Genomic DNA, 72,089 nt, shown 5'->3' with positions numbered 1-72,089 from the left:
GCAGGTCACGTTTTGAGATAGAGTTGTTTAGGTTGGCGTTCTCGTTGGCATTTTTTGGGGCAATGAGAATAGGGGAATTGGTAGCACCAGGCAGAGCCAAGGTTTTAGCCGGAGACATCATGGCTACTCAGAAGCCATCAGAAAGTCAAAAACAGACCGAGTGGGAAAAAGAAAAGGGTACTATTAGGAAGGGTGAAAGATTCTGTCTTGTGCCCTTTGAGATGTTCTGAGGGATTCATGGCCTCCAGGCCTCGACAGAGTGGACCGTTGTTATGTCATGAGGACGGGTCGTTCTTGTCTAAGTATCAGTTTATTGGAGTGTTTCAGAAGTGCTTGGTGAGGACGGGTGTTGAACCAGGTAATTATGCAGGCCATTCTTTCCGCATCGGAGCTGCGACTGAGGCAGTGGTGGGTGGGCTGAGCTCGGAAACTGTAAGGAGGATAGGCCGGTGGGAGTCGCAATGGTACAGGTCCTACGTATGGCCTCATGGATACGAGGGAGCCAATTCTTCTAGCAAATAGAATGTTTCACTAACTTATGTTTGGTTTTGTTACAGGACGAGTTCCAATCCTGATCTGGATTCTAGGACATTCTTACGCTTACTGGGGAGCATGGCAGGCAGACAGACAGACGGACGGGAGACAGTTGAGTTTCACAAGGGAAGTGGCGTTAATTAGGTGGCTAGGGTATAGGGGTTTGGCATGGGGCTGGGTACTCCACGAGTTTTATTGGGCGGTGTACCTCTATGGAGCCCCAGATATAGTAGTCCTGCATATGGGGGGTAATGATCTGGCATCCAGCTCTGGAAAGTGATTCATTACCAACATCAAAAAGGATCTAAGGCAGCTAGGGGTGACATTCCCAAATATGAAAGTGGTGTGGTCTGACATGGTACCCAGAAAAAACTGGCAGGGGATATGATCAGTTCAAAGGATTAATAAGGCCCGCATTAAGGTCAACAAAGAGGTATCCAAATTTGTTGTGCGGAATGGGGGAGTGGCAGGACACCATGCAGGGCTAGATTTTATGGAGAAAGATTATTGGTTGGCAGATGGGGTACATTTGAACGCAGTGGGAATGGACTTGTGGATCTGGGGGTTGCAGGAGGGGATACAGAGGGCCACAGCATTGCAGGTTGGCGGGGTCTCGAGCACTTGAGGGGGTCAAGGTACTCTAGGCATGGCGTGGGTGGGTCCTCGAAGCTGATAAATAATTTTGGAATTTGGGATTCTTGTATTGCAGGGATCCCCTTCATTGGATGGTTATGTGTTATGTGTTGGTGGTGGTCTGGTGAGACTTGGGTGATACCCGGCGATGGAATGTCGGGATCACATTTGTATGAGATTTGGGGGCGACTGACGATGTAAGTCGGGTGCACGGAAATGTTGTGGAGGCAACCTCTTCCATCAATTCACGATGCTTCCGAGCCTGGAAAACGTGGCTGGAAGTAAGGCTGGGAGGGAAGGGGCAATACCATGGAAAATCACCAGACTGTGGCAACTTCGAGGACCCCATCAAGTGACTTTAACTATTAATAAATTGGCTGCTGTGGCCATTCTTATCCAAAAGCTAATAGTTGTGGCTTGCCATTTATTCTGGAAAAGGGGAGGGCCCCCTGGGAGAAGTGGGAGGTTTGTAGGGTGGGAGTCACAGGAAGTTGACCTTTCCACAGTCATGTCAGTAATGCTCCCAGCACCTTTCATCACTTTCACATTTTTTGTCATCTGGCAGGAAGATTTGTGGTAGTCTATCTGGATTACATTGATTTATTAGCCAGACCTTAAGTCACATCAGGATCATCTCAGGCAGGTAGAAAAAATACTCAGGGACAATAAATTATATGTAGAAATGAGCGAGCACTAAAATGCTTGGATGCTCATTACTCAAGCCAAACAATTTGTAAAGCTCTGGTGCTCCTTTTGAGTAATGAGTATACTGGGAGTTAATGAGAAATCCAAGCAGTTTCCTGGCAGACCCTTCAAAGAGGTCTGGAGGGTAGTGAAACAGATCGCGAAGCTTGGTCACACAAAATCTTGAACTGATTAGGACTGCTTCACTATCCTTTTAAACAGTGCAGGTTTTTTCCTTGCGCTGTCATTGCCAGGGTTAATCAATTCAGTTGATTTCCTGGAGCTCTATATCCTAAATTGCCTCAACTGTTTTGTGTTGACCACTCCCCTCTGGTATATATGCTCGCTACTGGCACTCTGGAGTTGCCAGTGATAGATCTAATTCCTGGTCATGTCTTGGGGATGAAGTTCAGTGTTTGGAGGAGGCGGTTGAAGAGTTGTTCAGGAGATTTCTGTGCGTGCAGTTGGTTTACATGCTTATCCTCATCCTCTCGTATTTGGCTTCCCCTACCTATCCCTCCCCTTGTGTTCCACTCTGTTGTTTTGTGATTATATTTGCATGATTGAGTTTTATTTTCTCATTGTCTGTCTACCCTTGTCTGTTTGGTTAGTGTAATCCTATACACTTCAGCCTCACACATCCTTGGGTGGGGGAAGGAACAGTTAAGGTTTAACATACGATCACAGCAAGGTAAATGACCCCTGTGTCTCCATGGGATAATCCGGGGAACAGGGATAGACTAGGGAGCCCCCTAGTTCAAGAGATCAGGGAGGTGCCCACCGTACCTTGTCACTATCTGGCAATCATTTTGGGTACTCAGTGGCAATAAGCTATAGATCGCATGTAACACTGACATGGCATTTGAACAGCACTTGTGTGCACGAGTGACTTCTGAAAAGGTCTGATGTGTGCACCATAAGGGAAGGGCACAGATGCAGGATGTTAGTGCCATGTAGATAAGGAGCTAGTGAAAATGAAGATGGAGTAGCACTGATGCTAGAGAAGCATTTTTCGTGAAGGCTACCACTTCAAGGAAAAATGAATTTTACTCAAAGAATACCCGATACTGTACAAAGTGTGGGTACCTGGGTGACCTGAGATGACTTCAGACTAATGAGGCTCTATGAATTAATAACATCAGTACTTGAGGGGCAGAAACCAGGATAGGGCCCAGAGTATGACAGGTGAATGGTAGACTTACCAAGACTGTTAGTTAATGCAGGAAAGAAGCGGGCATGTGTTGTAGGTTCTGTCCACCAGGAATCCATGATGTAAGTGAAGGCAGTCTCACTGTAGTACAATGCATGTGGAATTTGTGGCAATGAGAAGTTTAAGCAATGGTTCAACTTGGCACACAGCTGGTGAAAGCTGGATCTAATTCAAGAGAGGTCATGCCCCAAGGTTGTTTGTTCTGTTTCAACATCTTAAGATTTGTAACTCCATATTGGAAGACGTTGTAAATAAAATTCAAATTGGTATTAGAAGTTATATAAAGTGTTTAGAATGGTGGCGCCGTTATTACCGATTCCTGCAGCAATACCAACAAACCTCCACCATAAGTTTGTAAAAATGTATACAAGACAGATATATGTATATATACACAAAGGTGTATATAGGTATGCACTGGAAAAAATAACGGAACAGATGGCAAAAAGTTTGATAATATCTTTTAAAAGCAGAGTAACGCTTTGTGAAATGTCCCAATGTTAAAAGTCTGGTATCCAAAACACCGCTGGTATAATCACGGTGTATTCACTTCAGGGAGCAGAGAAAGTTATAGAAACACTTAGGGGGTTTTTCCTACCTCCGTTGCTGGCTGGAAATCTTAGACGTTAGTCCTGTTCCAGAGGCTTTCCGGTGAATAGGATGTAAGCGGGTGGGTGCCCCGGCCGGCGGCAAGCCACCACCAACTGACCTCCGGGTGGAGACGGGATCCTGCAGAGCCGACGCCGCGTGTGGTAGCGCACAGTTTGTACTCACCGCCGCTACCACACGCTTTTAAATGATATTATCAAACCTTTTGCCATCTGTTCCGTTATTTTTTCCAGCGCATACCTATATATACCTTTGTGTATAAATACATATATCTGTCTGGTATTAGAAATTCCACTGTTAAGTATTGTGCCTTAATAGGGATCCAGTTGTCCTATGGTCCCTTGTGAGTGATAGATCTTTGGCCCCTTTCTTGTACAGTATATTACAAGCTTGTCAATTGAAGTTTTTGAAACTAGCCCAGAATTAATCAGCTGATCAGTGGACTGGCTAAATTTTAAAAAAGGCTGTCTATATGAAACAACTTCCTTAAAGAGGATCTGTCACTTATTCAGAAAACGTTGAACCAAAATACCCTGTAAAAAATTCCCATTTATCCATTTTGCGCTGCGTCGCTCCAATGCAGAACTATCTACCTTTGTTTCTTTTAAAGAAAAGTAGCAGTCCAATTCTTTACTACATACGGTGGAAATACCAAATATAATAAGAATATAAAAATTCTAAAAAAAGAAAAAGAGTGACCGCTACAAATAATGAATGGCAGACCATTCGGAGGACTGAAAAAACAACAAAGAACCCAGCATATAGAGATCAAAAAAACATAAAAAATATATGTGTAAATAAAAATAATAATATTAGGCTCTTGAATGCACTGCTGCGTGCGTTGCTTGCTCTTTCTGCACACATGTATATGCCATTGAATGCATTGTTGTGCGCATCATGGTTCAAGTGAATAATTATTTTTGCTGATGATTTTTTTTTCTATGAATTCCCCTACTTTCCTTTTTTTGTGTCCATCCCACTTGTGCTATTTATATATATATTTCTATATTTTTATACATATATATATATATATATATATATATTTTAAAAACTTTGTATTGATCTCCAAGCACAGGCACACTTCTTTAGTGCCATTTTTTGCCAAATAAAATTCAATAAAGGCATTTTACACTTTATTATACTTCCGTTTTGTTTATTTTAAGTTTATTGATATATACAAATATTTCTCTCTCATTATTATATTTTTACATATTTTTTATGTTTTTTGATCTCTATATGTTGGGTTCTTTGTTATTTGTTTCTTTTAGAGAGCAGTGCCTGAAAGCACTTCTTGCAGACAACTTGGACATTTCATCATATTGTTCTTTGAGTGCATGGATTTCCACCCTTCCCTCCCAGATGCTGCCAATCACAGCTCAGCAGCTGATGTAGTAGTCTATCGGTCTCACACTGCCGAGCTGTGATTGGCAGCTCCTGGGAGGAAGTTGTGGACATTCACGCCCCAAGAGAAGACTGAGAAGAAACACCCAGTGGGACTGCAAGTGGAGATTTCACATACTGTTCTCCAGGAGAAAAATGTGAATATCTCTGCAATGGTGTGACTTAATACAAAGCAAAAAAAGCAGCAGGACAAGGAAAGCTCAGGGATTTTCAAAAAGTATTTACCTCAATTTTTGCTACATTTTTTCTTGCTGTATTTGACACATGTAGAGCTATGTTCTATTTGATAAAGAAAAAACTTCTTCCATCTAACATCTGCTTCCATTATTATGCTGAACTCTTTCATCTAGGGCCTAAAGACAAGATCATTAAATACATTGGTAATTGAGGACTAAGAGCAAATAAATAACCCTGGAGAAAAGAGGAATTCAAATTTATTTACATACAGTCAAGACCCAGTTTTGATTTTTGCCCTTTGAAAGTTATGTTAATAGAAATAACCAAATTTAACATCCCCAAAAGTGTGGTGTGATTAGTTCACGGTTAAAGAAAAATTATATCAACATCGTCTCAATGTTTTTCTCCCCTCGTGTTTCAAGTTCAAGACTGATGTGGCAGGAAAAATAAATATTACATTTGAAAGCATTAAGTCAAAAAGATTATTAAAGTAATATAAATATTCCAAGTTTAAGTTCAGGTCAGCAGTCATTTCAAAGTCCTTGGATATGAAGCCACAATGGAATAGTATCACGGTTGAGTTGAAAAAGCATTGACTGTAAGTGTAGCAATCATTCTTTAAGAGTCCATTATTAAAATCTAATTTGGTTAGACAAAAACATAAATTCCCATGAAAAAAAGGCTCCAGAGCCACAAAGCCTTGAATTTGGTTAACCAGGAATAGGAGGAAACTCTTCCCTGTCACCTCATACATCAATATGTTCCTAACCCACATTTCCCACTAAGGTTTATACTTGAACTCTTTTCAGTGGAGAAGTCTAGCTTCAGATTTGTTGGAAATGGATTTTAGTAAAGCAAATGTCTTATTTTGTTAGAAAGGGGAAAAATGGTTACAGACCTACAGGGGTACAATTATGTTTTAATATGATTTTAGACATTTCTTCTGCATAATACACAACATATATATACTTTACATATCATTTTTTTAAAGAAATTCTATCTTTGTAGTATTTAGTTTTGTGGACTGATGTGTAATTTGGTGAACAAGGCTGAAATTGGCTTGAGAAAACTGATGGAAGGTGAGGATTGTTTAAATAATAGAAGTGTTCATAGTTATCAATAATGTTACTAATTATATCAATGATCAAAATCCAAAGTGAATTAATAAAATGAAAGTCTAAATCAAATCAATATTTGGTGTTTCCACCCCTCTGCCTTCAAAACAGCATCAAAGCATCAATTCTTCTAGGTACAGTTGAGGTTGAAAGCTTGTGAACCTTTCCAATTTTTTCATATTTTTTCATAAATTTGACCTAAAACTATATGAGATTTTTCTACTAGTCCTAAAACTAGATAAAAAGGACTAAATCAAATAAATGAGTCAAAAATGTTGACATTTGTAATTACAAAAATGAAATGAAATTAGAGTCTGGTGTTTTCTATGAGATGTCAGTCAGTTGTGAGTGGGTGACCTGTTTATATTTAGAACAGAGATCTATCAAAGTCTGATCTTCACATCACAATTGTGGAAGTGTAATAAGATTTCTGAGGATCTGAGAAGAAGAATTGTTGATGCTCATGTGGCTGAAAAAAGTTACAAAACCATATTTAAAGAGTTTGGACTCAACAATTCCACAGGCAGACAGATTGTTTATAAATGGAGGCAATTGAAATCCATTATTACCCTCCCCAATAGTGGTCAGCCAACAAACATCACTCCAAAGATGAGGAGTATATTAGTCCATGAGATCTGAAAGATACTCAAGTTAACCTCTAAGCAAGACATTTGGAACACCCTATGTGCCAAGTTCCTCCTGGGTGTGCGTGTATATCAGGAAGAATATAATTGATTTATTTTAGATTTCACTTTTGTCCATTCATTATTGCTTCTGCTAATTTCTAAAAATAAATTATTGCCAAATCTATTCTTGAAAGTATTCAAACTTTTAAGAATTTTTTGCACACCCGCTTAAAGGGAACCTGTCACCCCTCCTGGCGTTTGTAACTAAAAGAGCCACCTTGTGCAGCACTAATGTTGATAAGGTGGTTCTTTTAGTTCGGGTCCCAGGCACTGCTGAGATAATCGCTTTTGAAATTTGTCCCTCATACATGTGAAATCGTCCGGGGGCAGGTCTTTCCCCCTAATCCAGACACCTCACATCAGTCACTCGTGGCCTCTGCGCGCCGGGCGCCGCCCCTTCTTCCTTCAGTAGCGTTCCTGGTGCCTGCACTGTTATTTTTTTTTTTCGGGCAAGCGCAGTTGCGCTGCCCATTGAACTTACAGAGCAGGCGCCGGGGAGGCTACTGAAGGAAGAGGAGGCGGCACCCAGAGACCATGAGTGACGGATGCGAGGCGTCTGGATTAGGGGGAAAGACCTGCCCCCGGACGATTTCACAGGTATGAGGGACAAATTTCAAAAGCGATTATCGCAGCAGTGCCAGGGACCCGAACTAAAAAAGCCACCTTGTCAGAATGCAGCATTAGTGCTGCACAAGGTGGCTCTTTTAGTTACAAACGCCGGGAGGGGGGGATGACAGGTTCCCTTTAAGATTTTTGCAGTTATGTATGTATGTATATATATATATATATATATATATATATATATACACACACATATACATACATACATGCACACACGGCAAAATACTTATTGAACACGTCACCAATTTTCTAAGTAAGTATATTTCTAAAGGTGCTATTGACAAGAAGTTCTCATCAGATATTAGTGATGACACATCCTATCCACATAAGCAAAGAAATCAAACTATAGATGCCCATAAATTAAGTTGTGTGTAATAATGAGAAATTACATAGGGAAAAAGTATTGAACACATGGTCAGGTGCAAAAAGCCATGGAAACTCATGACACCAGATGAAATCTATTAGTAATTAGAAAGCAATCCTGCCACTGAGTGAAAAAATAATATCAACTGATGGCCTGTAATAAGGTATCTCATCACCAAGGTACCACACAAGAAACATCTCATGATGGGTAAACCTGTGAGATTTCTCAAGACCTTTCCAACCTTATTGTTGCACAACATACTGATGGCATTAGTTACAGAAGAATTTCTAAACTTCTGAAGGCTCCTGTAAACACTGTTAGGACCATAATCCAGAAGTGGAAAGAACAACATTTCACCATAAAGAGGTCATGGCTATGTGCTTCCCACAAGATTTCAGAGAAATGAAAAGAATTATCAGAAGAGTTGACCAAGAGCCAAGGACCACCTATGGAGAGCTACAGAAAGAACCCAGAATCAGCAGGCACAATTGTTTAAAACAAAAACAAAAGTAATGCACTCCACCTCCATGGCCTGTATGCACACTCACCACGCAAGACTCCATTGCTGGACAAAAAGCATGTTCAAGTGTGTTTAAAGTTTGTTCAACATTTAGACAAGCCTGTGAAACATAGTCTGGTCAGGTGATGCCAAAATTGAACTCTTTTGATGCCATAATATACACCATGCTTGGAGGCCAAAACAAACTACATATCACCCCAATAACACCATACCAACAGTGAGGTTTGAAGGTGGAAACATCATTGTGTGGGGCTATGTTTCCGCAAAGGGTACTGGCAGACCTCATATGAGTGAAGGAAGGCTGAATGGACAAATATACAGATATATTCTTGATAAAAATCTGCTGGCATCTACTAGGACGATGAAGATAAAAAAAGAAGCTATACTAGAGATCAGTGCACATAGGGTCTTATCTGAGAAATACAGTAAGCTTTACATTCAGATTACACTCACCTGTTCAGTCTGTTAAAATCGCATATCATGTAGAAAATCAGCTGCAGCAGATCTACGGGTCAGCAATGACCCTCGGATATCAGACGGTAAAAGGAGTAAGTGAACAAATTCCGCACTGCTGACAGAATTGAGACATATATTCCAGTGCGGTACAGTAAGGTGGTGCTTTATTTCAACGTGTTTAGAAGTATATGGTTACTTCTTCAGGAAAAGCCACATGTGATATATATATATACATATATTTACATGGGTAGTTGCTAGGTTCCCATTGCGTTAATGGGAACGCGCTAACGGACAGCGTTGCACGGCAAAATTAACATACATGGCAACGCGCCCATACATGGCAATGGGAACGCGCAGCACTAGCGCGTGCCATGTTCGGCACGCGCTAGCGACGCGCCGGTGTTTCCTGGCGCGCCGCGGACGCTGCTCGCAGCGTCCGAGGCGCGCCCGCGGTCCGTTCCCTGCTCTGGCAGATCAGGAATCTGCGCGAGCGGGGACGTTACCGCGACCCCGGGACGCGGCCCTGTTAAAAACATTGCGTTAGCGCAATCCGCTAGCGCTAAACGGATTGCACTAACGCAATGTGACCCTAGCCTCAGTCACCCTCCGGAAACGCTGGTGATTATGGGAGTACGACTACTGTGCCAGTGCGATAAGAGTGTAAATGTACAGTTCTTGGCAGAAAAGGAATGATGTGAATCTTCACCTGTAAGTACAATGTTCTGTGTTGATATCAGAAAGGATCCATCAAATAGTAACTGATCATTGGGGTTCGGAGCAGTGGAAACACTCTGTGTTGAGTTTACAATCAGAGGAAACTTTTAGCATAAATTGATTATTCAAAACAGACAGCAGTGTTAAGAAGGTAGATCCCTAAAACAAGTGTCAGGCTTCAGAGCTTTATTACGAATAGCTTGTTAATCTATGAAAAGCAGAAGCTCAACAGAGAGGAAATGTAAAACACATGCTCTCTATTCATTTCCCTAAAATATTTGACACAACGCCAGTCCTCTCCAGCAATTAAAAGAAACACGTGTACTGTGCAGGAACTGCGTTGATGGATGACCTACAGAAGGTTAAATAAATGAAGCAATTACGCTTGAATAAAATGAACAATCACTGTTCTTCTAGTCGCAGGTCTGTTATAATCAATATCACCTTGTATTGATGTTTCCTGGGAATATGAGATGAGGAGCAATTTCCCACAGTTTTGTCTCTTCCCAGTGAAGAATCACAAAACTATAGTCAAACAGTAAGAGGAAAAAAACAAGATAAACTCGCCGCACGTCGATATTTTGGTTCTTTGAGTTGTAGATATGAAATAATTGCAACTAAAAGGACTTTAGAAAGGTGTCTACATGGTTTGTAAACTTGCATACGAGCATTTAAGGGGAGGAGGGTCAGTACCGCTATGTGCTTTAAAAAGACAGGCACTGACGTGATTGGTTGATAATAGTGATGAGTGAGTATGCTCGTTACTCGGGTTTCTCTGAGCATGGTCGGGTGGTCTCCGAGTATTTTGCCATGCTTGAAAATTTAGTTTATGTTGACGCAGCTGTATGATTTGTGGCTGCTAGACAGCTTGAATACATGTGGGGATTGCCTAAGATTGTTAAGCAACCCCCACATGTATTCAAGCTGCCTAGCAGCTGCAAATCATGCAGCTGCGTCGACAAACTAAATCTCCGAGCACGCTGAAATACTCGGAGACCACTTCAGCATACTCGGAGAAACTTGAGTAACGAGCATACTCGCTCATCACTAGTTGATAATTGCATAAAGGCTTTAAAAATCATGACTAGACATACAATTTACATGATTACAGATCATATAAGACAAAAAAATATTAAAAAATAATACACTAAACATTAATTGTTAGAAAGAGAACAAATAATAAAAAGTAGGTACAATATAAAAAATACTCTTAAGATCCCATAACCCACCACTAGATCTGGATCAAAAATAGTTTGGCAGAACATATTTTTGTTAAAAGACAGAACCCAAAAATGTAATACTATTATTAATTAGAACCTCACCTAGCTAAGCTATGTGATGTTCAATAAATGGGTGTGCTCAGTGCTAATGTTCAAACCCTCTGGATACAAACTAGCCAACTTTTATACCCAGAAGGACTCTCTGTTATTCAGCCATTGTATCTGATCCCGAGAAGTTGCGGGTATATGTTCAAGAATGGTTAAACTTAAATGATCAGGCTTTTTTTTTAGTGATACATTAAAAAAATGCCTAGGCACGCTATGGTTGGTTACTGGTTCTGGTTAATTATAGTATTAAATTTATTGGTTTTGTCTATTAACACAAATAAGTCCTGACAAACTATTTTTGATCCAGATCTCATACAGCCACCGAGGGGGATGGGATCTTAGGAGTAATTGAATAATACCTATCTATTATTTATTATGTTTTCTCCCCATTCTAACAATTAAAGTTTAGTGTATTATTGATTTTTAATATTGTTTTTTATTATATGATTTGTAATTGTGTGTTATGTATATTATTGATTTTTAAACCCTATATACAATTATCAACCAGTCAAGTCAGTGCCTGTCCCTTTAAAGCACTGAGCGTGGTATACATTTTATACACCTGATGAAGGGAACGGATCGTCCCTGAAATGCGTTGTGTGTTGAATAAATCGATTTTTCTTTTCTGACCTGGGTGGTTCCTGACTCAGAGCGTGGTGCCCTGTGGATCTCCACCGCCCACGTTTCATAGTCTTTCACCAATAGATGGTTGGCAATTGTGTTACAATTCTCCAATGATTAGTTTAGGAATAGCAGTTGTATCCGTATCCGTAGAATGAAAAAGTAAATTTGTTGTCAAAATAATAATAACCAAAATGAGAGGGTGCAGCTAGCAAATCTGAGAACTATTCTAAAATACATGGGCGTATTAGTAAATCTAGGCATCTAATAGAAGGAGGAGTTAAATATCTTAATAAGTGTCCCTGATTGTAAGAAAGTTGCCTAAGAACAGAAAAAAGAATAAATAAGAAAAACAACCATTAATTTCCTCCCCTTCAGGAATCATGTTCCCTACATCATCCACGTGAACGCTACAGCCATTCATTGGCCTCAGTTCAGACCTTTTCATGTATAGCACATGGGCGCTGATGCCAGTGAGGGGCTGTGCTCGTGAGCTCGTTGATGCTAGTTAGGTGCTGTGCTCAGTGATACTTGGATATCATTCGAGTATCTGGTTGCTCAGATGTGCTCGACACTCGATGAGCATTGGCTGGTGCTTAGATGTAATGCTTGAATCCCTGCCCTGCATGTTTGGCGCCTTGTACACAGCCAATAAACATGCGGAAATTGCCTGCCAATCACGGTAATGCCATAGCCATCTTGGTAGTGGCATTTATGGTGACTGACTGGCCACATTATCAGAGGTTATAAAAGGAATGGCGCCATTGCACTTGGCACACTGACGCAATTACACAGCTCAGGGACAGTTCGTATTGGAGAGAGTTTTCCATGCCTGTGTATGCACAGTTGAACTTATCAGAGTCTTCTAGTGTAGATACTGATGCTGAACCATCATAATAACGGTCCTTCTAAGGGCTAATCCAGTGCTTTGCTGTTTGTATCAGATATATCATGCATTTAGCCTAGGGACAGTTACAGGGAGAGTTGGTAGAATAAAGGCTATACGCAGGGCTGAGGGCTTCACAGTCCTATGCAAAATATTTAGCAGCTACATGTGACCAGATTTTTTTTTGGTGGGGTGAAAAAGTTTAACGTGATTTATGTTATACAACACTCTAAAAAAGCATTGAAAAATTTGTCTGAATTCAATTAGTCATCCATAAAGCATTACATCCTTTCGATTACATTTCCGTGGTATATAAAACGAAACAAAAACCTTCCAAAATGTTTTGTGGATTCAATGATTCATCCATATAGTAACGTGGTTCGTATTACATTACAATGCTATATAAAACTTGAAAAAACTCTTCCAAAACTTTTTATGAATGCAATGCTTCACCAATACACCAACGCGGTTCTTGTTACATTATGGTGCTATATAACTAGAGATGAGCAATCTTGTTTGGAAAATATTCGCCAATCTCAAATTCGACATGAACATAGCACATTTGGATTTGTGTTCAGTTTCCCAAGCATTTTTCCTTGGGATAAGTCAGCAAAATTCGGTCAAAGTTCAGTAAATAATCGCATTTCCACTAATTCTTTTGTTAGGACTTTGTCTAGGATAGTGGTTCTGTATGGTGACTGGGGGGTACGCACGTGTTTTATGAGGGGAGGTGTTGTGAATTCCGCTCTTGGGCTCCCTCTGGTGGTTGTAAGTAGCATTTTTGTGAGTTCTGCTCTTGGGCTCCCTCCTGTGGTTTTGAGTGGTATGGCTGCTTTTTGGATTTAGCTTCTGCAGCTGTTTTCACTGATCGTCTTCTTGGCTCGGCTATATTAGTCTGGCCTTATCTCTCATTCAATGCCAATTGTCAATTGTTCCTGCCTGGAGTCATTGCTCTGTGGTGGACTTTTTCTAGTTTTTTTCTACTGACCGCACAGTGCTCTGTTCTGTACTTTTTCTATCTAGCTAGAAGTGGCCTCCTGTGCTAAATCTTGTTTCATACTACGTATGTCATTTCCTTCTCCTCTCACAGTCATTACATGTGGGGGGATAATCTATCCTTTGAGGATTTTCTCTGAGGCAAGATAGTTTTCCTGCTTCTGTCTTTAGGGGTAGTTAGCTCTTAGGCTGTGACGAGATGCCTAGGCAGAGTTAGGAGCATTCCATGGCTATTTCTAGTGTTGTGTTGAGCTTAGGGACTGCGGTCAGTATAGCTACCACCTGCTCAGAGCTAGTCACATGTCGCTCCTTAATCACCAGATCATAACAGGGAGGTGGTGTGAGTAGGTCAGAGGAGCAGTGGATTGTAATTTTTTTAATAACTTAATGTGTATACTTTCCGACAGCCAATCAGGGAGCGGAAACCATCCAAAACGTCATAACACAAGGGCTTCTGTCATTGGCTGCTCAAATTAAATGTCACTCTCCATTTAATTAGACATTTTGTTTTGATGGCGCCATTTTGTCAGTGTAACAGCGCAGACAGGTTACTCCTGCAAGTTGTCATATAGTTAGATAGGATCCTGTCCTGTGTGAAATCAACATTCCTGCATCTAACTAGTTTGTGCTAATAGTGTTGTGCAGGCATGTGTCCACATTTCCTGCTCAAAATCGTTTTGGCTAACACTCTGTTGCAGTCAGGACTTAGGAGGCCTCATTTGCTAAACAAAATCGTTAGGGCTAATATTTGGGTGCAGCCAGGAGGTCCCATTTGCTAATCAAAATTGTTAGGGCTAAGGTTGTAGTGCAGCCAGGAGGCCCCACTTGCTAATCAAAATTGTTAGGGCTAATATTGGGGTTCAGCCAGGAGGCACCATTTGTTAATCAAAATCGTTAGGGCTAATAGTATTGTGCAGGCTGGAGTCCACGTTTCCTACTCAAAATCATTTGGGCTAGTACTGTGTTGCTTTCAGGACTCAGTGGAACCCATTTGCTAATCAAAATCATTATTGCTAATATTGGGGTGCAGCCAGGAGGCCCCAAATGATAATCATAATTGTTATGGCTAATATTGGGGTTCAGCCAGGAGGCCCCATTTGCTAATCAAAATCATTAGGGTAATACTGTGCTGCAGTCAGGACTCAGGAGGCCCCATTTGCTAATCAAAATCATTAGGGCTAATATTGGGGTGCAGTCAGGAGGCCCGATTTGCTAATTAAAATTGTTAGGGCTCATAGTGTTGTGCAGCCAGGAGTCCACATTTACTACTCAAAATCGTTTGTGCTAATACTGTGTTGCAATCAAGACTCAGGAGGCCCCATTTGCTAATCAAAATCATTAGGGCTAAAATTGTTTTTCAGGCACACTCAGAAATTAAATACTGAGTGTTCATTTAGTGACAGGTAACTGACAGGTCTGGTCCTAGGGTTGTGAAACAGCTATTTAAAAGAGGGGAATGGTACATCCAACATGAGTGAGAAAAAGTGAGGTTGTGATGGAAGGGTTGAATAGGCTTAGTGTTTGACATGTACGTGGGTTAGGTGGTTATGTTAGTGAAAGCTCTACTGAACAAACACAGTCTCGTCCTATCCAAAGACAACAGACATCTGTTACTGGATGGGCTACTTGACTCCCTTTCTTTGGCAGCTACACAGCAGTAAACCTTGTAGATGAGGGTCAGAAAGAGCATGTGCTCCAGTGGAAGACAAGCACTGCATTAAGTCACCTCTCCTCTTGCTTAACCTTAATATCACACACAATACAATCCTCAGAGGTGGCACCCCAATCAACCTTGTTTCCTCCATTGTCACAACTTACCAACTGCCCAACTGACTGTGGGGAACCACAGATGGTCCAGTATGCTGAGCTGTTCACACATTCCATTCTATGAGTATCAGAGGTTTGCTCCAAAGATTCACAGAATCCAGAGGAAAGCATCTGCACCAATGCCCAAATTTTTTTAGTGTTGAATACAGGGCCGAATGAAGTAGGCTCCGAGCAGAATCCAGAGAGAATGACGATGAGGTTGTAGATCCCACTTGGTGTAAACCCAGAGGCATGCAGCTGAGTAGCTCATCAGAGGAGGTGGAGGAGGAAGACGAGGAGGTTACATTGCGGCTTGCTGCACAAACTTGGAGTGATGCAACCACGACAAGCACTGCATCCTCAACTACAACTCTGGTTGTGGCCAGCAACGGTCGTGAGTCTGCAGTTCTGGATGGCAAGGGCGGCCTAAGCCTTTTTTGAGACCGCAAAGGATGACCTAACTCACGTTATCGGCAAACTTTGTAAAAAAAAATGACTCAGTAGAGGCAAAAATTGCAGTCATTTGACTACAACATGCATGAAACGGCACATGCGCAATCAATATCACTTTGAATAATCTGCGAGAGGAGGTGGTGGTCCCAGAGGAAGAGGTGGAAGCGAAGGAGGATTCAAAAGGAATAACAATACATCTTAGTTCTGGACTGTCATTGCACAGGCAGGTGCCATGGGAGGGTGGATTATGACAATCGAGGGGGCTCATGGTACCATACAATCTGTTACTGAAAAGTGCAGGAGCCGAGGAACAAATGGAGGAGGACAAGTAGAAAGAGGTGATGGGCACATAACAGCCAGGAGATGAATAGGATGATGGTCCCTATGTTGTCCATAGTTGGAGGGGACAGAGGAAGCAAGCTGGAGAATCACCCCACCACCAACACACCATAGAGTTGGACCTCATGGAAGCACCTGACACATGAGCTCCTTCTTGTTGTGCTATCTGCAACTTGATGCTTGTATTGTTAGGATTAGAAATAGTGACAACTACTCGGTTTCCTGTCTGTTAGATCCATGGTACATGAGTAATTTTTTCCAGATGCTCCCTCTTCCCCCCCGGAAAGAGAAGCGCGCATGATGGAGTATCGAAACACATAGGCAATCCTAAGTGTGGTTTATCCCAAGACAGCAGTGAGGCACACAGTGTGCATCGCAGTTATAGACTTCCAACCCCAGGACAGTCAACGCAAAAACATTAGCAGCAGCAGCGTAAGTGGCATAAGCAACTTTTGTGAGTCGTTTCACACATTTTTTAGATCAACCCATGCACCAGCGTAACAGAGTACACATCTGACACATTGTGAACAACTGGACAGGATAGTGTAGGAGTATCTTGAGCTCAATATCGATGCCATCAGGGGAAAATTGGACCCTTTTGCATTTTGGTCTTCAAAATGGAAGACTGGCCTCAGCTCTTCTGTTGGGACTCAAAGCTGGACACATGGCATGATTTATCCCTGTATGCCTTGGAGGTATTCTGCAGCCCTGCAGCGTGTCTTGTCTGAGTTTTTAGTACCCCGTAGGGGTCATAACAGACAGGCATTTTTGCCTGAAAACAGAAATTGCTGACAGACTCACTCTACTAATAATGAGCAAAGCCTGGATTAGACCCGACTTTTCCACACCACCAGATGCCAGAAGCACAATGTGTTTTCAATGTTCAATATTTGAGTGAGGCTCACCAGGCTTTGCCTTCTAGGGTCTACGAGTGACCATACTTATAACTTATTTCCTGGCCTTGCACTTTGTGCAAAGCCTTTATGAGTGTAGAAGTTCCACAAGCAAATTTTCTAATTTTTTTTTATGAGGCACTACAGTTTGTGCATTCATGGGTGTATGGATGACACGGCTTGTAATTTTGGGCAGGATTTGCTTTTAGTGCATAGACTTTATGAACCTAGGAGAACCACTGCATCACAATTTGAACAGAATCTGTATGATGTCCTCCTTTAGCTCTAATATAGGGAGTATCTGAAACCCTAATTTTTGGCACTTCTTGCTTCCTTCATAAATTACATTGAAATTTCCAATGTTTTAATAAAAAAATCAATTTTAGTTTACTTAAACTATATATTTTTAAAAATCCTTTTTAAATTTAGCCTTACATACAAGTCATTATACAGGAAAAAAAACATTGTTTCCTGTAAACTCCAATTTCTTGTTGATTTTGAATGTTTTATTGTCAGTCCTTAACCCCTTCCCGACCTATGACGCATACGCTGCTTCATGAAAGTCGGTGCCAATCCGACCTGTGATGCAGCGTATACGTCATGGAGGGATCGCGTCCCTGCAGATCGGGTGAAAGGGTTAACTCCAATTTCACCCGATCTGCAGGGACGGGGGAGTGGTACTTCAGCACAGGGGGGGTGGCTTCACCCCCCCGTGGCTACGATCGCACTGATTGGTTGTTGAAAGTGAAACAGCCAATCAGAGCGATTTGTAATATTTCACCTATGAAAACTGGTGAAATATTACAATCCAGCCATGGCCGATGCTGCAATATCATCGGCCATGGCTGGAAACCCTGATCTGCCCCCCCCCCACCGCCACCGATCTCCTCCACAGTCCTCCGTTCTGTCCTGTACACTGCTCCGCTCCCCTCCGTCGTCCTGTCTGCTCCCCTGTCCTCCTGTCCGCTCCCCTGTCCTCCTGTCCGCTCCCCTGTGCTCCGATCCCTCCACCCGTGCTCCGATCCCTCCACCCGTGCTCCAATCCCCCCCATGCTCTGATCTCCCCCCTCATACTTACCGAGCCTCCCGGTGTCCATCCGTCTTCTCCATGGGCGCCGCCATCTTCCAAAATGGCGGGCGCATGCACAGTGCACCCGCCGAATCTGCCGGCCGTCAGATTCGTTCTAGGTACATTTTGATCACTGTGATAAAACCTATCACAGTGATCAAAATAAAAAAAAAATTGTAAATTAACCCCCCCATTTATCACCCCCATAGGTGGGGACAATAATAAAATAAAGAAAACATATATTTTTTCCACAAGGGTTAAGGTTAGAACTAGGGTTAGGGCTAGGGTTAGAATTAGGGTTAGAATTAGGCTCTGTGCACACGGTGCGGATTTGGCTGTGGATCCGCAGCGGATTGGCCGCTGCGGATTCGTAGCAGTTTTCCATCAGGTTTACAATTCCATGTAAACCTATGGAAAACCAAATCCGCTGTGCCCATGGTGCGGAAAATACAGCGTGGAAACGCTGCATTGTATTTTCCGCAGCATGTCAATTCTTTGTGCGGATTCCACAGCGTTTCACACCTGTTTCTCAATAGGAATCCGCAGGTGAAATCCGCACAAAAAACACTGGAAAGCCACAGTAAATCTGCAGGTAAAAGGCAGTGCCTTTTACCTGCGGATTATTAAAAAATGGTGCGGAAAAATCTCACACGAATCCGCAACGTGGGCACATAGCCTTAGGGTTAGGGTTGGAATTAGAGTTAGGGTTGGAATTAGGGCTAGAGTTGGAAATAGGGTTAAGATTGGGCTTGTGGTTAGGGTTATGGTTAGGGGTGTGTTGGGGTTAAAGTTGTGGTTAGGGGTGTGTTGGGGTTAGGGTTGTGATTAGGGTTAGGGTTGGGATTAGGGTTAGGGGTGTGTTGGGGTTAGTGTTGGAGTCAGAATTGAGGGGTTTCCACTGTTTAGGCACATCAGGGGTCTCCAAACGCAACATGGCGCCACCATTGATTCCAGCCGATCTTGCGCTCAAAAAGTCAAATTGTGCTCCTTCCCTTCCGAGCCCTGATGTGCGCCCAAACAGTGGTTTACCCCCACATATGGGTTACCAGCATACTCAGGACAAACTGGGCAACAACTATTGGGGTCCAATTTCTCCTGTTACCCTTGTGAAAATAAAAAATTGCTTGCTAAAACATTTTTGAGGAAAGAAAAATATTTTTTTATTTTCACGGCTCTGCATTAACTTCTGTGAAGCACTTGGGGGTTCAAAGTGCTCACCACACATCTAGATAAGTTCCTTGGGGAGTATTGTTTCCAACATTGGGTCACTTGTGGGGGGTTTCTACTGTTTAGGCACATCAGGGGCTCTGCAAATGCAACATGATGCCCGCAGACCATTCCATCAAAGTCTGCATTTCAAAACGTCACTACTTCCCTTCTGAGCCCCGACGTGTGCCTCAACAGTGGTTTACAAACTGGGCAGCAATTATTGGGGTCCAATTTCTCCTGTTACCATTGTGAAAATAAAAAATTGCTTGCTAAGAAAAATGATTTTTTATTTTCACGGCTCTGCGTTATAAACTTCTGTGAAGCACTTGGGGGTTCAAAGTGCTCACCACACATCTAGATTAGTTCCATGGGAGGTCTAGTTTCCAAAATGGGTCACATGTGGGGGAGCTACAATGTTTAGGCCCACAGGGGCTCTCCAACCGCGACATGGTGTCCGCTAAAGATTGGAGCCAATTTTTAATTTAAAAAGTCAAATGGCGCTCCTTCCCTTCCGAGCCCTGTCGTGCGCCCAAACAGTGGTTCCCCCCACATATGGAGTATCGGCGTACTCAGGACAAATTGTACAATAACTTTTGGGGTCCAGTTTCTGTTTTTACCCTTGGGAAAATAAAAAAAATTGTTGCTAAAAGATCATCTTTGTGACTAAAAAGATAAATGTTAATTTTTTCCTTCCATCCTTCCATGTTGCTTCTGCTGCTGTGAAAAACCTGAAGGGTTAATAATCTTTTTGAATGTGGTTTTGAGCACCTTGAGGGGTGCAGTTTTTAGAATGGTGTCACTTTTGGGTATTTTCAGCCATATAGACCCCTCAAACTGACTTCAAATGTGAGGTGGTCCCTAAAAAAATGGTTTTGTAAATTTTGTTGTAAAAAGTGAGAAATCGCTGGTCAAATTTTAACCCTTATAACTTCCTAGCAAAAAAAGTTTTGTTTCCAAAATTGTGCTGATGTAAAGTAGACATGTGGGTAATGTTATGTATTAACTATTTTGTGTCACATAACTCTCTTGTTTAACAGAATAAAAATTCACATTTTGAAAATTGTGAAATTTTCAAAATTTTTGCCAAATTTCAATTTTTTCCCCCAAATAAATGCAAAATATCAACCTAAATTTACCACTAACATGAAGCCCAATATGTCACGAAAAAACAATCTCAGAACCGCTAGGATCCGTTGAAGCGTTCCTGAGTTATTACCTCATAAAGGGACACTGGTCAGAATTGCAAAAAACGGCCAGGTCATTAAGGTCAAAATAGGCTGGGTCATGAAGGGGTAAAAGTGGAGTAAAAGTGTGACACCATTGTTCTCAGCAGCGATCTGGGAGTCTGAGATGCTTCCAAGGGTCTTCCCTATGCTGTTCTCCTTCCATTCAGCACTTTTTTCCATTTCAACATTTTCACTGCCCCATAGACCTCCTTATATGGTCTGCCAGAAAAATGCTCAGATTTCCCATTGACACCCATTATGCTTGTTACTCGAAACAAGCAACAGAGCATTATAAATTACTTGGTTCGAGTAACAAGCATCTGAACATTTTAGTGCTTGCTCTTCTCTAGTGGGGATCACTGGAACAATGAAATGGAGTGTTAGAGGTGTGTAATGACTATTTTTCTTGCACAAAAGGCAAATGTTCTAAAAATCCTTGAAAATACCTTAAATGATAAACCTAAGGGAAAAAAATAAATATAGGTCCACCTGAATTTTATGCTGGTCAATGCTAGGGACACAGTAGGATAGGACCAGCTATGGTATTTGCACCTTCAGACATAACAGTTTTCGTGGTTTATCTTTACCTATTCTTTTCCAGTACTCCATAATTTCTACATTTTCAGACGTACTTTCTGTACTGAACATCAGCAGAAACACTCTAATTCTAAAAACAACTTTCCAAGTCTCTCAGTCCCTATCCTTGACTTTGGCTACATAACCTGTAAAAGAAGTTGAAAGAAATGTGTATGAAGACATTACAGTCTGCTTTGGCTCAAATTGAGAACCAACACTTCTGGACTTTGCAATTGACTAAGTGAATGCATTCCAGAATAAACAGGCAGACACATTATTAACAGAAAAGCAGGATCTCTAAGAACATCATTGTTATCCTGGGATTCAAGTGAATGAGATGATTCCAAATTTATTGTGTTTCATTTCCTACCTGCCACTTATCCAGGAGGAAACAGATTATGCCACCAGTATGAACTCAATTAATTGGTGTGTCTTTTATACACAATTATGATGGAAGAATAGCCATTTGCTGCTTCTATACTAAGAGCATATAGCTCCAAATAACCACATAGCAGAAGAGGAACCATCTGGGGGATTTTAAAAATGTCAAGACGCAATCTTCTGAATGACTTTGCTTTGTAGTAGGTTCTATCAGAGCAGTTGGTTTTTATTCTTTGCCTGGAGCTCATGGTCATACACTACCACCTTCACTTAGATTCATTCTAGCATAAAAATCTGAAGGAACTGTGACCGTGGCATCTAACTATTGAAACCTAAATTTCTAACTACGATCGGAGTCATTTTCAAATTAGTCACAGATATTAAAACGTCAAGAAAATGACGCCAATCAAGTCTTTCTAAAATATATCATGGAAATAATGATATGGTGTCTTTATTATAACACTTGTGTTTTAGATTCTGGGTTACATTGGTTATTGTGCTATAAGTTGAAAAGAAGACAAAGTCCTTAACTGAAAGACAGGGAGTATAGTACATACTATAGTGCAATTGCAATCAAAATGACTCAACTGGCATAAGGAAAGATATATATCTTGGTACCGTCGTATCCCAATCAGAGGACAATAAAACATTCACACTCCTTATCTATGAACTGTTCCAATATTTATGGACATAACTGTTTATCACTCACATAATGGTAATTCTGCTTAATGTCACCTGTCTTACCTAAGGCATTTTTCTGTGCTGTGTTGTGCATAAATATGTGATTCTTCAGAATCTCTATTAGTCTATGCCTGATGAAGAGACCTGTGTAGTCTCAAAAGCTTGCAATTGGTCACCATCTTTTCAGTTAGCCATTAAAAGGTATCAGCCACTGAGGACTCTCAATTCTAAATATTTTTCAACTGGCATAACAAATTTGGTTTAATAGCAAAAATGACTACGGTAACTTTCCGCTGTTTAATAAACCAATGAAACAAGAACAATTCAAATAGCCCAACACGGAGTGGTTTTTCCAAATTAAGCACAAAATGCAGTTTTTACCGATTGCAACACACTCAGAATAATTGAACCCATTTCTGACAAGTGTCTTTATTAATTACCAGTAATCACCATTTGGCTGTTATGTTCTGCAGCAAACATGCATAGCCATGATGTATAGTCAGAAATCACCTTCTGTCAGTGTTCCTGAGGAATCTTAGCCCATTCCTCTTGGGCAATGGCTTCCAGCTAACTAATATTGTTTGATTTGTGTGCAGTAATGGCCTTCAAATACCACCTAGGATTTTTTTGTGGGGTTAAAGTCAGGGAACAGTGATGTTCTCTGCAGAATCTTCCAGGACTTCTGAAACCAAGCCTTGGTGGACTTAGAGCTTTGCTTTGGATAATTTTCCTGCTGGAAAGTTCAATGGTGACCAAGTTTCAGCTTCCTCATAGAAGGTACAACATTTTCTCCTAGGATTTCCTGATACTTGAATTAGATTTATATTGTCCTCCACACCCTGCAGATATCCAGTGCCAGTTGAAGCAAAGCGGCCTGAGAGCATCACAAAACTTCCACCGTGCTTCACTGTAGGCAGAAGGTTCTTTTTGGCATTTGCATTATTTTTCTTCCTACAAACTAAACGCTGATCTAAAGGCTAAGTAACCTCTAGTTTTGTTAATTGCTCCACAAAACAGAATCACAAAACTTCTGTGGCTTATGTATATGGATTTCAGAACCATCTCTTCTGATGCTTTTGGGTAAGTTATATCTTGAAGTTCAAGTATATAGACCTTCAGTGTCTCATTCTGCAAACTGAAAATGAAGTGATTGCTGCCACCAAATCTTGCTGCAGGTCTTTTGCAGGCATTTGATGTTTTTTCACCACCTACCTCATCAGGAGTCTAGTGGGAGTCGATGATGACTTCCTTTAACTTTGAACTTGCAAACTTTGTTCCCACTCGTATCTCTGGGAACTTTCATCTCCTTTACTATTTTTTGCATACCTCTCTGTTTGTGCCATGATCTCTTTTCTTAACTTCTTGGACCACTTTCTTGATTTATTTAGCCATATCTCAAACCTTACAAGAAAGCCATTGGTGTGTTAACAAATGAAGGCCTTGAATAGCTGCTTCAGGTAACATCATATTTACAAATGAGTGTTCTTCTGAAAGATTACATTCAGGGGGTTGAATCATTTTGAGGCTGCAGTATGCATTAAAAGTGACATTTTGTTTTAAATTTGGAGAAACCACTTAGTTGTATTGAGCTATTTAAATTGGTCAATGTTATTGGTTTACTGCAAATATCAGAAAGTTTAAAAATTTTGACAATAAGCGTAATTTGCAATGGGGTTTAATAATAATTATGATTGCAACTATAAATCGTCATAAAACAAATCATCACTTTCAAAAAATTGTATTGGTTGATATCTCAATTTTCTATTAATCAAAAAGTTTGCCACTTTGGGCATTTTTTTCTACAAATCTGCTTACGCTATAAGCTAATTACTTGGGTGGGCCATCACCAGTCAGCTGTTTTTTGGAACCTGCAAAAAGTGTTCAACACCCCTATAGCTTCACCATGGGGGAACCAAGAATTATATGGTACATAGTGAAATCATTGAACTGTATGTAATCTATGGGCTTGCTGGGTCCTCCTAGTTATTCATTACTATTTTCTGCTTTGGCTAATAGAGAGACCTGGAAGAGGATACCCCTCTATTAACATGAGAGCATTTGAAAAGCAGAAAAGACATTATTGAGGTATTCGTGTAAAGTACAGCCTACAATTATATTAATTTCAACTTACACAGCTTTTCAAAATATACCTACTGTATAATTTCTGTGGAGTTTTCAGAATAAGCTGTCATATAGAGACACAGTGTTGGCCCATTACATGACTTGTATCTTGCATTTTTCACAAGTTTTCCCTTTATAGATTCTCTCTAATTTTCATCAGTCTCTGAGCTGGTAGATGAAGACTAGGTGGTAATTTTTTTTTTTTACCATACGTAGTACACACAGAAATAAGGGATTCCTACTCTTTTATTCTATTTAGCACGCCTTCAGTAGCAGCATGGATGACATCATACAGCGGTACAGAGCAGTGTAGCTGTGAATCCAGCTTTATGGTGAGAGATATACATTTACCAGAAAGCAGCAACATGCTCCATGCTCCCATCTACATGGACCTAAAGGGTTTATCTATATGAGAAAATTTTTTTGCCTGGGAATGTATCATGCAGAATCCTAAAAATGCAACAGGTTTTTGATAGTCCGTACAGTTGTCACTTGACCACTGACAAGAGATTTGCATATTTGCTGTAATGTGCTAACTACTTTCTTTTCCAGCTTCTCAAATACTCCATCATTTCACTTAATGCCAGATTCTCCTTCAGGTTAGAGGTGATGACTTTGGATCTCCACAGAGATGCACCCTTTAATTAGTGTATTTTCAGGAGACCTTTCTAACATCTAACAAGAATAGGTTGCGAAAAGCTGACAACCCCATTGCCTGCAGAACGTTAATGCAACAGGACAGGATGCACATATGGTACTTCAGCCTCCAAGCACCAACAAGATCATTTGGGTTTAATAGGAAAAATAACTGCTATGGGACATGTTAACTATTTTACTGTACAGAAATGAACATTTCTCCGCCAAACACATGCCAGGATTATTTAAGTCCATTATTTTCTTACAAGATTCAGGTTTATTTTTAAGAACCTCGCCTATGAATATTATGATACATGTGGGACAATTAAACTTAGACATTTTACACAGCTGTAACATGTCTGAAACAACGACTATATGACAAGTCTTGTGCAGTGTGGTGGCTCAGTGGTGGTTACCACTGTTGATTCAAATCCCACCAAGTGCAACATCTGCCAGGAGTTTGTATGTTCTCCCCGTGTTTGTGTGGGTTTCATCCAGATACTCCGGTTTCCTTCCAAGCTCCAAAGATATACTGATAAGGATTTTATATTGTGAGCCCCAATGGGACCAATGTTAATGTCTGAAAAGTGCTGTGGAAATTATAATGGTGTTATATCAGCAAGTACAATAAATAAATCTAATCGGTGGCTTTGTATATATGTACTAAGATTCACAATTGCAAAAAGTTCAAATTATATACAATGTATCATATATCTACTATATAATTGTCTAAGGGTCACTTCCGTCTTTCTGTCTGTCCTTCTGTCTGTCTGTCTTTCTGTCACAGATATTCATTGGTCGCGGCCTCTGTCTGTCATGCAATCCAAGTCGCTGATTGGTTTCGCCAGCTGCCTGTCATGGCTGCCGCGACCAATCAGTGACGGTCACAGTCCGATTAGTCCCTCCCTACTCCCCTGCAGTCGGCGCCCGCTCCATACTCCCCGCAGTCACCGCTCACACAGGGTTAATGCCAGCGGTAACGGACCGCGTTATGCTGCAGGTAACTCACTCCATTACCGCCGCTATTAACCCTGTGTGACCAAGCTTTTACTATTGATGCTGCCTATGCAGCGTCAATAGTAAAACGATCTAATGTTAAAAATAATAATAAAAAAAAAATCATCATATACTCACCCTCCGGCGCCTTTCCCGCTCTTCGCGACGTTCTGGTGCTAAGGATGGTATGCAACAAGGACCTTCCATGATGTCACGGCCATGTGAACGCGACTTCGTCACAGGTCCTGCGCGCCTGCGCGAGAAGGACCTTCCATAACGTCACGGTCATGTGACCGTGACGTCATCATAGGTCCTGCGTGCCTACGTGAGAAGGACATGCCATGACGTCACGGTCATGTGACCGCGACGTCATCACACCCTGGGACCGGAAGCTGGCGACAGAACTACAAGGGGCCCTCGGATCGGAAGGGGAGTATATGTTTATTTTTTATTTTTTAACCTGTGACATACGTGGCTGCGCAATATACTACGTAGCTGGGCAATATACTATGTGGCTCTGTGCTGTATACTACGTCACTGGGCAATATACTATGTAACTGGGCAATATACTACATGGCTGGGCAATATGCTCTGTGCTGTATACTACGTCGCTGAGCAATATACTACGTGACTGGGCAATATACTACGTGACTGGGCAATATACTATGTGACTGGGCAATATACTACGTGACTGGGCAATATAGTACGTGACTGGGCAATATACTACGTGGCTCTGTGCTGTATACTACGTCGCTGGGCAATATACTACGTAACTGGACAATATACTACGTAACTGGACAATATACTACGTGGCTGGGCAATATGCTCTGTGCTGTATACTACGTCGCTGGGCAATATACTACGTGACTGGGCAATATACTACGTGGCTCTGTGCTGTATACTACGTCGCTGGGCAATATACTACGTAACTGGACAATATACTACGTAACTGGACAATATACTACGTGGCTGGGCAATATGCTCTGTGCTGTATACTACGTCGCTGGGCAATATACTACGTGGCTGGGCAATATACTACATGGCTGGGCAATATACTACGAGGACATGCATATTCTAGAATACCCGATGCATTAGAATCGGGCCACCATCTAGTCTGTACATATCAGTCTATGAAAACTGCACCAAATATCCAAAGTAATGAATTTACGTGTAATGGTGGTGGAAGCTCATGGATTGCTTCCAGACCCCTAAAGGTTAAATGTGTTTTATGTACTTGTATGTGGTACAGGTAGAATACCGCATGAGCCTGCAGTTAGCTGGGACAGGGTTAACTGTAGTGGCCAACACAGATGGGAGGAGGGAACTAAGTGTATGAGAAAGAGGCAGTAAGTGACTGTTCAGTTAATGCGAGGACAGGAGTGCATATGCATCAGGAAGAGTGGGCTGCTAGGGACGATGTGAGCTCAATACTCTGTGAGCTCAATATTTGGGACAGCAGATTGTCGTAAATACCTTCCGTGTGATTCCATCTAATGGCCAAGGTCAACCTCGAGATGAACATCGAGGGCCAAGGGCACACTCAGCTTGCGAAGCTAGATGAAAAGATAAACTCAGACTACATGGGGGCAGAAGGTATCACAATCCAGAAATGCTGCTAGAGGTGAGGAAGATCACAAAAGGCTAGGAAAGCCTGAAAGGGGATATGCCACCTATCCCGAGAACCAGAGCTAAAGTTGTATCTGGTACCTGTGGGAAAGATGACAACCGGCTGGGCCTTATCCTTTAAACCTGCTTGTAAATATTGTACAGACTGCCATTCTCTAAGTAAAAGTTTGTTTTTATTAACCATGTGTCTCCTGGACTCTTTGCTGCCCTGGTTCCAGAAGAGTGTTTCCTGCACTTAGAAAAGGCCTACAGGCCAGAAGTAAGTGTAAAGCACCACATACACAGCAGTACACCAGGACTGAGACATGTCTGTAGTATGCCAGAGCAAGTGGGAACCAAAGATCCCCCACGACTACCCGGCTTGGGCATCTTACATATGTATAATATGCGGGTTTTCTACTTTATTCCACACCAGGTTTTACACATGTCCTCCTAACCCTTCACAATCAGAGGAACAGTTGATCTATAGTTTAGACCCCTGGAAAATCACTCTGGCCACTAAGTATTACAGGAATTGGGGGAGGGTCTTTGCTTTTCTCCTCCTGCTTTCTTGTTAAGCTGCATACAGCCATTTCAGATTAGGGAGAAAATACGTGTAACTGGGTTAACAACTGGCACAGTGATAGCAAATAAAGAGTGGTTATTAATGGAACACGCTCGGATTGGGTCACAGTTAACAGTGGGGTACACAGCAGTCAGTATAGGTCCCTCTTACGTGTAACATATTTATTAATGGCCTTGTAGAATTAGAATATTTGCAGATGATCCTAAACTCTGCTGGGTAATCAACACAGAGGAGGAAAATTTAATATTACAGAAGGATTTATGTAACCTGGAGGCATGGGTTGAGATATGGCAATTGAAGTTAAATGTAAGGACATGTGAGTCGTCCACCAGGGCAATGGGGATACTCGCTACCAGGTCCGGTCGCACTTAAAGGGGATGTCACAGTGGCTGCGACCCGGTCCGTGGCCTTGGGAACTCAATTAAAAGGGAAATAAGTTTTTAAAGTATTACACTGCCATTACACTGGCTACCCATCCACTCCAGAATCCAGTACAAATCTACTACCCTCATCCACAAAGCACTCCATGGCTCAGCACCACCCTACATCTCCTCTCTGGTTTCATTCTACCACCCTACCCGTGCCCTCCGCTCCGCTAATGACCTCAGGTTAGCATCCTCAATAATCAGAACCTCCCACTCCCGTCTCCAAGACTTTATACGTGCTGCTCTGATTCTTTGGAATGCACTACCTAGGTTAATACGATTAATCCCCAATCCCCACAGTTTTAAGCGTACCCTAAAAACTCATTTGTTCAGACTGGCCTACCACCTCAATGCATTAACCTAACGATCCCTGTGTGGCCTATTTAAAAAAAAAAAAAAATCAGGTTCCTCGCATTATGTTCTCATTCACTTTATGCAGTTAATAGCCCTCTGTGTCTGTACTGCTACATACTTAGTTAACTGATTCATGCAGCTTTACATGAACACCCGAGCCTTACACTATGGCTGGTCCGAATAACTATAGCAATTGTTACCATCCACCTCTCGTGTCTCCCCTTTTCCTCATAGTTTGTAAGCTTGCGAGCATGGCCCTCATTCCTCCTGGTATCTGTTTTGAACTGTATTTCTGTTATGCTGTAATGTCTATTGTCTGTACAAGTCCCCTCTATAATTTGTAAAGCGCTGCGGAATATGTTGGCGCTATATAAATAAAAATTATTATTATTATTATATTTAAAGGGATTATTAAAGTTTGTATTCGTGACTCCACCTGTGCTTCTCGGTCAGAGGGGACTGACGCTGCTTAAAGGGGTCCTCTGGGGTGATGTTACTGCAGCATAGATGGTGACACTTCCTACAGGTGAATTGGGGTCCCCAGGGCTCCCAGTGGAGTGGGCAAGGATGGTGGGTTGCCGGTAAATAAACAGAGGACACAGGGTTGCAGATTTTACCTGGTTTACTGATGGTAGCAGGCCACAGTCCAGGATACCGGCAACAGGTGTAGTGGGCGCTACACATTCTCCGGAACTAATCATGTCACACCGTGTTCCGTAGGGAAGGTTCCTGCTTAGGGACCTTTTCCCTCTTTGTTCCCCACGGATCACCTTCCGGCGCTACACTTTCCGTCACCTTGGAGACGCGCTGTATTTCCTTTTACTGCGTCACTTCCGCCTCCATTGAGCGCTCTTCTATTCGTGCGAGCTTACTCTGGGGACACGCCACTCGGCTATTAGTACACGCATTTGCTGGCCATACTGCAGATGAGCGGGGGATACCGCGTCTGACCTGGGTACACGTAGCTTCTATCCTGCAGGTAATACATGTCTCTTTAGACCTTTGGTACTCCTCCGTTGGGGCTTCCTGTATGCTTATACGTACAATTTTTTTCACTTCCCTTAGCCTATTTGGCGCTTCTCTCATGATTACTTCAGGTACGATACGTCTCATTTTTAGCTTGGGCACTTAGTTAGGGCTCCTTTAACGTGACATCCCTCACTTTTTTCCCACATAGGCGCTGCCTGCCTCGTGCCCTGGTACTTGCTTGTCATATTTCTTGTCCCTATACTGTCCCATTAGTACGGTATGTAGCAGTCCTTTCTTCTTTTTTTCATTTCTTTTTTTCATCCCTTTCTAAGCTCACATCGGTGCCAGATGTTATACCTCTCTGCCTGCATGACGTTTTTTCTATGCAAATATTCTCTTTTTGCGATCCATATGTAATTTGGGCTCAGCATTACTATATACTGGCAGATCTTTGTATATACTTTATTTTGTTTCTGTTTTCACTGCACTGTATTTATATGTATATATTTATTTCACCTTTGTAGTAACTGATGAAGGTCCTGTATGTTTTGGACCGAAACGTTTTAGTACTACAATAAACTTCACCTGAGCATTATAAGTTGAGTGCAAAGGTTTTTCATTTGATGTACTATAAGGTGTGGGAACCTACCTTTTGCACCACCACTAATAGTGCACGCGTTGTTATTATTAACCTGTATGGTAGGCAACTTGAGCCTTTCCTCTGGGGTCTCTGTATATGGTGACTCCGGGCTCTGGAATGCTGCTGTACCTTGGGTTTAATGGGGCAGGTTAACTTCAGCTCTCTGCCCTCCGGTTCTGCTGTGGGACTTGCAGTTGCCCACAACCTCGGGTTCCCGATGCCCGGTTTCTGCGCTTCAGCTCTGAGGAGCTCAATCACAGCCCTCCTCAAGATCCTAATCACTCCTCTGTTCCATCCCTGTCTCTTTTCTCTCACAGACTGCTTAACTCCTCCTCCAGACCAGGATGTAAATCAGGGAAGTTCCCCTAAAACTGGGTTTTGAGCTCCTAGCCTGGATTCAGAATGTGTTGTGTGTACAGTTTACCTGCCAACGGGATCCCTCCTGTCTCCAGGCATGGCATTACCCTCCCCGAGAGGAAGGCAGCACCACTGTAGTACCCGAACTCCTGGGGTGCCACACATGCACTTGGGCAGACAAAATAAAATATATAGCTATGTACTAAATTGTAAAACGCTGGGTAAAACTATCACTGAAAAGTCTTGGGTGTATGGGTGGACGGCAAACTCCACTTTAGTGACGAGTGTCAGGCAGCTGCTGCCGAGGCAAACAATATTATGGGATACATTAAAAGTGTCATAGATGCTCGTAACGACAATAATGTTGTGAATCTATATTCAGTCATGGCCGAAAGTGTCGGCACCCTTGAAATTGATCAAGAAAATGAAGTATTTCTCCCTGAAAATTATTGCAATTACACATGATTTGTTATACACATTTTCAAGCCCAAACGAAGGATAAAAAAGTAGCGGAACTCACCAGTTTGCTGAAAATAGTGTATCCTCAGTCCATGCTTACAGGTTGTACAGACACATTGCAGGTGATTACGAGGGTGCGGGGAATGAAGGTGGACGACGGCCGTTTCGTGCAATCAGCACTTCGACGGGTCCATGTGGGAGTAAAATGTTGTCATTTCCTTTTAAAGGCTATATGCACATCAAGGTAAATTACTGACATACATGTTATCTTCTTATATTTTAACAAATACTTTTAACTAAACATTGCCAGTAAAAATACACAAATGCTTGTTGCAACAATAGGCGAAACTTCTAGAAATGCGGCCATATCCAATTTGTCGTTCAGGCCCAGCGGTCCTTGTGCGTTAAGGTACCGTCACACTTAGCGACGCTGCAGCGATACCGACAACGATCCGGATCGCTGCAGCGTCGCTGTTTGGTCGCTGGAGAGCTGTCACACAGACAGCTCTCCAGCGACCAACGATCCCGAGGTCCCCGGTAACCAGGGTAAACATCGGGTAACTAAGCGCAGGGCCGCGCTTAGTAACCCGATGTTTACCCTGGTTACCAGCGTAAAAAAACAAACAGTACATACTTACATTCAGCTGTCTGTCCCTTGCCGTCTGGTTCCTGCACTGACTGCTGGCCGTAAAGTGAAAGCAGAGCACAGCCACAGCGGTGAGTCACCGCTGTGTGACTCACCGCTGTGCTGTGCTTTCACTTTCACTTTACGGCCAGCAGTCAGTGCAGGAACCAGACGGCAAGGGACAGACAGCTGAATGTAAGTATGTACTGTTTGTTTTTTTACGCTGGTAACCAGGGTAAACATCGGGTTACTAAGCGCGGCCCTGCGCTTAGTTACCCGATGTTTACCCTGGTTACCAGTGAAGACATCGCTGAATCGGTGTCACACACGCCGATTCAGCGATGTCTACGGGGAGTCCAGCGACGAAATAAAGTTCTGGACTTTCTTCCCCGACCATCGATCTCCCAGCAGGGGCCTGATCGCTGCTGCCTGTCACACTGGACGATATCGCTAGCGAGGACGCTGCAACGTCACGGATCGCTAGCGATATCGTCTAGTGTGACAGTACCTTTAGTTTTAATGATCCATTTCCCTTCCTCTCTCAGGAGGAGTTTGTTATGATTACCTCCCTGAAGTGGGAATTTGACAATCTTAAGGACAGCAAATTGTAAGAGTTTGGGGTTACTTTTATGTTTCTCTTGCATGTGCGTTATAAATCTCATTCACCCCTTCCCTGACACCACCGAATTGTAGTGTTCTCGGAACCTGACAAACAGGGGCCGTATAGTTTTGCCAATATAATAAAAATTACAAGGACAGAACATTACATACACGACAAACTTGATTTTACATGTTATAAAATCGGTGACTTTTTGTGTCATACCTCCAATTCTTAGAGGGTTATCCAATTTATGTAGATGGCAGAATTTACAGTTTTTACATCTAAAGTTTCCTTTAGGAGAATCTCTTATTAACCAATTATTTTGCGTAGGTAGTAATCTGTTGTACACCAATAAGTCACCCAGATTTTTGGTGCGTTTGTATGCAAATTGTGGGTCTAAGGTTGTTAGTTTCGATAAATCTCTTTCAGTTTGTAGTATATGCCAATTTTTCCTTACCGCAGCATAGAGGGCTTTGTCAATTGGACTATGGGTGAAGGTGAAAGTGAATTTTCGAATGCCCGCCTCTCCATGTGGGGGGAGGGGGGGAGGGGGTTTCTTTTGCATTTTTTCAAAAGCTCTACTTGGGTTAATTTTTCAGCCCGTTTTTTCGCTTGTTCTAAGATTTCCAATGGGTACCCCCTATTTAAAAAACGATTTTTAAGCTCTGCAATCTGTTGTTTGTAAACCATGTCATTATTATTTATTTTTCTCAACCTAACCATCTGGCTATAGGGGATGCCTTTTTTCGTATGGATTGGATGGGCACTATCATAGTGCAAGAGATTATTCGTTGCGGTCGGTTTCCTAAATACCGTGGTATTTATTACCCGCTCTACTATATTAATTTTTACATCTAAAAATTCTAACGAATTTTTACTGAAACATGAGGTAAAACGCATGTTTTCTTCATTATTTGTATTGAGGGCGGATACGAAGTTATTGAAATCCTGTTCTGTACCATCCCATATAATAAAGATGTCATCGGCGAAACATAAATACGTTCGAATAAACTTTAGATAAGGGTTGTCTATACATGTTATATATTTCTCTTCAAAAGCTGCAAGAAAAAGGTTAGCAAAAACACATGCGACGGGCGTCCCCATCGCAGTGCCAGTTTACCATTGCATACCATTTATCTATGAATTTAAATGCATTATGTGATAATACGAAAGATAGACTCTCAATAATGAATGAAATAAAATTTTGATCCTTTCCGGTGTTGCTTAAAATCCTCTCGATTGCGCTAATGCCTCGCTCTTGCGGGATCCTTGTGTAAAGATTTACGACGTCTATAGAGGCAAGAGAAAAGTTCATCTGTCAATCTACTCCTTTCAAAGTGCACAGGAAATCCCCACTGTCTTTAACAAATGAAGGTATTTTCTTCAATAGTGGTTTTAATAACCAGTCGAGAAATTGAGACAGAGGTTCCGTTATAGAGTTTATGCCCGAGATTATTGGGCGGCCGGGGGGTCTCTCTGCGCACTTGTGGATCTTCGGTATACTATACCAGTGGGGTATATTCGGAAATTCTGGTATGAGCTTTTCTGCCCTATTTTTTCTTAAGATACCTTACAATTTGCTGGCCTTAAGATAGTCAAATTCCCACCTCAGGGAGGTAATCATAACAAACTCCTCCTGAGAGAGGAAGGGAAATGGATCATTAAAACTAACGCACAAGGACCGCTGGGCCTGAACGACAAATTGGATATGGCCGCATTTCTAGAAGTTTCGCCTATTGTTGCAACAAGGATTTGTGTATTTTTACTGGCAATGTTTAGTTAAAAGTATTTGTTAAAATATAAGAAGATAACATGTATGTCAGTAATTTACCTTGATGTGCATATAGCCTTTAAAAGGAAATGACATCATTTTACTCCCACATGGACCCGTCGAAGTGCTGATTGCACGAAACGGCCGTCATCTACCTTCACTCCCCGCACCCTCGTAATCACCTGCAATGTGTCTGTACAACCTGTAAGCATGGACTGAGGATACATTAAAGACACTATTTTCAGCAAACTGGTGAGTGCCGCTACTTTTTTATCCTTCGTTTGGGCATGAAGATCGGTTTGACTTATTAAGCAGAGCACCGTAATCCAGTAGCTTTTCTGGGAACCGCAAGTGGTATAAGTCCATGGAATGAGTAAAGGGGCATAAAACCACAACGAGAGTCCTGGTGCCACTCCACTTTCTATGATTGCTACGTTGTTATACACATTTATTTCTTTGTGTGTATTGGAACACCACTAGAAAAAGACATATTGGACATAATTTCAGACAAAATCCCCAAAATGGCCAGGACAAAATTGTTGCCCTCTACTTAATATTTGGTTGCACTCCCTTTGGAATAAATAACTGCAATCAATCTCTTCCGATAACCATCAACAATCTTCTTACGCCTCTCATCTGGAATTATTGACAACTCTTTTGAAAACTGCTCCAGGTCTCGAAGGCGCCTTCTCCCAACAGCAATGTTAAGATCTCTTCACAGGTGTTCAATGGGATTTAGATCTGGACTCATTGCTGGACACTTCAGAACTCTCCAGCTCTTTGTTTCCATCCATTTCTGGGTGCTTCTTGAAGTATGTTTGGTGTTATTGTCCTGCTGGAAGACCCATGGATCTAGAATGCAAACCCAGGTTTCTGAGACTGGGTTTGCAGAATTAGAAATGTAGTATAGTTCTTCTGATTCGCTGTGTCACTTATCCCATGTGCAGGCATTGCATTGGCTTAGGTATTCATGGTTATGTCCACTAGCAAATAGCTGTTATTAAATGAGCGGTTGTAACCATGTATACCTAAGCTACTACAATGCCTGCACATGGGGTAAGTGACATATATTATCAGGAGAACCAGAATATATTTCAAATTGGAGGTAATTGCTATTATTATTACACCTAATAGATATTGGGATAGGATCTTGTAGCTGGGAATACCATTGAGTTCAAGCCATAGTATAACATGTTGATCTAGAGGAAGGAAAAAACCCTATAAGGCAGATGCTAATCGCTCCAATTTAGGGGGAAAATTCCTTCCTGACTCCATATATGGCAACCAGGCTACTTCTGTGGATCAATGCCACAAAATCTAATGACCATAACCTGTATTTTAGTTTTCAAGAAAAGCACCCAGACCCTTCTTGCATTTCAGTAGTGAATCAACCATTACAGCATCATGTGTCAGAGAGTTCCATAATCTCACTGCTCTTACGGTAAAGAATCCGCGTCTGTGATTATAATGAAACCTTCTTTCCTCCAGACGTAGAGGATGCCCCCTTGTCCTTGTCACAGGCCTAAGAGTAAAAAGGTCATTAGCAAGATCTCTGTACTGTCCCTTCATATAAATGTACATTGTAATAACGCAGCCCCTAAGCCTTCACTTTCCCAAGCTGAAAAATGCCAAGTTTAATAACCTATTTTGGTATTGTAGTCCACCCATTCCCTTAATAACCTTGGTTGCTCTTCTCTGCATCCTCTAGTTCAGCTATGGATTTTAGACTCTGGAATTAAATCCCATTGAATACCCCCCGTATAGAAATCTTATTATTGCTGTTGGGAGAAGGCACCTTCAAGAATGAGAGACCTGGAGTAGTTCGTAAAAGAAGAGAGGTCAAAAATTCCAGATGAGAGGTGTAAGAAGCTTATTGATGGTTATCGGAAGCGATTGATTGCAGTTATTTATTCCACAGGGTGCGCAACCAAATATTAAGCTAAGGGTGCCAACAATTTTGTCCATCCAATTTTGGGGGGTTTGTGTGAAATTATGTCCAATTTGCCTTTATTTTTCTTTGATTTTTTTCTGTTGTACCAATACACAGAAAGGAAATAAATGTGTGTAACACTATGTCTAATGGCAATAATTTTCTGGGAGAAATACTTCATTTTCTGAAACCATTTCACGAGTGCCAACACTTTTGGCTATGACTGTATGCACAAGTGCGTCTACTAGCTGCACAAAGATGGGGACAGATGATTTATATGATCGCCCATACTTTACATGGTGCATACGTCCAAGTGGATTGTTCTTTTTTATTTTTGTCTTTTATGCGACCGACCTTTTTTAAGTCTTCCTGTAAGATGATCGGGTATTTCATTTTCCATTCCTATCTTACAGGAAATATTATAGAATGAACCAAGAGCACTGGCTTTATGTCCGCTGCTGTGCTTTTCCATATTGCTCTCGATATTATGGACATTCCAGGGAGTATTGTACATTGCATAGAGTAACAGGCTCGGTTTCCTGCCAGCGTTGCATTGTTTTTCCATTCTTCCAAGGGCTAATCTCCAATTTTTGATTGAATACATCTGGTTGGTGGTTTGCTTAGCTTGCACATGAAGGGCTACAAGCAATTCAGGACTTGATGAGAGAATTTCTCAGCGGTACTCACAGTTCATCATAATCAGCCATAACTTATGAAGTGAATACAAAAATAATGTTACTGATGTGCGAAAATGCCAAGCGCTTTCTCGCCACATGCCGGAGAGGCTCTATCTGAATCCCGGTGACCTGACATGTTAAACCACATAATTATCTGTGTTGTTTTCATCAGTAATGTTCACTTCACTTTGTATTAACGCGCCATGTACAGCATACGCAGATGTCCTGCGCACAATTACATGCATAATGTAGAGAATTATGTGCACCTCTCTTATGCCGCTATAGCCAAGCCTTCATAAATTCTATTAAACCTCATGTGAACAGCACTACTACTATTGGGGAGCATAACTCGTTTTGCATAAAAAAATAATACCAAAAAGCAAATTAGTAATCATATAAATTTACTTGCCCTGTTCTTTTTTTTAGATCTGTAGAGATAGCAAGATATTGCAAATAATAAAATAATGTGTGCTTACCTGCGGTAATCCTTCTATTACATAAAAATGTCTTCATAGTGGGGCAGCATGGTGGCTCGGTGGTTAGAACTGCTGCCTTGCAGCGCTGGGGTCCTGAGCTCAAATCCCACCAAGGGCAACATTTGCAAGGAGTTTGTATGTTCTCTCCGTGTTTGCGTGGGTTTCTTCTGGGTTCTCCGGTTTCCTACCACACTCCAAAGACATATTGATAATGTCTCGCTATATAGGCAAAGCATAAAAAATAATGATATGAAATTTAGTTGCAAATTTTAGGTGTCAGACCTTTGAATGATTTCGCCTTATTCACATCTAAACCATCTAAACCACTCAGGTGTTTGAGGTTTGAGTATTTGTCACAATGTCTCAAAGTGTAATCTAAATTAGCCAAATTGTATGCCTTAGGCCGGGATCACACATGCGAGAAACACGTCCGTGTCTCACATGTGAAATCCAAGCTCTGGCTCCGGCACTCCAGAGCGGAGCGTGCGGCTCCATATGTTGCTATACGGCCACACGCTCCGCTCCACAGTGACGGCGCCAGAGCTTGGATTTCACATGCGAGACACGGACGTGTTTCTCGCATGTGTGATCCCGGCCTTATATAAAGACTCATGGGCATCAGAAGTAGACTAGAAAATCTTACATCTTTTGGCTATGTGCACGTCAGGATTTCTTGCAGAAATTTCCTGAACAAAACCGGAAATTTTCTGCAAGAAATCCGCATGCGTTTTTTTCACATATTTCTCGCGTTTTTTGTGCTTTTTTTTGCAGATTTGCAGCCTCCATGTAGTATAATGCACCAGATTGTCCTAAATATAGTATAATGCACCCCCATAGGCCTACTTTATATTGTATAATGCACCCCCATAGGCAGAGTCTGTAGTATAAGGCAGCACCCCACAGGCAGACCCTGTAGTATAAGACAACACCCCATAGGCAGACTGTAGTATAAGGCACCTCCCATAGGCAGACCCTGTAGTATAAGGCAGCACCCCATAGGCAGACCCTGTAGTATAAGGCAGCACCCCCATAGGCAGACCCTGTAGTATAAGGCAGTCACCATAAAAAACAAATACTCACATCTTTTCCTCCTTGTTCCAGCGGTGCTCTGAGCTCCTGCTCATCTCCTGACAGCGGGCGCCGGGTGGTGACGTCATCGCACCCACTGTCAGTGTCAGACGCCAACAGGGGGATGATGAGAAAGGAGCATAGTGCAGCGCTCCTTCCCTCATCAATTCGGTCAGCTGTATCGGCTAAATGCCAATATAGCTGACCTTGCAGTGTCGGGCGGGGGCCCTCTGCTGGCACCGACCCCCCTGCATACTCAGGGACCCCATAGCAGGCGGGCGGCAGAGAAGGGAAATAGATTCTCCATGCTCTGCCACAGAACATAACTGTATCAGCGCCGATACAGTTACAGTAGCGTAAGTGTGGGTGGGCCCCCTCTGAGGTCCGGGCCCGGGGTGATGGCTCCCTCTGCCCCCCTGGTAGCTATGCTACTGCAATGGAGGGGGGATTAGTGATGCACTTCTGCCATGATCCTGTTAAATGCTGCTGTCAGAGATTGACAGAGGCATTTAACAGCCACGGGTGGATCACGATTTCACACACGGCTGTTAGGGACACATGTCATCTGATTAAGACCGCTGACGTGCCAGAAAAGTTGCAGGCTCGTTGTAGGAGCCCGCAGCAAACAGGGGGAGGCCACCTTAGCTGTAACTATACGTCTAAGGTGGTAAAGGCATTTCACAATACCAGCAAAGTCTATGAGATTTCAGAAAACTCATACACACACTTTTTTGTCCTGACTGATTTGGAAAACTAAAATGAAAAAGTATAGATATAAATTTTCACTGGCGCTCAGCAAATGAATGACCCAAGGGTAAGATTTGTATAAAGAGCTGCTGGTGATTGAAGCAGGTTCTGTGTATACCTGCTAGAAAGCAAAGCCTAAAAAAACAAGAATATATCACCGCGCTACTCCATACATGTGTAAAGCCAAATTGTGAAGATGTTAAATATGCAAATGAAGAGAAACTTACTGCGGTTATGCCAAAAGGACGGATGTGATGAGTGGCACTTAGTTTAGTGAGGTGATGATCCCAATAATTGGTGGGAGAGGGTATGATCTCCCCTATGAGAAAAAAAAAGGAGTTTTGCTGTCACCCACTAGACTTTTAATATGAACAGTAAAGAGTACTGAATTGATGTGCTCGTAGTTGTACTTACTGAATTGCCTTGAGGTGGTGTGACCGCTAGGAGATCGATAGTGGTGGATAGTTGGTGGTGAATCCTTTAATAAATGCGTGAATATGCTGATATTCAGATGTGGATATAGTATCCTGTTAGGTTGCCCCTAGTAACAGCACAATGGTATGTCTGTATAAAATATGGTGGACTCAGTGGTTAATAGTCCTTGGGAGGATCTAACAGGGTTTAATGGCTGAAACCCCGCCCATCCCACTTCTGCCGCATACACAGCGTGCTTCCGGCCGTGGCACCTGTGATCATTGTCGGCGTCCAGTGCAGCGGTTCCCGCACACTGACTGCGGTCACCCTCTGCAGCACAGCGTTTAGTCTTCCGGACACAGGCACACCACTTGTCGTCCCCACACCCAGGATCAACACAGTGAGTACCGCCTTAAACCTGATTAAACACACTAGGTTAGTGCCATTAAACCCTGTTAGATCCTCCCAAGGACTATTAACCACGGAGTCCACCATATTTTATACAGACAATTCACTACGAATATCTATGGTGCTGTTACTAGGGGCAACCTAACAGGATACTATATCCACATCTGAATAACAGCATATTCACGCATTATTAAAGGATTCACCACCAACTATCCACCACTATCGATCTCCTAGCGGTCACACCACCTCAAGGCAATTCAGTAAGTACAACTAGGAACACATCAGTACTCTTTACTGTTCATATTAAAAGTCTTGTGGGTGACAGCAAAACTCCCTTTTTTTTCTCATAGGGGAGATCATACCTGCTCCCACCTATTGGTGGGATCATCACCTCACTAAACTAAGTGCCACTCATCAGATCCATACTTTTTGGCATAACCGCAGTAAGTTTCTCTTCATTTGCATATTTAACATCTTTACAATTTGGCTTTACACATGTATGGAGTAGCGCGGTGATATAGTCTTGTTTTTTTATGATTTGGAAAAAACTACTGTATTTTTGCAAACTGCATCATGTCACTTCTTTCAGCGTTTTTTTTTCCAATGTATTTGCAGCGTTTTTTCACCCATAGATAATAGGTAAGTGCAAAAATGCAGCCAAAACACAGGTACCAGAGGATAAATCATGTTTTTTTGGGGCCACTTAACTTTATCAACATGCACAAGAGACAACAAAAATGCAGCAGCAAAAACTCAGCAAAACCTGCTTTTCGTAAGCAGCTTCTTTACTGCCAGGAAAGCAGGTATTGCCTACGTGCAAAAAACGCAGCAAAAACGTAATGTATGAAGATAGCCTAACACTGTTTACAGAGACCACCAAATGGAAAACCAAAAATCTGTCAAGATACTTTCCACATTACAATCCAACCATACAGGATCTCTCATAGGACAGGAAACCTTTGATCCAGACTCCTTGTAGGTCTTTTCTTGCAGGCATGCTACACACTGTCCACAGCCATCACTTCCATTCTTATTGAGGATACAAAGGAGTCAGGCCACACCTCAACATCAGATAATAGAGTTGTAACTCGCATTTTACATACAGGGAAAATAAAATATGCAATGATGTAAATATAAACTACACAAGGGAGTACCCCATGTATGTATATCGAGGACTATATAGGGACAGCTGCGAACCTACCAGTTATCCTAATCACCACAAATAATGCAGAAAAATCCCATAAAAATATAAACTTTATTAATATACAATAAAAAAGTGTACCAGAACAGATACAGAGGACACAAGTATGGAGACAAAGGAACTCAAGTGATAATACATCAAACAGAGGGCCCAAGATCCCACCCACAGCCAAAGCATACCATACTCCAATAATAAAGGATATCAATCCATAAGTATGGGCAGAGAAATATATACAATTATAATGCTGGTACCATGACCCGATATCCAACTAGACAACAACAATGTAGCAGGGCAGAGTGACACACATTACCTGGTATGCCTGGCAACGGGGGACCCAGAGCCCACCCCGACGCGCGTTTCGGAGCCACAGACCGGCTCCTTCCTCACACCTCAACATCAGCAGAGATGTTTGCCTGGTGGCCATCACTCCCTGAACTAAGGCATCCTTAAGGAAATAAATAGATTAATGAAATGCGTTGGGTGTTGTGTCTGTGCCTGGACATTATATCCCAATTAATTACTTGACTATCAAGTTATTCGGAATACCTGGATACATTTGGTGCCCTATTGCCGAGGTGTATGCACTTTCTATAAAAGGTGGAACTCTTCGTGTGCCATTTAACTTATTTTGTTAATATAATATTTAGTTGGGAACTTTCTCCACTAGCTGAAAATTTCATTGAAGATGCACTTGTTAGCGAAGGAGGACAAATGCTGAGGACATAAATAGGTTAGTATACTGCATTTTACATTCAGTAGCTGTAGGATCAATATTAAGTTCTTAATATGTGCAGCGCATTTCATGCAAAATCAAAGTGGTTGACAATATAGAAATAGTATTTTAGAAACACTATAGATGTACTATTGGTTCTAACTCTGATTAAACTCTTCTGGCAACATTGGAGGTGAAATGAAAATGAATGACCTTCACCCTATAAAATGCATGCAAGTTACCGAGGGGCTACCTCCTGCCTAATTACACTACATGGACCAATTCTACTGAACACAATTTAGGGCCCCCCACCCTAAAGTGGCATTGTCCAGATACCCCCCTGAAACACCACCTCGATACTGCAGCACACCTTGACAAACAAGGATAACAAAATTACCATGACCATAACCTCAAACAATTTGCAACTTTGATTTTGATATGGCCACTATATAACTATACCAACATCTCACATGACTGACTTTTCAACATTTAGTGCCACTTATATAATTTCTAAGAGACAAACACAAAATTAATTCATGGGGCTTTCCCATTGCTTTCACGGCTACTAAAATTAGCTGCTCAATTCCACAATGCACTTATGCTGACCTCGCTAACTTCTCCTCCACCCTGGATATGCCAGTAGCGAACCCGTTAGACTAGAGAATCAAACATCTACTCTCAGCTTCACCACAAATTTGGCAAACTGTCCAGCAAAATAGGAGACTGATTCCCTTGGTTTACCTCACCAAACAAGAATTCAGGCACCTTCAGGTTGAACCGGAATCCTCCCATGATCTTTCAATATTTTTCTTTCATATTTGGAGCAGTACTAAGCTTTAAAGAGAGCATGTCACCAAATCAAAATTGGTCAGTTTTTTCTCTTATTTTATTCCTGTTGCTCCTCTGAGTAATGCATTTTTTGCTTTTTTTAAATCGACCATATGGTACAAGATATCTGGGCCTTTTTATTTCTCTTTACTAAGAGCATGTGGCTTATAGCAAAATAATGCAGAATAGCCAAAAGACATGCCCACAGAATCCTGTGAGCCACACCCACTAAATATAGACAAGAAAAATTAACACTAACTAAAAAGGCCCATATCTCTGGAATGATCAGTGGATTTAAAAAAAGAAAAACCTAATGTTAGGGTTGGCGGAATGCACCGAATATATTTATTAGATGAGATAGGTGCGTTCGCAACCCGGGATCCACCGCGCAGGAAAGAACCTGCTGCTAAGTAAGGCGGTGAAGTAAATTAGTATAAACGAACTCTGTTACTTCACAGAGCCCGTAGTAAAGAGAACGCTGTGCCCTGTTTAGCTCACAGGGAGCACAGCTACTGAGTAGAGCCGACTGTGGTCATGCAGCCCCAACCAGACACGCTGCTCTTCTCCGATGGAGCCAGAATTCTAATGGCTATTAGCCAGCCCTGAATTCACTCATGAGAAACTCCTCGCCGGAGGTGCCAGCATTCTAGGGGTTATTTCAGCCGGGTCCCAGACCACACACATGACCACACTGGCGCTGAGCTCGTACATATTTGATACTAGCACATGGCCGTGCGGTCATGAGAACCTTTTATAGCTGCAGCAACTTCAGGACCTTCCTAGAAGGACCAATGGAAGGCTGCCACAGAACTTGATCAGGTACAGGGCCCTCCTGGAAGACCAATGGAAGTTGCTGCAGTACCTGAGCATGTGACTAGACCTCCACAGAGATCTTACCCTGGGCATGCTCAGTGTGTGCAAAGCAGGACTTAGTACAATAGCAGAGCCTGGCGAGGGAGCAGTAACCCTTTGCACAGTATCAGATTCAATGAGACGCTGGGACCGACGTCTCTGCTGAGCAGGCTCCACTGCGGCTGATGCAGAATGGGAGACCGCAGCAGACACGGCTCGAGATCCCCCCTGTGCAGCGGCGGGAACTCGACTCCTAACACCTAATTGTTTAGAGGGGCAGCAAGACTAAAATAATAGCAAAAGACTGCACACTTTTGACTCCGTGACAAGTTCTCTTTAAGGCTCTGGTACTGGATAAAGACGGCGGTTGGCGAGTATTATACCAGGGTCAGGGAACTTACAATAGTGGCACCACTCAAGTGTTGAAATAAAAAAAGGAATGGTGCTTGAAATTATAAAACTGTTAAATTATTGATTTGTGGTTGCAGATGCATACTTGCTAGTGTTTATATACAGGAGGTTCAAACAGAAAAAGCCATTGATTTCACACACAGGGTGGTGCAGCAAAATTTCTCTTTAGGGAGTATCAACAGCTTTTCTCTTTGCTAAATGGAATGTCCAAAAATTATCCCTATATTTAGGAAGCAAAAACAAGTGTGTTTTTTAATCCCTTAATGAAGGCCAATATGTCTTTTTACTGATCTGAGATATGAGAGAATAGCCTCCCCATACAGGTGACAATCCAGCAGATGTCGGCAGTAATAGCTGACAACTTGCTGCATTAGCTAAGATCAGTTTTGGCACCGTCCATATCTGTTTAACCCCTTAGATACTGCTGTCAATATTGACTAGATCATATAAATGGTTAACAGTGTGGGGGCTTCCTTTTTATCCCCATCAGCACCCTGGGATCTTAATCATGTAGTCTGATGGTTGCCATGACAATTCACGACCAAATAGCGGCCTTAGAGTCTGACGGCTATAGTGACCTGTTCAGAATTTAGCGACATTTAAGTGGAAAAATACACTTTTTCATTCCTGTCATGTCACTTTGCATGAATTCCTGAAAATCACCTGCTAGCAGTTTTCAATATTTCAGGGGGTGCAGTTTTTAAAATGTCATCATTTTGGGGGGTTTTCCAATATATAGGACCCCCTAAAGTCATATTAAACCTGGATAGTACACTAAAAAATAAATTTTGTAAATTTCTCTGAAAAAAAATGAAAAATTGCTTGCTGCTACATTGCTAAACCTCCTAAAATGCTAACAAAATAAAACAAACATTGTACAAATGGTGCTGATGTAAAGCAGGCATGAGGGAAACGTTATTTGTTACTGTTTTTCTGTGGTATGACTATCTCGATTAAAGGGATAATCATTCAAAGTTTGAAAATTGCAAACATTTTTAACTTTTTTGTCAAATTTCTGATATTTTTTGTAAACAAACAAAACATATCGACCTAATTTTACCATTATCATAAATATTAATGCGCCAAGAAAAAAGAATCACAAAATCACTGGGATTTGTTGAAGCATTCCAGAGTTATTACCACATAAAGTGACGCTGCGGCTTCAGCCTGTGTCTCTACCCTGAAACAAAGCTTCATCTGTAACGTCCACTTCAGGGGCTGAGCTTGTCTCCACTCTACGGCATGTGTGTCCGTTGTCAACTCCGACGTCTATTCAAGTAGGATTTTGTTACTGTGCAATATTCTTTTTAATGCAAAGTGACAGTGCACTCCCTTGGAAATATGGTGCTGGAGGGAAAAGTTTATCCCATTTCTTCTGGTGAAAGAGGAAAAGACAGTGAGACAGGAAGTTGTACCTTTCCATAAACTCCTCCCTGTCAACAGTAATAAAAACCAGGCACACAGGCGGACTCAGTTGCGCTGAGCAGAAAAATAAAAGTCTAATTGCTCCATTACACTCAGCCCAGGTCCCCAGTGGAGTCAATGGAGGGACCAACAAAGTATTGTGATGGCTTAACCCAGCATTGAACTCTGAAACACCACCATGTAGGAAGCCCCAAATAACCCCAGAGACTGTGGTATTATATCAAGACTTTGTCCATTGTAATGAAAGAAAAATCATACATGGACGTGCCAGTTTTTAACTACCAATGAAGTTGGCTGGTGCCTACAAAAATGCCAGACTGATCATGGCAATGTACATGGCTTGTAACTGATAGTTTTCATATTTTTTTTCTCGTTACAAATTCTTGAGTCGGTTTATTTTTCCACAGCGATTAAATCTACAGAAAAACGGTGCTCTATATTTACATTAGCATTCTGAACCTGAAGATCAAACGCACAGTACCTTATCCACAACCGTGAACGCGATCCATCATTAAATTACACGCAGTCCACATGCCAAGCTCCTTTGGTTTCTTTGGGTTGCAGCTTTCAGGAAAGAAACTAAAAAGTATGTTTTTTGGCTCAAGGATATAAATGAGAAGGGATTGGCTTTCACATAGCACCTTTCATATAAACAATATCCAAAAGGAAGGTCCCTTGCCATGACAACCCACAGAAGCAATTGAAGAAATGAAATCCATATAGATTTCTGTTGAACTGTTTATTTATATGGTTGTCATAAGGTTTCCTTCACATCCATTATGAAATGGAAAAATGTCTACGGTGATGTTAGACAGGACAACTTTATGGAAACCTAAACATGTTAGGAGAGATTTACATATTTTATCGCACTTTTCTCTAAAATTTCAGCTTACGGAAAATCTTTTATTTTGCTAAAACGTTACCAAATAGTTATTCAATATGAGCATTTTAGACCGGAAATTCCTTATTTGTGCTTAGTATGGAACAAGTGAAATGTCACAATGAGTCCGCTTTCACATGTCCATTCAATTTTGTAATGTTGAAAAAACCAATCCATATAATTCAACTGATTATGCTGCTACATTTATCCAGAGGAATGCAAACTACATCATAAAAAGATGCCAATTTTTATCATCTTGTGGTAAAAATTACAGAAAAATCATTGAATCAACGTCCAATCTGTAAAACTATGGCCACTCTTGACTTTGTGGTCACAGTGTCCCATTGTGAAATAGTGACGAAAGGAAGCGCAGACATTTTTTTGACATATTTAACCCCTTCATGACCCAGCCTATTTTGACCTTAAAGACCTTGCCGTTTTTTGCAATTCTGACCAGTGTCCCTTTATGAGGTAATAACTCAGGAACGCTTCAATGGATCCTAGCGGTTCTGAGATTGTTTTTTTCGTGACATATTGGGCTTCATGTTAGTGGTAAATTTAGGTCAATAAATTCTGTGTTTATTTGTGATAAAAACGGAAATTTGGCGAAAATTTTGAAAATTTCGCAATTTTCACATTTTGAATTTTTATTCTGTTAAACCAGAGAGGTATGTGACACAAAATAGTTAATAAATAACATTTCCCACACGTATACTTTACATCAGCACAATTTTGGAAACAACATTTTTTTTTGCTAGGAAGTTATAAGGGTTAAAATTTGACCAGCGATTTCTCATTTTTACAACGAAATTTACAAAACCATTTTTTTTAGGGACCACCTCACATTTGAAGTCAGTTTGAGGGGTCTATATGGCTGAAAATACCCAAAAGTGACACCATTCTAAAAACTGCACTCCTCAAGGTACTCAAAACCACATTCAAGAAGTTTATTAACCCTTCAGGTGCTTCACAGCAGCAGAAGCAACATGGAAGGAAAAAATGAACATTTAACTTTTTAGTCACAAAAATGATTTTTCAGCAACAATTTTTGTATTTTCCCAATGGTAAAAGGAGAAACTGAACAACGAAAGTTGTTGTCCAATTTGTCCTGAGTACGCTGATACCTCATATGTGGGGGTAAACCACTGTTTGGGCGCACGGCAGGGCTTGGAAGGGAAGGAGCGCCATTTGACTTTTTGAATGAAAAATTGGCTGCACTCTTTAGCGGACACCATGTCAAGTTTGGAGAGCCCCCGTGTGCCTAAAAATTGGAGCTCCCCCACAAGTGACCCCATTTTGGAAACTAGACGCCCCAAGGAACTTATCTAGATGCATAGTGAGCCCTTTAAACCCCCAGGTGCTTCACAAATTGATCCGTAAAAATGAAAAAGTACTATTTTTTCACAAAAAAAAAATCTTTTAGCCTCAATTTTTTCATTTTCACATGGACAACAGGATAAGATGGATCCTAAAATTTGTTTGGCAATTTCTCCTGAGTACACCGATACCTCACATGTGGGGGTAAACCACTGTTTGGGCACATGGTAAGGCTCGGAAGGGAAGGAGCGCCATTTGACTTTTTGAATGAAAAATTATCTCCATCGTTAGCGGACACCATGTCGCGTTTGGAGAGACCCTGTGTGCTTAAACATTGGAGCTCCCCCACAAGTGACCCCATTTTGGAAACTGGACCCCAAGGAACTTATCTAGATGCCTAGTGAGCACTTTAAACCCTCAGGTGCTTCACAAATTGATCCGTAAAAATGAAAAAGTACTTTTTTTTCACAAAAAATTTCTTTTCGCCTCAATTTTTTCATTTTCACATGGGCAATAGGATAAAATGGATCCTAAAATTTGTTGAGCAATTTCTCCCGAGTACGCCGATACCTCATATGTGGGGGTAAACCACTGTTTGGGCACACGGCATGGCTCGGAAGGGAAGGCGCGCCTTTTGACTTTTTGAATGGAAAATTAGCTCCAATTGTTAGCGGACACCATGTCGCATTTGGAGAGCCCCTGTGTGCCTATGCAATGGAGCTCCCCCACAAGTGACCCCATTTTGGAAACTAGACCCCCCAAGGAACTAATCTAGATGCATACTGAGCACTTTAAACCCCCAGGTGCTTCACAGAAGTTTATAAAGCAGGGCCATGAAAATAAAAAAAAAATTTTCTTTTCTCAAAAATGATTTTTTAGCCTGGAATTTCCTATTTTGCCAATGGTAATAGGAGAAATTGGACCACAAATGTTGTTGTCCAGTTTGTCCTGAGTATGCAGATACCCCATATGTGGGGGTAAACCACTGTTTGGGCGCACGGCAGGGCTCAGAAGGGAAGGCACGCCATTTGGCTTTTTAAATGGAAAATTAGCTCCAATCATTAGCGGACACCATGTCACGTTTGGAGAGCCCCTGTGTGCCTAAACATTGGAGATCCCCCACAAATGACCCCATTTTGGAAACTAGACCCCCAAAGGAACTAATCTAGATGTGTGGTGAGCAGTTTGAACCCTTAAGTGCTTCACAGAAGTTTATAACGCAGAGCCATGAAAATAAAAATAAAAATTCTTTTCTCAAAAATGATTTTTTAGCCCGCAATTTTTTATTTTCCCAAGGGTAACAGGAGAAATTTGACCCCAAAAGTTGTTGTCCAGTTTCTCCTGAGTACGCCGATACCCAATATGTGGGGGTAAACCACTGTTTAGGCACATGCTGGGGCTCGGAAGTGAAGTAGTGACGTTTTGAAATGCAGACTGATGGAATGCTCTGCGGGCGTCACGTTGCGTTTGCAGAGCCCCTGATGTGGCTAAACAGTAGAAACCCCCCACAAGTGACCCCATTTTGGAATCTAGACCCCGAAAGGAACTTATCTAGATGTGAGGTGAGCACTTTGAACCCCCAAGTGCTTCACAGAAGTTCATAACACAGAGCAGTGAAAATAATAAATACGTTTTCTTTCCTCAAAAATAATTTTTTAGCCCAGAATTTTTTATTTTCCCAAGGGTTACAAGAGAAATTGGACCACAAAAGTTGTTGTCCAGTTTCTCCTGAGTAAGCCGATACCCCATGTGTGGGGGTAAACCACTGTTTGGGCACACGTGGGGGCTCAGAAGAGAAGTAGTGACTTTTGAAATGCAGACTTTGATGGAATGGTCTGCGGGCGTCACGTTGCGTTTGCAGAGCCCCTGGTGTGCCTAAACAGTAGAAACCCCCACAAGTGACCCCATTTTGGAAACTAGACCCCCAAAGGAACTTATCTAGATATGTGGTGAGCACTTTCAACCCCCAAGTGCTTTACAGAAGTTTATAACGCAGAGCCGTGAAAATAATAAATACGTTTTCTTTCCTCAAAAATAATTTTTTAGCCCAGAATTTTTTATTTTCCCAAGGGTTACAGGAGAAATTGGACCCCAAAAGTTGTTGTCAAGTTTCTCCTGAGTATGCTGATACCCCATGTGTGGGGGTAAACCACTGTTTGGGCACACGTCGGGGCTCAGAAGGGAAGTAGTGACTTTTGAAATGCAGAGTTTGATGGAATGGTCTGCGGACGTCATGTTGCGTTTGCAGAGCCCCTGGTGTGCCTAAACAGTAGAAACCCCCCACAAGTGACCCCATTTTGGAAACTAGACCCCCCAAGGAACTTATCTAGATATGTGGTGAGCACTTTGAACCCCCAAGTGCTTCACAGACATTTACAACGCAGAGCCGTGAAAATAAAAAATCATTTTTCTTTCCTCAAAAATGATGTTTTAGCAAGCAATTTTTTATTTTCTCAAGGGTAACAGGAGAAATTGGACCCCAGTAATTGTTGCGCAGTTTGTCCTGAGTATGCTGGTACCCCATATGTGGGGGTAAACCACTGTTTGGGCACACGTCGGGGCTCGGAAGTGAGGGAGCACCATTTGACTTTTTGAATACAAGATTGGCTGGAATCAATGGTGGCGCCATGTTGCGTTTGGAGACCCCCTGATGTGCCTAAACAGTGGAAACCCCTCAATTCTAACTCCAACACTAACCCCAACACACCCCTAACCCTAATCCCAACTGTAGCCTTAACCCTAATCACAACCCTAACCCCAACACACCCGTAACCCCAACACACCCCTAACCACAACCCTAATTCCAACCCTAACCCTAAGGCTATGTGCCAACGTTGCGGATTCGTATGAGATTTTTCAGCACCATTTTTGAAAAATCCGCGGGTAAAAGGCACTGCGTTTTACCTGCGGATTTACCGCGGATTGCCAGTGTTTTTTGTGCGGATTTCACCTGCGGATTCCTATTGAGGAACAGGTGTAAAACGCTGCGGAATCCGCACAAAGAATTGACATGCTGCGGAAAATACAACGCAGCGTTCCCGCGCGGTATTTTCCGCACCATGGGCACAGCGGATTTGGCTTTCCATATGTTTACATGGTACTGTAAACCTGATGGAACACTGCTGCTGATCCGCAGCCAAATCCGCACCGTGTGCACATAGCCTAATTCTAAAGGTATGTGCACACGCTGCGGAAAACGCTGCGGATCCGCAGCAGTTTCCCATGAGCTTACAGTTCAATGTAAACCTATGGGAAACAAAAATCGCTGTACACATGCTGCGGAAAAACTGCACGGAAACGCAGCGGTTTACATTCCGCAGCATGTCACTTCTTTCTGCGGATTCCGCAGCGGTTTTACAACTGCTCCAATAGAAAATCGCAGTTGGAAAACCGCAGTGAAATGCACAGAAAAACCGCGGTAAATCCACAGCGGTTTAGCACTGCGGATTTATCAAATCCTCTGCGGAAAAATCCGCATAGGACCAGAATACGTGTGCACATCCCGAACCCTAACCCTAACCCTACCCCTAACCCTTCCCCTAACCCTAACCCTTACCCCAACCTTAGTGAAAAAAAAAAAATATTTATTTTTTTTATTTGTCCCTACCTATGGGGGTGACAAAGGGGGGGGGGTCATTTACTATTTTTTTTATTTTGATCACTGAGATATAACCTATCTCAGTGATCAAAATTCACTCTGGAACGAATCTGCCGGCCGGCAGATTCGGCGGGCGCACTGCACATGCGCCCGCCATTTTGGAAGATGGCGGCGCCCAGGAAAGAAGACGGACGGACCCCGGGAGGCCAGGTAAGTATAAGGGGGGGAAGATCAGGGCACGGGGGGGCATCGGAGCACGGGGGGGTGGATCGGAGCATGGGGGGGTGGATCGGAACACGGGGGGGGTGGATCGGAACACGGGGGGGTGGATTGGAGCACGGAGTGGGGGATCGCTGTGCGGGCGGGTGGATCGGAGCACGGGGGGAGGGATCGCTGTGCGGGGGGGGGGATCGGAGTGCGGGGGGGTTTGATTGGAGCACAGGGGGTGTGATTGGAGCACGGGGGAGCGGAGCACAGGACGGAGGGGAGCGGACCACAGATCGGGGGGCTGGGGGGGCGATCGGTGGGGTGGGGTGGGGGCACATTAGTGTTTCCAGCCATGGCCGATGATATTGCAGCATCGGCCATGGCTGGATTGTAATATTTCACCATTTTTTTAGGTGAAATATTACAAATCGCTCTGATTGGCTGTTGAAAGTGAAACTGCCAATCAGAGCGATCGTAGCCACGGGGGGGTGAAGCCACCCCCCCCTGGGCTAAAGTACCACTCCCCCTGTCCCTGCAGATCGGGTGAAATGGGAGTTAACCCTTTCACCCGATCTGCAGGGATGCGATCTTTCCATGACGCATATGCTGCGTCATGGGTCGGAATGGCACCGACTTTCATGATGCAGCGTATGCGTCAAAGGTCGGGAAGGGGTTAAATTAGCTTTTCAGCCATCCATTGCACAGGTCTGTAAGGGTAAAATTGTTTGAAAAGTAAGAAATGATTTTTATATACTTCCGATCGCAGAATTCAGTACAAATATAGAAAAAATTCCATCGGGCACAGTTTTTTCACCCACACACTGACTCCATAGGCATTTTCTTGCACCATACTTTTGACTCCTTTGTGTGACCTTTGGGGGATGATTTTGGAGTAATTTAGATTGCCACAGCTTTTTTCACAGCTCGAATTAAATGATTTAGTCAGGGACTTGGACCTTCCTAAACATTTTTCAGAACTTTTAGGCCCTAGACTAAAGGAAAATAACCTGCTAGCTGGTACCTGTTTTTCATGGTACAAAAGCAGAGAAAAATTATTCTTTCCATACTTTTCTCTAGACGGTGCTCTAGTGCATGCATTGCAGTGATCTTTCTCGGCTGATGGAAAAATTTAACATTAAGTACAATGTGAGCAAGTGGAGAATTTCTATTGATTAATTTTTTTAAAAGTCTGAAAGCTGTGCTACTGCACAATGACAGCAAGTATACTTCAATCCTCGTAGGGCATTCTGTGCACTTGAAGAAAAGCTATGAGAATTTAGACTTTATTCTCAAGAAACATAAATATGAGGATCAAGAGTGATAAATATGTGGTGATATTAAAGTTCTCTTTTTCCTCCTTGGCAGCAAGGAGGATTCACAAAGTATCTATGGCTTTTGTGTGAATGGCACAGCTGGGATAGGACTCTTGACGGGAGCCAAAAAAGTAAGCCAACAAGAACATCTTTGAAATTTGGACTCAAGGACATAGTTGCGGAATGTTTAGTTGATCCCACCAAAAGTTACATTTAAAGTTTAATTCAGGTGGTAAGAAAACATGAGAATCAGTCATTGGATTTGAAACAATTTTCATAAACTCAAATTTTGCATACCCGTGTTGGTAATGTCATTTACTGGCAAAATTATTAGTCGATTGTTAGTTTTTGAGAAACTAACACAAAGATGAGTAATAGGCGACAGCATTTTTTGACAATTTTCATGTTTCAGGAGTGATCCCTGACTCCTTTATACAAAGAAGGCTTTGTCAATAGAATTTTTTGCTGTTGGACATCACTGGGAGGACAGGACAGATTATCAATAAGATTTTAGGGCATTTTAGGTGTAAGATGTTGATTTACGTAAACTACCGTATATAATTATATTAGGCATCAATGTACAGAACGTTAATGAAGGGCACAGTACAGGACACCACGCAACCTAAATAGTCCTGGTAGTTACTATTTTGATAACTGCTTCAGCAGAATAAGGGTATGTGCAAATGTCATATTTTTCTGGTGGGTATTGTCCTTAAACCACCTGAAAAAAAATGCTAAAAAGAGTGAACGTAGTGCAGCAGAATGTAAAAATGATTTGATGTTCCGATGTTCAGTCTTTTGAGATTCTTAGAACTGCTTTAGGTTTCTAAAGCTGCAAAGTAGTTCAAAGAAGTGACCTTCCGCTTGGAAGCTGCTCATTATTTTACACATACAAGTAAAGAAAATGTTGTCGACAAAGCCACTGCAAAAAAACGATAGAGCAGATGCCAAAAAACCTAGCCGGGTACTTGACAAACTAACTATAAGCTGGTGTTGATCACTACTGAACAAAGTCCATCTTATTGGAGTTCATGGTAGCATATCACCAAGGTTTGAGAGGCTTCGTTCCTACGCTCTGAATCTCCATTCTTCATCATTGTGATATATTGCCCAAATGATGAAATTGAGTTTGTAATACATGTAACAGTTTTTGACGTTTAATTATAGAAGTATTTCATACATACAATGAACATGAAAAGAAAACAATGGGGAGGTGATTCTGTAATAGAGACAGGGGCGGATTATCAGAGGGTCAATATGGGCGGTAGCCTAGGGACCAGTGCTGTGGGGGGCCCTGGGCTACCGCACAGATTGACCCTCTGATAATCCGCCCCTGAGTGTGGTGGTGAATGCCCGCTGGCATTTGTGTCCCCGGACCCAGTGGGCAGAGAGAGGGGGCGAGTGTGCGCTACAGGAGGGAGCTCGCCGCTGGAGCGCCAGGTCAGGTGAGGAGACTCGTTTTTTTGTTTTTTTTGTAAACTAACGATGGACACACTGGGGGCAATGCTGGAGGAAACACTGGGGGCAATGCTGGAGGACACACTGGGGGCAATGCTGGAGGACACACTGGGGCAATGCTGGAGGACACACTGGGGCAATGCTGGAGACACTGGGGCAGATTGCTGGACACACTGGGGGCAATACTGGAGGACACACTGGGGCAGATTGCTGGACATACTGGGGCAGATTGCTGGACACACTGGGGCAAATGATTGCTGGAGACATTGGGGCAATGCTGGAGACACTGGGGCAGATTGCTGGACACACTGACGGCAATGCTGGACATACTGGGGCAGATTGCTGGACACACTGGGGGTAGATGATTGCTTGAGACACTGGGGCAATGCTGGAGACACTGGGGCAGATTGCTGGACACACTGACGGCAATGCTGGACATACTGGGGGTAATATGCTGGACACACTGGGGCAGATTGCTGGACACACTGGGTGTAATATGCTGGACACACTGAGGTAGATTGCTGGACACACTGGTGGTAATATGCTGGACACACTGGGGCAGATTGCTGGACACACTGTCTGGGGGCAATGCTGGACACACTGGGGCAGATTGCTAGACACACTGTCTGTGGGCAATGCTGGACACACTGGGGCAATGCTGGAGACACTGGGGCAATGCTGGAGACACTGGGGCAGATTGCTGGACATACTGGGGCAGATTGCTGGACACACTGGTGGTAATATGCTGGACACACTGGGGCAGATTGCTGGACACACTGTCTGGGGGCAATGCTGGACACACTGGGGCAATATGCTTGACATACTGGGGCAGATTGCTGGACACACTCTCTGGAGGCAATGCTGGACACACTGGGGCAATATGCTGGAGTCAGACACACTGGGGGCAATGCTGGACACACTGGGGCAGATTGCTGGACACACTGGGGGCAGGACTAGAGGCATGGGCAGAATGTAGATGCGGGGCATGATTGGAGACACGGGGCAGGATGAAAGACATGGGGCAGGATTGGATCATGGGGCAGGATGGATACGATGGAGACAGATGGGGCAGGATGGGGAGATCATATGGGGTAGAAATGTAGAATGGATACTCATGAGTGCAGGATGCGAGAACATATGGCTGGAGTCAGGAATGAGATAAACGGGGCCAGGATTGGGAATATTATTACTGCAGTGATGTATTTATTTTATTTTTTGAGGAAACTGTTTTAAATGGGGGGGGGGGGGCGGTCCTGTTACTGTGCAGAGTGACACTGTATTGCCTTTTTTTCTTCATGTGGTGTAATATAGAAATTGTGAAAAATTAAGTAATGTGTTCGGCAAGCGGAGCTCGAGATAACTGTGTTCTTTCCTGCAGAAACGAGTCCTGGCTGGAAGAAATGATGGCGGTCTGTGCTGGATGAAAGATGAAGGACTTCACCTAGAGACGTCACTGGTGAGTCAGTGTTACCTATACACTGACACTATACATTGTATACTATATACAGAGGTCCTGTGTACAATGTCACCAGTGATCACTGTATTACCTATACATTATATACAGAGCTCCTGTGTATAATACCACCAGTGATCTCTGTATTACCTCTACACAGACACTGCATACTAAGTACAGATCTCCTGTGAATACTGGCACCTATGGTGATAGTATTGTGTTTTTTTTATTTTTTTATTACTGATAGGTATTGTAGTATTCAGTCACTATGTGGTGGTAATATATGGTCTGGAAATGGTGTTGTGGTATTTGTCTTTTGTATGTGCTATTTGGTCACCAAGTGGTGGTAATATGTGGTCTTGACATGGTGCAGTGGTATTTTTTCCTTGTATGTGATATTATTTGATCACTGTGGTTGTAATTTGAGGTCTGGTCATGGTGCGGTGGTATTTGTTCCTTGTATGTGATATTATTGGTCAAAATATACCTAAATTGTATTGCTGATTTTAACAAATATTTAATAGGTTACAGTAGAGAAGGGCCTGGCCATTTTTCTGGAATAATCTGGTTCGGGTATATCATGACCCCCGTCACATGACCCCCGTCACATGACCGGGGGGGGGGGGGGCCCACAGTGTCTGAACAGCCCAGGGCCCTGGCTACCCTTAATCCACCCCTGAATAGAGATGTTTCTTTGCTTCCTTTAAGCCTCGTTTCTTTTAGTATTTCAAACCACAAAAATCATTAGAGTTGTAATTTGACTGTTGCCAATAAATCTCCTCTGGTGCAATCCTGTGGATTGTCAAGACTGAATGCAGAGTTAATACTTCAGTTAAGCAAAATGTGTCAAAAATGTTGTGGAGCCAAGGGAGCAGAACAGTCACTGGTAATATTTATTTTAATCAAAGTGATTTAATTTTTAATTTGTTGCCAGGAGCACAAAAATAATTTGTAACATCCCCTTGCTACAGCTGGCAACTAAAAAAGGTACAAATATATTTCTAGACAATAAGAAGAGCAATTTCATGTTGGAAAAATGGATGAGTTATAGTTTCCATAATTTGCTCTTGCCAATTAACGAAAAACTAAGTATGCAGGAAATTTCAGGCAAATCAAACCATGGTAAACAGAATCTAATAAGGCTACTGACCAGCAGTACACGTAAGAAAACATTCAACTAGGATATTCAGGTGGTAATGACTTTATATCTAACATTGCTCGAAAGATTCCCTGTGCTTTACTGTCCTCTTATACATTAAAGGGTTATTCCTTCCTCCTAAAAAACAAGTTATCCACTGTCTCAGGGGTGAGACCCACAGAAATCCTGAGATTAGGGCTTTAGAACCCCAAGAACAGGGTTCTGCACCACAATCCAGAATGGAGCAGAGGTGATCCCATAGATAATGAACAGAACGAAGGCCATGAATGCGCACCACCGCCTCATTCTGGACTGCGGTGCAGAGACCCTTTTTTTGGGTTATAAAGCCCCATTCTCTAGATCACTATGGGCTCTAGCTGGCAGATCCATATCAATCAGCGTTATCACTAGAGGTGAGCGAATATGTTGGGATTCGGTCACTGAATCTGAATTTGCTACATTCGTGCCTTATTGGTACCTTATTCGTTCCGAATTTATGTTTGATGATCAGTTCTGAACATTTTTGGCAATTTCTACTCCCATTGACCCCAATGACGTTCGGCTGTGCCCAGTGAATATTGCAAAAACAATATTTGCCGCCAATTGTAATCGGGAAACGAATTTTGAAAAATTCGCTCAACTCTAATTATCACCTATCTATGGATAGGGGATATTCTTTTTTTGTTGGGGGGGGGGGGGAATACTACCTTTAAGCCTCCCAAAGAAGCAACTTACCCAACTTCCTGTAAGCTCTCTTGAGGTTGTGCATACTCCCTCCCTCTATCCCAAGTATTTTTGTGTGTACTCATTTTTTAATTCACTGCACATTTATATGGCATAGAAATTAAAATGATTTACTTTAAAAGGAAACGACAAATAAAACATACTATTTGACTAAATTTCATTAAGGCATAAGCCAAAGCTAAAAAAAAAAAAAAAAAAAATGACGCTTCAAGAGAGGCCTGGATGTCTTCCTGGAGCAGAACAATATTGTATCATACAATTATTAGGTTCTGTAGAAGGACGTAGATCTGGGGATTTATTATGATGGAATATAGGCTGAACTGGATGGACAAATGTCTTTTTTCGGCCTTACTAACTATGTTACTATGTAATGGCACAGGGTTTATCATATGTATTATGTAAATGAGGCGATTTTAGACTAAGTTTGCTTACAAGATGTTCTATGGCTTTGTCTACATAATTTTCCCATGATACATAGCCTCAGACATAGGTCAGATTCACACATCCCCATTTTGCTTTCTAAACCAACAAGGCTGTCAAATTTGAGTTAGGAGTCCCAAGGGTAGTACGTGCATCACAGTACATGGTCGAACTGATAAACATGGATATATGAATCCAGCCTTAACTGTATTAAAGCGGGGAAAAAAGTGGAAAAAAATGCAATTTAAAACAAACACGTGTGGCATATTAATTGAACGCCCCAAAACACACAACCTTAGCTATTTTTGCTCAAATCACTGGAAAAACAATTTATTTTCAATCTGGAGTTTATTTCTTCTGGTATATGATCTGTTGGACTGTATTATTTTTTTCTTCAAATGATTTGACATTTTAATTTCTTTATAAACTCAACAACTAAAATGTCTGCCCACAGAATGTACTGTTTAGCTGACTATGATTATAGTTTCTTAACATATTTTGATTTTGGCTTTTCTTTTGCTCTATTCCTGGAAGTGCTTTTCAGTAGACATCTTGTTAATTCCTTGAGTTTAAAATAATTTTCTGATACTAACTTGATGTAGACAACTACCATATACGCCAAATCACTGCCACATTTTTCCAAAATACAGTACAGTTTTTTTTGTTTTTTTAAAGGTCACAACACCAGAACATGCCCACAAATTGAATTAGGCAGCTGAAATTAGGACATTTATGAGGCTGATCAGCTGCCAAGGTGTCAAAATATAGGTGTAATCATTACATACTGGTAACACTGCAACAGTGAGTCTCATGGTCATCATCAGACAGAAGGCTAAATGGCCACGATCAAGAGGAATATACTTATATGTACATCCACCCATGGAAAAAAACAAACCAGACGCGTGTTTCTCTAATGCTTTTTTTGGGGGGTAAGAGGAAGCATTAACGAAATGCGTGTCTGGTGTGTGTTTTCTGTGGGTGGATGTAAGCATATATTTTTCTTGATCATCTTATTTCTCCTTACGGCTTAGGATGTATCCATCTCTTTAAATTGTCTGTATGTACAGCATTTATGTTCATCATTCTGTCTGTAAATGGTGCTTCCTCTATATTTTCACTTTTTGTGTTTATATTATGGTTGTCTATTGAGGATGGCTATTTAGCCTTTTTAATTTTTTTTAACATGGTTTGTATTTTTCCTGTACATATTCTATACATACACAGCTCTCACCTACCCATGCGAATATATATTTTTTATGTTTGATATGTGATGGAAATGCAAAAGCGGACAACCAGATGTACTAAGTGATGAATAGATGTCTCAACTTTGTCCTAGATGCAGAAAAAGGTGACAGTTAAGGTACCGTCACACTAAGCGACGCTGCAGCGATACCGACAACGATCCGGATCGCTGCAGCGTCGCTGTTTGGTCGCTGGAGAGCTGTCACACAGACCGCTCTCCAGCGACCAACGATGCCGGTAACCAGGGTAAACATCGGGTAACTAAGCGCAGGGCCGCGCTTAGTAACCCGATGTTTACCCTGGTTACCATCCTAAAAGTAAAAAAAACAAACACTACATACTTACCTACCGCTGTCTGTCCTCCAGCGCTGTGCTCTGCTCTCCTCCTGTACTGTCTGTGTGAGCACAGCGGCCGGAAAGCAGAGCGGTGACGTCACCGCTCTGCTTTCCGGCTGACCGACGCTCACAGCCAGTTCAGGAGGAGAGCAGAGCACAGCGCTGGAGGACAGACGGCTGTAGGTAAGTATGTAGTGTTTGTTTTTTTTACTTTTAGGATGGTAACCAGGGTAAACATCGGGTTACTAAGCGCGGCCCTGCACTTAGTAACCCGATGTTTACCCTGGTTACCAGTGAAGACATCGCTGAATCGGTGTCACACACGCCGATTCAGCGATGTCTGCGGGGAGTCCAGCGACCAAATAAAGTTCTGGACTTTCTTCCCCGACCAGCGACAGCACAGCAGGGGCCTGATCGCTGCTGCATGTCACACTGGACGATATCGCTAGCGAGGACGCTGCAACGTCACGGATCGCTAGCGATATCGTCTAGTGTGACGGTACCTTTACACTTTAGTTGCTTAATCAGCATTCATATGTGCATTAATCACAATATTCCATACATATTTAGATAACCAATAACAGAGGAGCTCGACAATATGGTAATTAACTAACCACCCCCTTTCTATATGCAATTATAAAACCATGTATGTACAATAAACCATCAGTATTGGTGGAATGTTATTCTGTCACTTAGGTGTACAGTGTCATTCTTGATGAGCACTCAAACTAATCAGTCTTATTGGGAACGGCCAAACAGGGATAGATTTATCCAAACCATATTTCCATAACAGATATACTCTTGGCTATTTTATTGTATATCTTTCACTATTTCTAATAAAATTTAGCTTTACTATTTGTGTATTGTGGTAGATTGGCTCACTCGGCTGCTTAACAAGGTAGTAAAAGGAATGCTTTTCTTTTAAATCTTCGAAACATGCCTCATAAACCAGACCAAAACAAAATAGACATTCAATCTTGTTGGCCTAAGTAAATAGCATACATTACAATCCATATAACTGCGGGGTCTGGCCGCTTAGAAATCAAGGTTGAGCTCTTTTAAGCAAAATCCCAGCTCATTTGGTCAGCTCTACTTCAGAACAATTATTAAGTCCAGACTACACTTTTACCTTCTGGACCCTAGGGTGAAGATATGATGAACAGCTATCCTGTCCCAAATTTTATGTATGCGAGGACATCTGGTTACCATAATGACTTTTTGGCCACATGGTACCTTTGCGCTAGGCCAACCAGGTCATCCACATTCCAGGGATCTCCCTTGCTGCTGCTTTCCTTGGACCAGTTGCTTGATCGGCTCCTCCATTTTGTCCGACCAATGTTCTATCCTTATAGTCGCCTTCACCCAGGCCATGTAGTTTGCCCAGAGCGGTCACACTTGCTTCCTGGGGATGAAGCCCGCATTCTCCACCAACTGGGGTAGATCGTCTCTCTTGACTGCTTTAACGACGAAGTCAAAGAAATACTTTTCATTTAAATCTTCAGCTGGTTTAACATAGTAACATAGTAACGTAGTTAGTAAGGCCGAAAAAAGACATTTGTCCATCCAGTTCAGCCTATATTCCATCATAATAAATCCCCAGATCTACGTCCTTCTACAGAACCTAATTGTATGATACAATATTGTTCTGCTCCAGGAAGACATCCAGGCCTCTCTTGAACCCCTTGACTGAGTTCGCCATCACCACCTCCTCAGGCAAGCAATTCCAGATTCTCACTGCCCTAACAGTAAAGAATCCTCTTCTATGTTGGTGGAAAAACCTTCTCTCCTCCAGACGCAAAGAATGCCCCCTTGTGCCCGTCACCTTCCTTGGTATAAACAGATCCTCAGCGAGATATTTGTATTGTCCCCTTATATACTTATACATGGTTATTAGATCGCCCCTCAGTCGTCTTTTTTCTAGACTAAATAATCCTAATTTCGCTAATCTATCTGGGTATTGTAGTTCTCCCATCCCCTTTATTAATTTTGTTGCCCTCCTTTGTACTCTCTCTAGTTCCATTATATCCTTCCTGAGCACCGGTGCCCAAAACTGGACACAGTACTCCATGTGCGGTCTAACTAGGGATTTGTACAGAGGCAGTATAATGCTCTCATCATGTGTATCCAGACCTCTTTTAATGCACCCCATGATCCTGTTTGCCTTGGCAGCTGCTACCTGGCACTGGCTGCTCCAAGTAAGTTTATCATTAACTAGGATCCCCAAGTCCTTCTCCCTGTCAGATTTACCCAGTGGTTTCCCGTTCAGTGTGTAATGGTGATATTGATTCCTTCTTCCCATGTGTATAACCTTACATTTATCATTGTTAAACCTCATCTGCCACCTTTCAGCCAAATTTCCAACTTATCCAGATCCATCTGTAGCAGAATACATAGTAACATAGTTAGTAAGGCCGAAAAAAGACATTTGTCCATCCAGTTCAGCCTATATTCCATCATAATAAATCCCCAGATCTACGTCCTTCTACAGAACCTAATTGTATGATACAATATTGTTCTGCTCCAGGAAGACATCCAGGCCTCTCTTGAACCCCTCGACTGAGTTCGCCATCACCACCTCCTCAGGCAAGCAATTCCAGATTCTCACTGCCCTAACAGTAAAGAATCCTCTTCTATGTTGGTGGAAAAACCTTCTCTCCTCCAGACGCAAAGAATGCCCCCTTGTGCCCGTCACCTTCCTTGGTATAAACAGATCCTCAGCGAGATATTTGTATTGTCCCCTTATATACTTATACATGGTTATTAGATCGCCCCTCAGTCGTCTTTTTTCTAGACTAAATAATCCTAATTTCGCTAATCTATCTGGGTATTGTAGTTCTCCCATCCCCTTTATTAATTTTGTTGCCCTCCTTTGTACTCTCTCTAGTTCCATTATATCCTTCCTGAGCACCGGTGCCCAAAACTGGACACAGTACTCCATGTGCGGTCTAACTAGGGATTTGTACAGAGGCAGTATAATGCTCTCATCATGTGTATCCAGACCTCTTTTAATGCACCCCATGATCCGGTTTGCCTTGGCAGCTGCTGCCTGGCACTGGCTGCTCCAGGTAAGTTTATCATTAACTAGGATCCCCAAGTCCTTCTCCCTGTCAGATTTACCCAGTGGTTTCCCATTCAGTGTGTAATGGTGACATTGATTCCTTCTTCCCATGTGTATAACCTTACATTTATCATTGTTAAACCTCATCTGCCACCTTTCAGCCCAAGTTTCCAACTTATCCAGATCCATCTGTAGCAGAATACTATCTTCTCTTGTATTAACTGCTTTACATAGTTTTGTATCATCTGCAAATATCGATATTTTACTATGTAAACCTTCTACCAGATCATTAATGAATATGTTGAAGAGAATAGGTCCCAATACTGACCCCTGCGGTACCCCACTGGTCACAGCGACCCAGTTAGAGACTATACCATTTATAACCACCCTCTGCTTTCTATCACTAAGCCAGTTACTAACCCATTTACACACATTTTCCCCCAGACCAAGCATTCTCATTTTGTGTACCAACCTCTTGTGCGGCACGGTATCAAACGCTTTGGAAAAATCGAGATATACCACGTCCAATGACTCACTGTGGTCCAGCCTATAGCTTACCTCTTCATAAAAACTGATTAGATTGGTTTGACAGGAGCGATTTCTCATAAACCCATGCTGATATGGAGTTAAACAGTTATTCTCATTGAGATAATCCAGAATAACATCCCTCAGAAACCCTTCAAATATTTTACCAACAATAGAGGTTAGACTTACTGGCCTATAATTTCCAGGTTCACTTTTAGAGCCCTTTTTGAATATTGGCACCACATTTGCTATGCGCCAATCCTGCGGAACAGACCCTGTCACTATAGAGTCCCTAAAAATAAGAAATAATGGTTTATCTATTACATTACTTAGTTCTCTTAGTACTCGTGGGTGTATGCCATCCGGACCCGGAGATTTATCTATTTTAATCTTATTTAGCCGGTTTCGCACCTCTTCTTGGGTTAGATTGGTGACCCTTAATATAGGGTTTTCATTGTTTCTTGGGATTTCACCTAGCATTTCATTTTCCACCGTGAATACCGTGGAGAAGAAGGTGTTTAATATGTTAGCTTTTTCCTCGTCATCTACAACCATTCTTTCCTCACTATTTTTTAAGGGGCCTACATTTTCAGTTTTTATTCTTTTACTATTGATATAGTTGAAGAACAGTTTGGGATTAGTTTTACTCTCCTTAGCAATGTGCTTCTCTGTTTCCTTTTTGGCAGCTTTAATTAGTTTTTTAGATAAAGTATTTTTCTCCCTATAGTTTTTTAGAGCTTCAATGGTGCCATCCTGCTTTAGTAGTGCAAATGCTTTCTTTTTACTGTTAATTGCCTGTCTTACTTCTTTGTTTAGCCACATTGGGTTTTTCCTATTTCTAGTCCTTTTATTCCCACAAGGTATAAACCGCTTACACTGCCTATTTAGGATGTTCTTAAACATTTCCCATTTATTATCTGTATTCTTATTTCTGAGGATATTGTCCCAGTCTACCAGATTAAGGGCATCTCTAAGCTGGTCAAACTTTGCCTTCCTAAAGTTCAGTGTTTTTGTGACTCCCCGACAAGTCCCCCTAGTGAAAGACAGGTGAAACTGTACAATATTGTGGTCTCTATTTCCTAGATGCCCGACCACCTGCAGATTTGTTATTCTGTCAGGTCTATTAGATAGTATTAGGTCTAAAAGTGCTGCTCCTCTGGTTGGATTCTGCACCAATTGTGAAAGATAATTTTTCTTGGTTATTAGCAGAAACCTGTTGCCTTTATGGGTTTCACAGGTTTCTGTTTCCCAGTTAATATCCGGGTAGTTAAAGTCCCCCATAACCAGGACCTCATTATGGGTTGCAGCTTCATCTATCTGCTTTAGAAGTAGACTTTCCATGGTTTCTGTTATATTTGGGGGTTTGTAACAGACCCCAATGAGAATTTTGTTACCATTTTTCCCTCCATGAATTTCGACCCATATGGACTCGACATCCTCATTTCCTTCGCTAATATCCTCCCTTAATGAGGTCCTGGTTATGGGGGACTTTAACTACCCGGATATTAACTGGGAAACAGAAACATGTGAAACCCATAAAGGCAACAGGTTTCTGCTAATAACCAAGAAAAATTATCTTTCACAATTGGTGCAGAATCCAACCAGAGGAGCAGCACTTTTAGACCTAATACTATCTAATAGACCTGACAGAATAACAAATCTGCAGGTGGTCGGGCATCTAGGAAATAGCGACCACAATATTGTACAGTTTCACCTGTCTTTCACTAGGGGGACTTGTCGGGGAGTCACAAAAACACTGAACTTTAGGAAGGCAAAGTTTGACCAGCTTAGAGATGCCCTTAATCTGGTAGACTGGGACAATATCCTCAGAAATAAGAATACAGATAATAAATGGGAAATGTTTAAGAACATCCTAAATAGGCAGTGTAAGCGGTTTATACCTTGTGGGAATAAAAGGACTAGAAATAGGAAAAACCCAATGTGGCTAAACAAAGAAGTAAGACAGGCAATTAACAGTAAAAAGAAAGCATTTGCACTACTAAAGCAGGATGGCACCATTGTTCTGACAAACAAGATGGAAGAACTAGAAGCAGAAATATCTACAGGTAACTTTGACATAGTAGGAATAACCGAGACATGGTTAGATGAAAGCTATGACTGGGCAGTTAACTTACAGGGTTACAGTCTGTTTAGAAAGGATCGTAAAAATCGGAGAGGAGGAGGGGTTTGTCTCTATGTAAAGTCTTGTCTAAAGTCCACTTTAAGGGAGGATATTAGCGAAGGAAATGAGGATGTCGAGTCCATATGGGTCGAAATTCATGGAGGGAAAAATGGTAACAAAATTCTCATTGGGGTCTGTTACAAACCCCCAAATATAACAGAAACCATGGAAAGTCTACTTCTAAAGCAGATAGATGAAGCTGCAACCCATAATGAGGTCCTGGTTATGGGGGACTTTAACTACCCGGATATTAACTGGGAAACAGAAACATGTGAAACCCATAAAGGCAACAGGTTTCTGCTAATAACCAAGAAAAATTATCTTTCACAATTGGTGCAGAATCCAACCAGAGGAGCAGCACTTTTAGACCTAATACTATCTAATAGACCTGACAGAATAACAAATCTGCAGGTGGTCGGGCATCTAGGAAATAGCGACCACAATATTGTACAGTTTCACCTGTCTTTCACTAGGGGGACTTGTCGGGGAGTCACAAAAACACTGAACTTTAGGAAGGCAAAGTTTGACCAGCTTAGAGATGCCCTTAATCTGGTAGACTGGGACAATATCCTCAGAAATAAGAATACAGATAATAAATGGGAAATGTTTAAGAACATCCTAAATAGGCAGTGTAAGCGGTTTATACCTTGTGGGAATAAAAGGACTAGAAATAGGAAAAACCCAATGTGGCTAAACAAAGAAGTAAGACAGGCAATTAACAGTAAAAAGAAAGCATTTGCACTACTAAAGCAGGATGGCACCATTGTTCTGACAAACAAGATGGAAGAACTAGAAGCAGAAATATCTACAGGTAACTTTGACATAGTGGGAATAACCGAGACATGGTTAGATGAAAGCTATGACTGGGCAGTTAACTTACAGGGTTACAGTCTGTTTAGAAAGGATCGTAAAAATCTGAGAGGAGTAGGGGTTTGTCTCTATGTAAAGTCTTGTCTAAAGTCCACTTTAAGGGAGGATATTAGCGAAGGAAATGAGGATGTCGAGTCCATATGGGTCGAAATTCATGGAGGAAAAATGGTAACAAAATTCTCATTGGGGTCTGTTACAAACCCCCAAATATAACAGAAACCATGGAAAGTCTACTTCTAAAGCAGATAGATGAAGCTGCAACCCATAATGAGGTCCTGGTTATGGGGGACTTTAACTACCCGGATATTAACTGGGAAACAGAAACCTGTGAAACCCATAAAGGCAACAGGTTTCTGCTAATAACCAAGAAAAATTATCTTTCACAATTGGTGCAGAATCCAACCAGAGGAGCAGCACTTTTAGACCTAATACTATCTAATAGACCTGACAGAATAACAAATCTGCAGGTGGTCGGGCATCTAGGAAATAGCGACCACAATATTGTACAGTTTCACCTGTCTTTCACTAGGGGGACTTGTCGGGGAGTCACAAAAACACTGAACTTTAGGAAGGCAAAGTTTGACCAGCTTAGAGATGCCCTTAATCTGGTAGACTGGGACAATATCCTCAGAAATAAGAATACAGATAATAAATGGGAAATGTTTAAGAACATCCTAAATAGGCAGTGTAAGCGGTTTATACCTTGTGGAAATAAAAGGACTAGAAATAGGAAAAACCCAATGTGGCTAAACAAAGAAGTAAGACAGGCAATTAACAGTAAAAAGAAAGCATTTGCACTACTAAAGCAGGATGGCACCATTGAAGCTCTAAAAAACTATAGGGAGAAAAATACTTTATCTAAAAAACTAATTAAAGCTGCCAAAAAGGAAACAGAGAAGCACATTGCTAAGGAGAGTAAAACTAATCCCAAACTGTTCTTCAACTATATCAATAGTAAAAGAATAAAAACTGAAAATGTAGGCCCCTTAAAAAATAGTGAGGAAAGAATGGTTGTAGATGACGAGGAAAAAGCTAACATATTAAACACCTTCTTCTCCACGGTATTCACGGTGGAAAATGAAATGCTAGGTGAAATCCCAAGAAACAATGAAAACCCTATATTAAGGGTCACCAATCTAACCCAAGAAGAGGTGCGAAACCGGCTAAATAAGATTAAAATAGATAAATCTCCGGGTCCGGATGGCATACACCCACGAGTACTAAGAGAACTAAGTAATGTAATAGATAAACCATTATTTCTTATTTTTAGGGACTCTATAGCGACAGGGTCTGTTCCGCAGGATTGGCGCATAGCAAATGTGGTGCCAATATTCAAAAAGGGCTCTAAAAGTGAACCTGGAAATTATAGGCCAGTAAGTCTAACCTCTATTGTTGGTAAAATATTTGAAGGGTTTCTGAGGGATGTTATTCTGGATTATCTCAATGAGAATAACTGTTTAACTCCATATCAGCATGGGTTTATGAGAAATCGCTCCTGTCAAACCAATCTAATCAGTTTTTATGAAGAGGTAAGCTATAGGCTGGACCACGGTGAGTCATTGGACATGGTATATCTCGATTTTTCCAAAGCGTTTGATACCGTGCCGCACAAGAGGTTGGTACACAAAATGAGAATGCTTAGTCTGGGGGAAAATGTGTGTAAATGGGTTAGTAACTGGCTTAGTGATAGAAAGCAGAGGGTGGTTATAAATGGTATAGTTTCTAACTGGGTCGCTGTGACCAGTGGGGTACCGCAGGGGTCGGTATTGGGACCTGTTCTCTTCAACATATTCATTAATGATCTGGTAGAAGGTTTACACAGTAAAATATCGATATTTGCAGATGATACAAAACTATGTAAAGCAGTTAATACAAGAGAAGATAGTATTCTGCTACAGATGGATCTGGATAAGTTGGAAACTTGGGCTGAAAGGTGGCAGATGAGGTTTAACAATGATAAATGTAAGGTTATACACATGGGAAGAAGGAATCAATATCACCATTACACACTGAACGGGAAACCACTGGGTAAATCTGACAGGGAGAAGGACTTGGGGATCCTAGTTAATGATAAACTTACCTGGAGCAGCCAGTGCCAGGCAGCAGCTGCCAAGGCAAACGGGATCATGGGGTGCATTAAAAGAGGTCTGGATACACATGATGAGAGCATTATACTGCCTCTGTACAAATCCCTAGTTAGACCGCACATGGAGTACTGTGTCCAGTTTTGGGCACCGGTGCTCAGGAAGGATATAATGGAACTAGAGAGAGTACAAAGGAGGGCAACAAAATTAATAAAGGGGATGGGAGAACTACAATACCCAGATAGATTAGCGAAATTAGGATTATTTAGTCTAGAAAAAAGACGACTGAGGAGCGATCTAATAACCATGTATAAGTATATAAGGGGACAATACAAATATCTCACTGAGGATCTGTTTATACCAAGGAAGGTGACGGGCACAAGGGGGCATTCTTTGCGTCAGGAGGAAAGAAGGTTTTTCCACCAACATAGAAGAGGCTGCTTTACTGTTAGGGCAGTGAGAATCTGGAATTGCTTGCCTGAGGAGGTGGTGATGGCAAACTCAGTCGAGGGGTTCAAGAGAGGACTGGATGTCTTCCTGGAGCAGAACAATATTGCATCATACAATTATTAGGTTCTGTAGAAGGACGTAGATCTAGGGATTTATTATGATGGAATATAGGCTGAACTGGATGGACAAATGTCTTTTTTAGGCCTTACTAACTATCTTACTATGTTATTAAAACATGCCTTATAAACCAGTTCAAAACAAAATAGACATTCAGTCTTGTTGACCTAAGTAAACAGCATACATTACGGTCCATATAACTGCAGGGTCTGGACGCTCAGAAATCAGGGTTAAGCTCTTTTAAGCAAAAGCCCAGCTCATTTGATCAGCTCTCCTTCAGAACATACAGAACAATTATTAAGTCTAGAGGGTTCACTTTTACCTTCTGAACCACACCCAAGGGTGGAGATATGGTGAATAGCCAAAAAACACACACACACACACACAGCCACAACTCTTTAGGTGTCCACAATAAACTTGGCCCTGTCATGGCCGATTAACACCTCTCAGCACAAAACATGCTGGAGCAAACTTCCAGGTGCATATCACTAAAGCTAATAACTTCAGTGAAACATCTCTCTCCTCCAGCACATTACCCAGAGACCCTTATACGGTATACATAGATTTAATGCTCTGCATTTTTGGTTGTTGTTGTAATATTGTTAATACCTTGTGTTACTCATATTTGCCTTCGGGACTGATAAAGTGAAAAGCAGGAAACCTAAACTGCAACAGTTGATCACACGGGCACTTGATGAGCTCAGTAAAAGGTATCCATCAGGAGTTTGTATGCTTGTGGCTGGTCATTCAGGTTGGACTGCCCAGCCAGTCATACATGCATGCCTGAACTTGTGATAAACTCAGTACTGCACCAGATGCCCCTTCATGGAAGAATCTTCTTAGTGCACCTTTTAGGATTGCTGCTTTGTTAAGGTTCTGTTGGACGCCCTGGTGCCGCAGTCGGGAGCAAATGGTCATGCGATCACAACTAGTTGATTTCAATCCTCACTAGTGACTACAGACTAAGGCTGCCGTCACACTAGCAGTATTTGGTCAGTATTTTACATCAGTATTTGTAAGCCAAAACCAGGAGTGGAACAAATAGAGGAAAAGTATTACAGAAACACATGCACCACTTCTGCATTTATCACCCACTGCTGGGTTTGGCTTACAAATACTGATGTAAAATACTGACCAAATACTGCTAGTGCGAAGGTAGCCTAATAGTCTAAAGGCGTCCAATGCCTTTAAAGAGAACCTGTCACCACCAAAACGAAGGTGAACTAAGCCCACCGGCATCAGGGGCTTATCTACAGCATTCTGGAATGCTGTAAATAAGCCCCCGATGTAACCTGAAAGATGAGAAAAAGATGTTAGATTATACTCACCTAGGTGGGCGGTCCGAACCGATGGGCGTCGCGGTCCGGACCCTCCCATCTTCTTACGATGACATCCTCTTGTCTTCATGCTGCGGCTTTGGCGCACTTTGTCTGCCCAGTTGAGGGCAGAGCAAAGTACTGAAGTGTGCAGGTGCCGGGCCTCTCTGACCTTTCCTGGCGCCTGCGCACTGCAGTACTTTGCTCTGCCCTCAACGGGGCAAAGTACGCCTGAGCCGGAGCGTGAAGACAAGAAGAGGACATCATAAGATGGGAGGCGCTGGACCGGACCGCGACACCCATCGGACCGGACTGCAGCCAGACTGCCCCTGTGTGAGTATAAGCTAACTTTTTTCTCATCTTTCAGGATACATCGGGGGCTTACCTACAGCATTCCAGAATGCTTTAGATAAGTCCCTGATGCCGGTGGGCTTAGCTCACCTTCGATATTGGGGGTGACAGGTTCCCTTTAATCATGCTATGTGACTTGCCAGGAAACTTTCCTTTTGCAGAGTGAGAGCATGAACATCCAGGAGTGCCGCAGGCTTTTCCACAGGATGCTGAGACTATGTGAGAGAGCGCCAGGGCCATAGTCGTGGCTGAGAATATCGGATCTTGCGCACCCTGTTCTCCTTTCACATACTTTGACCGTCCTTTAGTCAGTGTACTTGCCTCTCTGTTCCTGCCACCTTCAGGATCTCCTCTGAGGTGCTGTAGGCCTTCATACGTTGGCAGACAGAGACACAATCCAGTTGTAACGAAAATATAGAACATTACTTTTTCCTCTTCGCAGCCCATCCTTATTAGATACAACATCAGCATAGGGTTCCGAACAGTCCTCATTCTCCACTTTCCCTGCACTTCTTCCTACAGCCTTCAGTTCGTGACCGGGTCCTACCGTCTCTTGCGGTACCTCAGTGTCCTTTCTATTCAGACTCACTACGCCAAGGAGTTCCCTTGACCGTTTTGCACGTGCAGTAAGCTGCCACATTATAGAGCCACCTGCGTCCCCATACTGTTGTGACTTCCACTTCACCACTGCTGTCACACTGCTGCTAAGGCTGTACCTCTGACCCACTGGGCCCTGGATGGCTAGGTTCCTAGCTTAGAACGTTACAGAGCTACTGGGTAGCTCAGGCTCTAAAGCTCACCCGAGCTGCCCGGGCTCTCTAGCTCCTCTGACTAACCAGGAAACTGTTCCTACCTTACCCCAGTTAACTCCTCCTATGATCAACTACTAGTTATACTAAGATGTCATGACCCATCTAGCAGCCCAATTGGGGTACTACACGGTCCCTAAACAACTATGGAAAAACTGTACTCCGTATTATAAAACATTCATAGCAGCAAACAGTTAGAAAACACTATATACATAGCAGCTTGAAGTCACATTTACATAATGTAGTGAGAATGTGACTGCACTAAGAACCAGGACATGCTTAAAGGGGTAGGCGCATCCATCTTGGACAGTCGGCAGGATGACTATGAAGATGACTAAAATCCCTCTCTTTCCGCTCTTCCATCCTTGTGTTGACTTTCAACAAAGCTTTGGGTCCATGATTCTTCTTCACTTTATCACTGCTTGCAATGGTTTGTTGAATAACTTGGTGTAATAGAGTGCTAGTGTAGTATGGGGATATGAGGTGTGTGTAGTGTATAGGTCAGGGATGAATATATCATTGGTGCAACCTGTGCAGCAGCACAGGATCCAAGAGTGGCCATTTTCACCTCCAAAGTAGCAAAGCTTCTGTCAGACACATTATTGAACTGCAAAGGGTCCATATACTGTTCTTGTACGGGGGCCTTCTATTTGTGTCCACCCATCCACCAATGGTATAGGTTAACCTCTGCGGTGTATGCTTTTCACATGTTATGTATGTTATATGTTATTTATTGTGTACT

Source organism: Ranitomeya imitator, chromosome 2, assembly GCF_032444005.1.
Source record: "Ranitomeya imitator isolate aRanImi1 chromosome 2, aRanImi1.pri, whole genome shotgun sequence".
Classification (NCBI taxonomy): domain Eukaryota; kingdom Metazoa; phylum Chordata; class Amphibia; order Anura; family Dendrobatidae; genus Ranitomeya; species Ranitomeya imitator.
This window is presented reverse-complemented; position numbering follows the sequence as displayed.